Genomic DNA, 72,089 nt, shown 5'->3' on the forward strand with positions numbered 1-72,089 from the left:
CGCTACTAGTTCGGTACGCGCAAGAATTTCACACACTGCCTTGTTTACCCCTTCAGCATCCCTTGGTTTTCAAAACACTCTTCCTAGGCTTGAAACACACAAGGTTAACGCAATGCTACACCAATTCTTTCTCTGAGCTACTATAACCTGTGTTAGAGAAAGTCTGGCGTTTGAGGAAAACTTCAGGCACTCACCGCGCCGAGGTAGCTGATGTCGGTCGATCCCACCGCTGCCACCAATGTTGTGCCATAGAGGTGGTCCCGTTGCGCTCGCCACCCGTTTCGTGACTGAGCGTTGCCAACTCTCTTAGTGGTAGCGAAGACTCCGAGTCAGGCGTCGGTGAGACTAAGAAAACGCTTTATACACTATGTACAGGACATAATATACTTCAACATCGGCACGGGGGCCGAGAGCTACACAACGCGACTGTTCTCGCACAGCGACGATCAGCGAGACACCAGCACGTCAGACCATCCGACTCCACTCGTGAGCAGCACTCGACTCACGGTGGGTCGGTCACTCGGTCACTCCGTCACCCCGTCACCCACTTCCAAGCTGCAGCGTTGGGGCTTATATAGCCTGAGGAACGGTGGCCCCTCAGAACTGGCCAATCCAAAGGCAGCACTCGACGGCAGTCCGAAAGGACCAATCAGCGATCGGGCGGGCCAACCGCTTCAAATTTTGCCGCGCGCGGTGGCGTCCGGGAGAGAAGGAATCTGGCGCCTCGCTGTCTCGCCTCTTGCGACAGGTCCAGGCGTGTTGCTTGCAGATGCTTCTCCTTAGGAGTACGCTGCCGTACGGCGCAGCATCGTGGCTTGTCAGGGAGCGTTAGGGCGCGTGCCTTGCGGTGCAGCACCAGGGCTTGTAAAAAGGGACGCTCGTAGGAGAAAGTTAGCGGCCGGCAGAATTGGAATCCGGTCGGGTTTCCCGGCATGACAAAACGTACAAAGGCCGTCAAAATTTCTGGCTATGCTCCTTACATTGCAATGCGGTATGGTGCGTGATTCATCGAATGTGAAAAATTTGTGAGTGGTTCGTACAGTGAGCATTTTGAATGAACTAGACTATAAGGCCGAGGTAGGCCTCTGTAGAAATTCGGATCACGTCCGAATGGTCTGCTTTTCGCGCCAAGATCCATCCAGGAGATACCCATGGATACTTCCAGTTGTGAAGTTCCTTCGCCGCTATAGCCCTAGCAAGCAACATTTTATACTCTCGGCAAAGATGTTGATTTACGAACACGGATGTTGATCCAGAAATGCCAAGGTCCGATGTGATTAAGCGAGTTTTTTTGGGCCTGGTCGGCCCGCGGCAAACCAAACAGTTCGGGACAGCCAGGCGCCAAGTTCCTCCTTTCCAGTGTGTGTGTCTGTGCGGTGTACGTCGGGAGGGCGGAGCCTATGTAGAGGCTCAAGGCCCATTGGACCCTCGACCAGAGTTCGGATTCCCTAGCTGGGGGCCTGGGGAATGTGAACTGTATTTAAGCAGCAATCTGTGCTGTGTCACGGAGCTTCTACCTGACCTCTTGTCGAGGGCTTCTTCCCTGACCTTTGATCTCTCTGTTTATATTGTACATAATGTAAATAAACCCTCAAGTTACCGCTTCTCCTGAAGACTTCCCTCCGTAGTCTGCCCACTTCGTCCTCATGCGGTGAAGCCCACGGTCCCAGACACCGCCCACATCAGCGTATAGTACACATTAATCATTTTCAACTTCCGCAAACAAATAACCAAAAAATTATCTTTTAGTGCAAAGTGGCTGTTCCCTTTGATACTGCAGGGACCTCTACATGACAACATGCACACTGAGCAAGAACTTGTCAACATTGCAAGTTCATTGTAAAATAATGTAAAAAGCAAGCTGCTAATGACTCTTACAGCATCCTTCAGTTCTTCCTTTAACCAATTCTGAAAGTTACAGATATCTTATAGATGCATGATGAAAGCCATCCAGAGCACTTATGTTGTTTCCCGTCAGCAGACAGCCACATTTCGAAATCAGAAGCAACACAACCATTTGTTGCTTGCACTCGTAAGGAGTCAATCAATGGAATAACTCTGAAAGGGCAACAGTGTTTGTGAGGTGCAACAAACATGCTTGGGGATATAATCAGGTTCAATGAAACATAACGTGCAGAAAGCGAATTGTGAGCAGTAACAGGAATTTTACGAGGCAATTTCCAAAACCTAAAGTCATTAGCATAAACCAAACCTAAATTTACATACACTTAAAAAGGCCATGTAAGCCTACATGAAAAGAGAGTTTTGAATTCACAGTTGGTGTCAAAAGTTCAGAAATTAGTGCCCCCTCTCAATTTCAGTGACAAATCACAGACGAATTAATTAATTTCCAGTATGGCTCCAGAACAAAGCCATTGAATCTGAAATTTGCGAAGTATATATACCACATATGTTACCTCATTAGCACCAGCATTGCGTGATGCATGACGAAGTATCACACTCTTCATTCTTCTACAATCTGTTTTGAAATTTGCACTACCACAAAGACCATCTGGATGCGCTATGATTCCATCATATTTCTGAGAGTCACATTCGGAGACCAAAAGCAGCACAACAGTGTGCTGCACATGAGTGGATATAATGCAGTGGGATAACTGTGCACAGTAAGGAACGCTTGTAAGGCGTCAGATATTTGCTTGGAGGATGTAATCCAGTCATGTTTCATGTATAGAAAGGAAAATAAAAGTTGTAGCAGAACTATGAAATCCAACATCCAATACTGAACTTCCCCAGGTGAGCTACAGACGCATTAAAAGCATGAAAGGATAAGCTCAGCAATACTGTTAAGTTTGATGTCCTTTGAGGTTTGACTTGCACATCTGTATGCAACCATCAGATACCATCTTGAAGTTACCAGGATGCCCAAAACAACTTTGTTGAGCTCTTCTACTCGAAACTGAAATACTTTTCCTTAAAACATTTTTTTTGCAACATGCCATATAGCTAATTATAAAATAAAGAAAAGAAGCTGTTAAAATTTTCTCATCTCAAACGTACTGATAAGTACACAAACCTGAGTGCTTTCAAGAGAGGCGACGCACCCGGTATTCATTGTCCAGAAGCATACACAATGCTGCAGAATCCTATAGCAAGGAAATTTCTTTTAGTTGACAGATATCTATGTCTGGTCGCAAAGTCAATACCAAGTAAGGCGCATATCCTAACCTGCAATTGCATGAAGCTGCACGTGCTTCATAGGCTGTAACTCCGCCAATAACTGCTACATATTTCCCACCTCTACCACGAGTGCGGAATCAAAATACAGCATGGAAACAGCAGTTCTGTTGCTTTAGCTTCTTTACTATGCTGTTTAGGCAAGAGACGAGTTTGCATGGGCAGTTCTCGATTGAAGTAACGTAAAAAACCTCCGCACTCCTTTCTGCTGAAGCGACTGGTGGACCACTTTTGCATGTCGCATCTCGTATGACATGCTAAGGGTCCAGACTGACACACGCACTTCATCAAACCTTCACACAAAACACTCTTCGCTTTTGCTATAAGCTCCGGCCACAGGCAGTAAGTGTCCCGTCACCATTCACATCGCAAAAGAAGGCAGCGCTCGCAGGCGGTCAGTTTGAGCTAACAGCCACAGACGTTGCAGGCATAATAAGCACATCGCCGACTGAGTTTCCAAGGAAGCCACACTGTAGAAGGGCGCAGTCTTGTAATAGAAACACATCACAGAAATAATGGCCACTGTCGCTGCTTATGAGCCAGGCCTTTTTTTGCAACTAATTTAGCAGTGCAATAGCCCGAAAGGTTCGACTCATCAAACGACGGCACCACACTGCTTACCTCCTTATCGTTGTCGACCAGACATCCATAACACATATGTCCCGACGGATTAGTTAAATGGGAGCTGCTACCCCTCTTGGATGAGCGCGCGCCAACCAGCAGCACACACCGGTAATCCTTCTTTTGCGATTCCAGCACAGTAACAGCGGCGCGCAAGAGCGCCCAGCAGCAGCACGAGAAAACAAATAAAGCTCACGGCAGTAATTCAAGTTTAGCCGAGAGCAGCATTTGCTATCACCGCAAACGTACCGCAAACATGCGCCGCGCCGTCAGCAGCGTCAGGCAGCAGTAACTAAAGCATGCATGGTCTCCGAGGTCACCCGCCGCGCACTCTTTCGCTTGCGCGTGATCTCAGAGACCATGCAACATGTCGGATCGGATTTGGATTTGACGAGCTAGACCGTGCGCACTCACGCACGCACGCATGTACCGACACGCATATTCATGCATCCCCGCGGCACAAATTTCTCAAGTTTTTAATGCAAATATGTGCACAAACACTTAATGCTTGTTGAAACGAAAATTTCATTCGGTTTTAGTGCTTTGTTATCGCACTGCCCAAAAGCATAGAGCCCAAAACATTCGACCTGGAAGCATGTCTGGAGGCGACGCCTTTCTAAACGGGCCGAAGGAAGCCGGAACTGGCCGAAGCGCTAGCCAACGAACGCAGCATCTGGGGAGTCCATGGCGGTCTGCGGTCCGTTTGTAGCATGGTTTGTAGCATGGTTTGTAGTGTTCCTCCTTTGTGCTGCCGAGGGCATGAACCATCGATAGCATGAGCATTTGTCACTCTTCCGATATGTGATGTGCCGACAGCAGTGAAATTCGCTGGTACGATGTACGAAAACGTGGTAAGGTGCTGAGTAAACCTGCGTGTCATCGGGCTCGACGGATAGCGCGTCGTCCTTTGCGCGCCTTCATTGGAAACACTATGCTGACGGCGGGGCTAATTTCCTCCATGGTGGAGCAGCTGTTGGGAGACCACTACCCGGGTGACATGGGTAAGTTAATTTTCTTCGAACCTGTACATTATTTCAAAGCCTTTACGCACAACTGCCCACGTCAACACAGCTAGTACAGAGACGCGAAGACGCAGTGCCTATCGCGGCAGCACGCAGCGCTGAAAGGTTGTTTGCTGGCGGCACACGGGCATGAATGCGCGTGTAGTGTCAGTGGTCACACGGTCATGGTCAGTATGCCATGCAAATATGCACAGCTGAGCCGATCGCGGGGTGCACGATATTGGCGCCGTACTGCCATTCATCTCTCGGCGAGAATGGAATATGTGCCCGCCAATAGTTCTTCGCCCGGGCTTTACATACTCGCCGTATGTTACGCTGTAATTGAAGTGACAACGCTGGAGCAGTTAAACTACGTAGACTCCGAATCAGGTGTATGCGTTAGGATTGAGCTTCCTCCTCTTTTACTTGTATATTTCACTTGTACTTTTAGAAATTGTGTATTTAAGGTACGAAGCTCCGTATGATCCAGCTGCTTTCGTACTTATAGCCGAGCCAGTGTAGTCGAGCCTTGGATGGCTGAACGGTGAAAAAAAAAAACTAATTGTTTTGAAGTTTTTCGCCTCTGTTTTGGCATTCGCGTTTTCATACTTTGGCTCGGAGCTGGAATGGTCCAAAAAATTGCAAAATGCGCACAGGTGCCCTAGATTCATTTGCTCTAAATCCCGAAGTTGCACTAAAATTTAAGGGTAATTGAGCCTTTATTATGTACGAAGAATAAACTTGATTGTTTCATGATTATAACCAATGGCGAAAATAAATCTGACCTTGTCTTAAATATGCTGAGGTACTACCTCTTCAACACCTTACCTGATGTTTAGGGAAAAAAGTGTGCTTTTTTCTGCAGTTGGCACTATTAATTCTTCATACCTGTGATAATGTGTAATCAGTACTAATCATGCAGATTTCAAATTGAGGGTCGCATGCATAATTTGAAGCAAACCAGCCTTCTAGTGAAAATATCGGTCTGTGGTGGTCTGTTCTTTTTAATGGTGGCATGTATTGTAGAAACGATGCTGGATATTGGTATGCAAGTGATGTCTCGTCTGAGGCTAGCTTGTGAATGACTGCCGCAGTTATGAATTTCTTGTTGCCAGGCCCACTTCGAAATGTGGTTAAACAGTCGTGTTCCATTCTGCGACTGACTCCTTTCTGCTTTTTGTCATGGAAATGCCTCCACTTTCGAGTGCGCAGCTTTTTATAGCTCGCAGTTGACTGAATCATTGTTGCGAGGAAAGGTTCGGGAGTGTGAGAGCGTTGACCCTTCGTGGACCTATTCCTTGTCAGGTACTTGGTGTTTTGTGCCAGCCTTATGTCCTTTAAATGGAAGTGCACAAATAGCTGTATATGCACATTTATTTCACTAGTTTTTGGCAGGGCTGGGCAAGATACTTCAAAATAGTATCTTCGATACGATACTCGATACCTTTGAAAATTGTATCTCCGATACAGATACAAGATACAGTACCGAAATCAATTTTCGATACAGATACTCGATACTGTATCTTCGATACTTCGATACATCACTAAAATATCAAATATAATATAGGTTATATTACTACTAACAAAGTTTACATAACTGAAATCGCTGTCTAATAATTCCGGTAGTATAATTGGAGAACTTAGGAAATGTACGCGTGGTTTCTGTAACCTTTAGTGTATTTCTATGGAGCAATTTTCCTGAAAGGACTTATAAATGAATCCGACCGCATGGATCTGTTGAATCTCCGCTGTCTGCGCAGTTGGCCTTGTTAGAACTTTAATTTGGACTAAAGCCATATACCAGGTGTCCCACCTAAATGTAACCAAGCTTTTAAAAAACACGGGGTGTCCTAGCCGTCTGAAACCAAATGAGGGTTGTTTAGAGTCGCGTGACCTAGTCCGCAGTATTTTTTTCATTCTTCAAGGTTGCCTAAATAGTTAAGCTTAATTAACTAACTTTTTATTTATTGACTTCAGGAACAAAGTGTCAATGGAAAAGTTATAGGAACAAAGTGTCAATGGAAAAGTAGTAGATCGCTTCGAGAAACAGCTTACTGAGACATTTGCAGCAAAGTAATATTTACGTAAGGTAGTTTTTTTTTACCGCCCTTTAACCATAACCCGCACAATAAGAAAAAGCTTCCACATGAAAACTATGCCACTTCAACGTCCCACGACGCGCCTTAAAGAATAAAATCCATTTTTTCTGAAGTCCTCTCCTCGATGAGACTTTAGGTGCACATTGGGGCAGAGATGCGAGCGAGCAGCTGGTCATGTGACTTTCTTTTAAGGCCAATAAATGAAGTTACGCAAATCGTAACTTTACGGAAACAGCACCACTAGCGGTTTATCGAGGCGATCTAAAACTTTTGCATTGACACTTTCTTCCGGAAGTTAATAATTAAAAAGGTAGCTAATTAAACTGAACTAATTAATTAACTTTTAAGCGAGAAAAAATACTCAAAGTTTGGTTACATTTAGCTGGGACACCCGGTATATGTTGAAGTGATCGCTTCCGTAAGCAGCCTAGCGAAAAATCATTTAACCCAAAGTTCCTCATACGAACCAATCTGTGAGCACTTGGCTATGTGAATAAACCTGAAACGTTTTCTGTTTCCGGTTCGATACTATAGAGTAGTTACCCGATGGCCTGTGCGGCTGTGCCTTTGATCAAACTAAATGATGCAAGCTCCGGGTGCTTGGGAACCGAACAGTTAGTATGCCAGTACTGCGATAACAAACTTCTAAAGCTGAAACTATTCTTGAAAAGCTGGAATTGAAACAACAAGTAAAATGGCTGAACGTTTTTATTAGGCTAAAGGTATTCGTTACGTTTACTTGAAGGTCTTAAGTAACAACATTTGCTCGAACCGCCGGTCCGAAAGAGCCCCGCGATGTTGGCGCACTATAAGGGAGGCAAATGAAAAAAGCCTCTCTACAGGAGCAGACGAGCACGTCGCAGTATTATACTTGACGAAGGCGCCTCTTATCAGTGGATAAGAATGAAGCATGGCCACATCAACTCGAGGATCTTGTAAATAATTGAGAAACTGAAGCTTCATTAACGCCTTCTGAGAGCTACGGCTGGTTATACCGCTTGTCTCTTCAAATGAAAAGAATGCGTCAGCTGACGCATTTGATGCTGCTGGCGCCGATGATCCCACTGCCTCGCGTGCGGAAGAATGCGCGGCTTGTGTTGTGCTGACATAGTCGACAACAGCTTCTTCTGTAAGTTTCTGAGCATGACGGCGGAAGTCTTCCATTTCTGCTGGCAACCACCGCAACTTGAAATAGGGGTGTAGAACAGCAGCAACTGTTGCCTCTTCTGCACTCGGTTTCATCTTCAAAAGATGGTCAAACCTGCGGGTGAATCCATTCCTAACTCCGAGAAACGCTGATCCAGAAGTGGTAGCTTGGGAGTTGGCTAAAAAGCAGCGAAGGTGCTGCCGCCCGTCTTGTACTACCGCCTGAGCGAGCGCTTTTACGTTTTTTTTTTATCGAGTATCGTAAAATACACGATACACTAAAAATGTATTTTCGATACCGATACTCCGATACTCTAGTTTTCAGCACGCTATACCTAATACCGATACACAAAATGTATCGAAAGATAGTATCGAAGATACATGTATCTTCGATACTGCCCATGACTGGTTTTTGGGTGTAGCACCCTTCAGCAGAGCAGCTCGTGAAAGGCAAACTCACAGAAATGTTCTTTTCTCTGGTCAGCTGTGGAAGCAGGGGAATGTTAGCACACAAGTGGATCTCTGTGCCAACCTTGTCGGCCTCAGCATGCTATTTCTAGGCATGAGCTTGCTGCTTTCCGCTGCATACTTTTTCCCTGCGTGCTCGCAGTGTGCCGAATCATCATGGTAGGCGCCATGCTCAAGTGATGTGGCTCTGTCGAGGTTCGTCTTCGTGAATTATTTAGGCGGTCTTCATATGAACAGTTAGGTTACAGAAAGCATCTTTGTTTCACGTTCGGCTGCTGTGACTCACTGTTTATGGTGCTCGGCTACTGAACTTGAGGACCTAGGATCAATCCCGACTGAGGTGGCCATGTTTTGATGGAGGCGAAACACAAAAGACCCCTGCCTGCTGTGCAGAGTCAGCATACGTTAAGGAATATAAGAGTATCTTAGTTAATCTGAGGCCCTCCATTACAGCATTCCTCATAACCCGTGTGTTTCTTTGGGATGTTAAACCTCACAATTTAAAAACTTTTTGGTTCACAAATATCACAATGTCAACAGTTGAAGTTGCAAATCTATCTGTTATCGAGTGTGCAATTAGCCATGTGCTTTTTGTTCCTCATAGTAAAAGACACTGTCATGCCTGAACGTCCAAGGAGATCACCAAAATGGTATCGTTTAATAATTTAATCTGGTCAAGAAAGTCTCGTTTTGGGCCGATTGTGTCGACATGTAGCGGCAATTTTCACCAGCAGAAATGAGGTGGCAACCTGATTAGGCGTTACTTTTCTGCTGGCTGGGTGCCTAGTTTGAACTTAGTTCTTTTGTAGTCAGGAAATGGATACAAAATGTGATGTCTCTGAATGTTATAAGCTTTTTGTGCAATAAGAAGACTGAAAAGAAGCAGTAAACGCAAACTAAAACTAATAAGACTAATGTCAGGGATGGCACTTTTCATTTGGCTTAAACTATTGCATAGGTGAGTACTAATGTTCAAACTGCCAATACTAGGAAGTCAGAAGAACCCACTTGATCCACCATGGCCAAGAATGTGCACTGTGTGCCTGTTTGTGCCTTGCATGCTTGATTCTAGCCCATTTTTTTGCACTGTGCTGCTGTTAAATGTGTCTTTTTACCTTGCAGCAAGCTCCACATAGCTTTACCAGCAACGCCTCTTCCAAGCTCTGCAGTATGGCTTTACCAGCCTTTCACTTGCTGCTAGGATGTCCAGCAAGCAGGCAGGCTTTTGAGGTAAGCACTGAACACATCTTCCGACACAAGTAGCTTTTATTTTCCTAGTCCACTTCTACTTGTGTAACCCCTCGTTTTGTGGATTTTGGCAAGTTAGGTTGCCTATTAAGGGCTCTGTTTTGTTTTTCACCTGCTGCTGTGGCCTACTGCATTGGTGTTCGGCTGCTGGGCCCAAAGACGCGGGATTGACTTGCGGTGGCTTCGTTTCGGCAAGGCGAAATGCATATTTGCCCGTGTGTTATGCAATGTCAGGGCATGTTCAAGAATCCTTGGTGGTCGAAATTTATGCACAGTCCACCTCTATGGATGGAGCTAATGTTCAACTTTGGGGCATTAAAGGGCACTGATGGCAAACTGAAGTTGATCTGTGTTGATGGAGTTCCGCATTCTAACCACAAAGACGTCACTTTTTCTGAAAGTGGAGCTTTATAAGCCAGAAAAAGCAAAAATACAATTGTAATCAGCACCGGCTGATTTCGGAAGTAAATTGCGATGCGTTGACTCCGTTTGTTTTGGCACAGGTCCTTTATGTAGACGTCATGAGTTCAAATCGAGTGTCGGGGAAATTTTTAAATGTAATTTTAGCGCCAAGCATTGTGTTGGTGGCCTTTGCGGTGCTCTTAAAAACCGGGATAGCAGTATGGTATCCCATAAAACTAGGTTCAGGACTTGCAAGAAGTGGTTTATCACATTCCGCTAGCTTGTGCAAGAAACTACTTCAGGGATATGTGCAGGTGTCCTTAATGTGTTCCTGAGTGAGCACTAACTCGTTAGGGGGAAGGCAGCTTCTGATCTGGCACTACAGTGCCAATGTCGTGAGCGTAAATTATACGACGACCCATCCGTGTGCACGCCTGATTTCTGTGACACTTCAGGGGTGTATAGAAGTCGTAAACAAATCTTTCAGGTATTTGGTGCATATCTCCAAGGCAAAGGCTGCATGAGTAGCGAAGCCATTAGTCAATCTTCAGCGGAAAGAATTTTCTCTTTTACATGAAGTGCTTGTATATCGATGACTGTTATTGTCCCGCCTTTCGCTGGTGTGGGTCATGTGTGTGCGCATCTTCATGCGAGCCTTCTTTTCCTTCATTAACATTTCAATTGACAGTCCAACCTGTTTTCTTCTCTTTTCCTATGTTGCATCTTTTGGCTGGTTTTAAATCTGTAACTGAGCTCAGACTGTGATAATTACAGCCGGAAAACAGGGCTACTGAATGTGAGCTTGGCATACATGCGTACTGTATGTGTGAAAGTGCAGTTTACAATATTCAGAAATGCTTTATAGCCTTACAAGAATCTAAAATTTTGTTGGAATTCCTATTTGTTCTCTGTGCAAGTGTCGAGTGTTTTCCACTTCATCGTGTGATTAGAACCACTTTGGTACTTAAGCTGAAATCTTTTCGATAGCCTGCATGTATCTCACCTTTGGGACAGAAACGTGGAGGCTAATGAAAAGAGTTCAGCGTAGAAGAGTATAGACACCTAATCTTGGTTGCATGTTTTCTTCTCTATAATGATGCGGAAGACACTACTATGCATGAATCACCATCTGGTATTCGCGTGCGACCGCTAAATAATTTAAAATCAAACATTTCTGCCATGCTGTTTCGGTGAACAATTTAACTGTGGCTATGACATCAAAGAGAGGTTATAGGTCCCGTGAGGCGTGGAAACACTGCACTTATAATCGCTGCTTCACCATTTTAAATCGCTACAGCGCTGAAGCCAGCCTTCCTTAAGAGCCGGAAGTGCCAATTGTATTGCAGTTTTTCATGCTTCACGCGACCAATAAGCTCGCTTTGACATCACAGCTATCATTCAGCTGTTGAAACAGAAACAAATACAGCAGGAGAAAGAATTTTGATTATAAATTATTTAGCGGTCATAGGAGGATACCATGTGGTAATCCGTGTATAATACTTTGTACCTTATTACAAAGAAAAACACGTGCCCAAACGATAAGGACAGCAAAGTGAGCTATGGAAAGAAAAATGATAAGTCTAACATAAGAGACCAAAAGAGGGCGGAGTGGGTCAGGGAAGAAACGCTGGTTAATGACATGCTACTTGAAATTAAGAAGAAGAAATGGGCTTGGGCAGGGCTTGTAATGCAAAGGCAAGATAACCGCTGGTCCTTAAGGGTAACAGAGTGGATTCCAAGAGAATGCAAGCATAGCAGGTGGTGGCAGAAAGTTAGGTGGGCGGATGAGATTAAGAAGTTTGCGGGGATATAATGGCCACACCTAGCAAAGGACAGGGTTAATGTGGAGACATGGGTGAGTCCTTTGCCCTGCAGTGGGCGTAGTCAGGCTGATGATGATGGTATGTGTCGCACCAGCTGCTTCGTGCTATCAGCTGGCGCATGCTTGGCCAGCCAGACTAGCCAAATTTGTGATGTGGGTTTTCTACTGCTCCTGCATTTGGGTACATAGAGGACTTGAATGGTAGCAGGCGATCCTGTGCATGTGTTCACGCCACAGCACACATGACCCACACTGAAAGCTTATCTGCCTTCAGTAAGACAGCTGCATCAGTGTGGGACATAACGTATCCCAGTGCTAGAGTATGAGTAAATTGCTCTGGAGTTTTAATCAGGTAAAGGGAGCGTAGCGCAAAAGAAGGCTAGCGCGGCTGCCTAATATTCTCTTGGGCAGCTGTGTTGAATTTTCAGTGCGTCTTAGTGTAGTCCGTGATAGTTCACTGTAACCCATTCGTTTCGATGTAAGTTAGAAAGTCCTTAGAGCCCTCTACTTTTTAATGATAATAACTAGGTAATGAGGCAATTCAGTTGTACCTGTTCTCTTTCAACACAGTAAAATGCTGCTGGGGCGAGTTCACTTTTACTTTGTAGGTGTGCTCAGGCTGTCATCATCATCATCACCAGCAGCAGAAGCAGCCTGACCACACCCACTGCAGGGCAAAGGCCTCTCCCATGTCTCTCCAATTAACCCTGTCCTTTGCCAGTTGCGGCTACTGTATCCCCGCAAACTTCTTAATCTCATCCGCCCACCATTATCATTACCAAGCTCATACAAATGGATTGATGCACGTAGTGTCAGGTGCGTAATGTGATACCACCAGCTCACCCCAAGCTGTGCTCACATTTGCCTCATTGCTGCAGGAGCAATAGGCAGGCATGAGGCTGAGAGGTGCAAAACATGATTTTTAAATAATGTATTTGTGGACATTGCAATTAATCATGTGAATTTGCTTTCATTTTAGGAGCTGCATACAAGCTATGTGCCTTTCCATGGTGATCATGCTGGCCAGGTACGCTTATGGTTACATTACTAGGCTATTTTCATAACGGCAGTTGTGGATTTCTGTGTGGCTTTGAAACATAAATTGTTTAAGTATTTGGCCTGCTACAAAAGTATAGTGGTGCCTTCAGGGCCAGTGTTACAAAGGGATGTTTTGATTGCTGCAAGAACTTGAAGGCCCCTGTGTGGTCACTGTGGAAGGCCCCCTCCCTACTTAGGAATTGCTATTTGGGTTACTCAGTCATTTGGCAGAGGAAAAGTGTATACAGATAAGGGATGGAAGAATGCTTTCAACTAAAGAAAAAAATCCAGAAAGCAGTCATAGAAGCAGAAGTACAAAAATGGCAAGGCGTTCTCTAATTTACATCGAATCGTTTTCACTTAGATTTCTTATTGCATAGAACGGCTGATGCTTGGCTTACACACATTTTCTTTAGGTATGCAGTAGGTCTCAAATTCTTGTATCATATTGTCTCGTTGTAGTGACGCCAGTCCAGCGGTCAGGAAGACACCAACCAGTCTTGGAAACGAAGCTCTTTATTTGGGCTGACTTTCGCCCGCAAAAGAACTGAATCACTCGGCGGCGGCGTAAGCAACAAACGTGCTCGTCGGTCGTCGAACTACGAATGTCCGGCTCGCGGCATCGCTCAATTTAAAACCGGCAAGGAAACTTCCAGATAACAGGACAAGATCATCTACAGTAATCTGGAAAAACCTAAATGCAGTCTTTCATGGCTGCGATCAATCGAGATTAGTCAGGTCACTTCTCGCGCCACGAACAAAAGTGATAACAATGCTTTCCTGCAGCCTTGAGCGTGAACGAAGAAACACTACAATGATACGTGGCATTACCCCCCTTCCAAAGAAGCATCGTCTGGATGTTGTTTTCCGCTATTCCTTGTCAAAAACACAACCCATTGGTTTTCTATTCCAGTGTTAACCAATCGATGCGAGAGCAGGTCAAGCGTCAAATCCAAGATTTTTCGGCGCATCGGAAGATTAGACCGTTGTCATCGGTACCTTCTTAATGGCACCTTGCAATATTCCGCAGTTGCCTCACAATTAAAAGCGACGTCCAAGAACGATGGATATTTTCATCTTCGTTTTCAACTCATTGGGCATGTTTGCACCGTCTACTGCACCGGGAAGTGTTCACATTGTCAAGAAGACATGAGATGCATATCTGATGTGATGCTATAACAATTTTTTCAACAAGCCTTTCCGAGCTTCAGTTGGCGACACGCTATCCACGAAGCCGTGGAGTCCGCATATGAGAACATGTAAAGAAGTGTTGTCCAACATTTATTATTATTTTAAGGAAAAAAGCCCTTAGTTGGAATATTGCCTCCATTAAAGTTGAAAAAAAACTAGAAAATTATCAGCGTGCTCAAGCAAGCACGTATAGAATTAAAATCGTCAGAAATTGCAGCTTCTATTACAGCGCTCGATCGTGTCATTCGCCAACATTCTCGTCGTTTTCAACCGCAACAAAAAAAACGTAACTCTGAAAAGGGGAAAAATATTAGGGGGGCCATTTCGCACCGATTCGCTTTCGACCTCAGTGAATTTTTTGAATGTGTGTCTTCGAAAAATTTATTCTTTGTTTGTCCTCAGGAGAGGAGACCAGGGCCGAAAGCGTTGTTAAAGGCGGCCTAAACCACTTCTGACGAGAGTAGATTTTAACTCTCTCGATCATTGTGCTGTCTTGAGAGTCTGAAACAAATAATACACATCCACACGCAGCACAGAACCCAAAACTGGCGAGCCCCTTCGGGCGACATTTCCAAGTTGACACCCTCCCCCGTTTCACGTTCTTGCGTGTGCCTGTTAAGATATGGTTATTAATTGAATTATTTCAGAAGAAACGCGGGCAGTCGTCACACCCTGGTGGGTCAGCAAGCTGAGGCTCATCGGGAAATTCCCGCGCTGGTCATAGCAGCAGGCGGTCGGGCCGAGTGGGTAGGGCCGGCGGAGTCTTCGAGCGTGGAAAAAATTAAGAGAAGAGCGCGAAATGCGCGACGACGCCGAAATTGAAATTTTACCTACAGAACACTCAGTTTCTGCGAAACGCTTTAAAGGTATTCTTGCTGGAGGATATTCGTGAAGCGGCGTCCTTTTGCAACACTGGAATACCGTACCTTTATTGAGAGTCCCTTCCAGACTCCTTTACAGCCAATGGAACGCGATGATGAAAAAGAAAACGTATTTTAGTAATACGTCCAGAAGGAGTAAATCTGTACACAATTTAAACTTGAAAAATGTCTCCCGGGAAAGACCGCACATCTATCCGCTATACAAAAGAACAAATCTGGATGAAGGTCACTTGCGTTGATATTTCCGTTTCCTCTCACGCGCTGCCTTCGAAGAGGAAGAAGCGAAAGCGTCTCGAGGGTCGTATTCATGCGCCTGAGAGGTACGTGGCTCATCACAACGTTCGAGTGATACGTCACGCGTTTTTTTCGAACTGTGTTTTGCTTTTTCGTCGTTTATCGCCGCTGCTGCCTGACGGAGTGCGACATCTGCGAAAAGGTGAGCTTCTGTGCAAGCGTTCACTCACGCAGGGAGCCTCAGGTATCAACGGATCCCCAACTGTGCACTGAACCTTTACTACAGTAGCTCACACCTACATTCGTGGGGCGCGCATCCCTTCCCCACCTTTCTGTACGTGTCGAGGGTGTGACCGGCATTAATCGTTCACCATCTGCAGTGCCGCGATCTTCGCTCTGCGGCTTAACCGCTTAGGTCTAGTGCGTCATGCCATCTTCACTGCCGGCAAACTGCGTAGTATCTATATCCACTGGAGTGCGAAACGCGGATCGCGTACTTTAAGGCCAAATGCAAGCGTTCCTGCTACGAGCCGCACATGAATTCCTACCGTGTTTCGCAGGCAGTAAGCGCTGCTGTAGTGTTCTCGCCGCCGCAGTCTACCCGCACGCCATATTTAGAGCAAAGAACTTCGGCGCCCGTTTCTGCGTTTCGCAGCGTCGCCGTCGTCGTTGTAACCAGCAGTGGACACCTTAGTCGTGCTTTAAGCTGCGAAAGCATTGGAGCAGGAGCTTAGAAAAAAAGAAAATCCGCATAACTGCCATCTCGAAACTGTGCACACCTCAATCTTGCTTTAACCTACGTGGTGGTAGGGACAGATGTGCGCTGCATGCGTTGGCATTGACAACGTTGTGCCATTTTAAGGAAAGCAAGTGCGCATAACTAGGTCCCTGGGTCACTGTAAACGTGGATCGCGCTTATAGGCTCGTGGGGTGATGAGAGAGAGATGTGGGCTTCATGGGTTAGTGCTGACAACAGTGAGCGAACTCTCGCGATCAACCATTAACTGCTACCTGCCAGGGTAGCAAGGTGGCTGGGACATTAATGTACATATAAAGACAAAGAGGAATTTCTTACCACTTATGCTGGAGAACATCCCGTTCCTCCCGCTCGTAACGCCTCCCACGGCTAAGACAACCTCGCGAAATACTTGCGAAGCCTCGCCTTTGAAAACCAGGCATTGGTGCAGCAACTCGACCATATATTCATATATTTCTCCGACCACAAAGCTCCTCTGATGACAGTCAACAACTGTTAGTGGAGTGTTTCTTTAAGAAGGAAAATATGTGATAAATGACAAGTTGTCTATAATTTTTCATACATGTCTTGCTCGAAATCTTTTTCAAAGACATTGGTCACTGCAGATTTGTTTTTCGCATCGGGGTGTAATGTGTCGTCCATGCCTGGTCAGCCCTGCACACTGGTGGCATGTGTGGGTGTTTCTGCCTCGTAGTACGTACAGGCGCAACGGGAGACAGTCCTGACTTTCACCTTTGACCGAGTGTTCCCGGGCGTCGCCAGTCACGCGGACGTGTGGGCCGAAGTCTCCCACCTGGTGCAGAGTGCATTGGACGGCTATCACGTGTGCATCGTTGCCTAGGGCCAGACGGGCGCCGGCCAGACCCACACCATGGAGGGGGACGAGGATGACGAGCTGAGGGGCATCATCCCGCGGGCCCTCCACCAGGTCTTCGAGACGTCCCAGAAGCAGCCCCAGTGGACGGTCAGTGTGCGCAGGAAGGGAGGAGGGAGCGTGGACGCTCTTACGCACTGTTATTTAAGCCTGTTATTGACTGCACCCCTTTTTGATTCCACAGAGTGATGATTGATGTGGCTTGCCTCCGTTGCAGTACACCATGGTGGCCAGCTTTGTACAGGTGTACAAGACCCTGCGCGACCTCCTTGTGCCTCCGTCCCAAGCAGACAAGGCCCCGCTGCTGCAGCTCAAGATGAGCAGCAAGGACGGGCCGGGTACGGTGGACAGCCTGACGGAGGTGCCAGTCCAGTCAGCCCAACAGGTATGTTAATAAGTACCTTAACAGCGTGTAGAGAAAACTTCATTGACTGTTCGTTCTAGTGGCGGTGGTGTTTCACACTACATCTCAAAGTTTGCGTGTGCATACTCATCGTATATTGTAGTACTCTACAAAGATTGTGTTGCTTTTGCTCGCTTGTACCGGATAATTCATTTTCCCCGGCCGCCATTGCCCGTAGAAATGGACTGTGTACCCACCTCGTACAGTGCATGTTAGGTGGTGAGGGGCATACATCGCAGCATGCTAGAACAGAATTAATTCGTGGCATGACCCGCTGCCATGTCCCTTATTAGGGTGAAATTGGTAATGTGGGGTGGGCTGCAGACATAACAAAAGCACGACTCTGGCACGCATCGAAATCACTTGTGAGCTCATAAACCGCTGCAGCCATCCAAGGCTCGCATGCAACTTTTCATGTGATACGTCTAGTGCCCAGGCCAGCATGCAACTTTTCGTGTGATATGTCTAGTGCCCAGGCCAGCATGTAACTTTTCGTGCCATATATCTAGTGCCCAGGCCAGCATGTAACTTTTCGTGTGTTATGTCTAGTGCGCTGGCCAGCATGCAACTTTTCGTGTGATATGTCTAGTGCCCTGGCCAGCATGCAACTTTTCGTGTGATATATCTAGTGCCCAGCCCAGCATGCAACTTTTCGTGTGATATTGTCACGTTGTAGTGCCGGCAGTCCAGCGGTCAGGAAGACACCAACTAGTCTTGGAAACAAAGCTCTTTAATTGGGCTGGCTTGAGCCCGCAAAAGAACTGAATCACTCGGTGGCGGCGTAAGCAACAAACGTGCTCGGTAGTCGTCGAACTACGAATGCCAGCCGCTCGCTGCATCGCTCAATTTAAAGCCACCAAGGAAACTTCGAAATAACAAGTCAAGATAATCTACAGTAATTTAGAAAAACGTAGGTGCAGCTCTTCATGGCTGGGATCAATCGAAATTGCTTCTTGCGTCACAAAGAAAAATTATAACAACCCTTTCCTGCGGCCTTGAGCGCGAACGAACGGCCACTAATATGATACGTGGCAATATGTCTAGTGCCCAGGCCAGCATGCATCATTTCGTTTGATATATCTAGTGCCCAGGCCGGCATGCAACTTTTCGTGTGATATGTCTAGTGCCCAGCCCAGCATGCAACTTGTGATATGTCTAGTGCGCAGGCCAGCATGCAATTTTTCGTGTGATATGTCTAGTGCCCAGGCCACCATGCAACTTTTCGTGTGATATGTCTAGTGCCCAGGCCACCATGCAACTTTTCGTGTGATATATCTAGTGCGCAGGCCAGCTTGATAGCTTCCATGTGTGCCATCTCTGTAGCCCGTTGTGCTCAGGTCGTGTGGGCTGGGCAGTTTTATTTTCTTCTTCCCATTCTGCCGTTCGTGCCGCCTCTGTAGGAACAGCGCGGCCGCGACTCCTTTTCTCTTGATAAACTTGGCAAGAATTGTCTTGAGCTTGGGGTGCACACCAGCCTTCAGGCTGTGAAACAATCTCCTCTCACATGTTTGCTGTTCTGAGAATTTCTTCTTCTGCCAGTTGCAAATTCAGGGCTTATCCACGTCAATTTTCTTGCGGCTGCTCTGTTGCTGGTTTTTGAACAGAGAATATGATCTCCAGTTTCTCTTTTGCTTCAGTGGCCGCTACCGTGACACATTCATGATGCCTAGACAGGGCTGGCCAGCCCTGTAAAATGGCCTGCACAGAAAATGGCAGCCGACATTGAAGGTACAACAGCGTTCTTGAACAGCGTTGCTCTAAGCATAAGCCAGCATGGATGGAGCTGTGGAATAAACACATACTTGTGAATTTGGCCTTGCTTTTCTTTGGCCCCTCATCTGCTTGACACGTGTCCATGTATCAGTGGAGGCAAACTATGCACGCGAGGCCACGCTCTGCCATAAAGTCATTTGCCCCTCGAAAAAAAATTTTTTAGTAACCTGTATTCCTCCACCATTTTAAAACTCTTTTTTTTTCTTCAAATTTTTGTGCAAATGGCTTGCGAGGAAACACGGTATCTATGGTCTCGCCAGGTCATAGAAATTAGTCGGGGACTTCACTGCATGCTTATCACATCGTTTAACTTGCTCTTTTCTCATAAAATAGTCTGGCAGCAGACTTAAAATACTGTTGTTTGCATGAGCCATAAAATGAGGTGCAACATCACATGTCATAGCTTCAGCTCATGCTATCATGCAGTTAACTGAACGCTCTGGGGATGAAATTTGAACGGGTGCCAGTGAACCTGTTCTTTCCTAACCCTATGCTAAGAGATGTCGCGTGCATGGAAACGCAGCCTGCAAAGGGATAGTGGAACAGGCGAAGCTGTCCCACTGTTTTTTGCAGTTTGTGAACGATGTATCCTCAGTCACTCTGGACAAGAGAGAGAGAAAAGGGTGACGGAAGTGAAATCCTTGGAACCAGCATTGCGCAACTGCACTCACAACAAATGGGTTGTGCTGTACATCTCGTGGCATGGTAATGTTTCATGCCTTCGGATGACAATAACTCCAGTGTGGCTGCAGTGCAGTGAAAGGTACACAAGAGTTGACGGGGGCTACATCGCCTAGGGGACACTGCGCTCGGGGAAGAAGGGACTATGGCAGGGATGGACCTACCCCTGTTGGTGTCCATGGTGTCGCTTTTCACGAGATGTCTCGTCACATTGTGCAGGTGTTTCTGTTTTATATAGTACCAGCTTTGCTTGCAAAGCTTCCCAATGGGCATTTGAATCCCATGGACGTCGTGCGGGTGTTCGGGATGTATGCAGGACGTCCGAGGGGGGTTCACTGTCCACTAGGTTTCTGAGTAGCTTTGTTTGCTGCGCCTACATTCGGTAATCTCTCTGATCATTTAATTAATCCGCAAAAGTTTGTAGCCCCGCAGGGGCGTCTGATTCATGCAGACGTTGGTGAGTTGCGACACAACGGGTTCCTGGGCATCCGCAGGGACATCCCCGCAGAGGGATGATGGTGAGCAGTGCGTCACGACGGACCCGAGCACCCGCGCTTAGCCGTGAGTCGAATCGCCGTGTCCAGGGAAAAGGGGATCCTGGTGGTTGAGCCTATGCCGAGCGTTTCGACCTTTAAGGTCCCTCGGTGGAGGCAACACACCACTTTGGCCCCAGCTTCCTGCAGACAGCACCTCCGGCCTGACCCGACCGGGGAAAATTGGCAGTCTCCTTTTCGTATGCTCCCCTCCATCTTTAACTAACCTATCTTCTTTCTTACAACTCTCCTGTCTCCTCCTCCCTTCTTTGTTTTTCCTTTTTTTCTTGGCAGCTACGGTTAACCTTGTGTGGGCAACCACCCTGAGTTGTGTCATATTTGGTTATAGTTGAGGTGTACAGCTGGCGTGCGCGCGACTTGCTCGCAAGTTCCTGCCCCGTCCCCTCGTTATGCTCCATGGTGGGTGGCTGGCACCATGACTGAAAAACGAATTTTTTATGGCTCCCCCCTCCCCCCTTTCTGAACCTGATCGCTCTCTGAAAAGAGGGCAGAACAATGCATGCGAGTTTTTCCGGAAAAGAAAGATAACTTTCACGAAATTCCATGTTGTACTCAGCAATGCAGAAGAAACACAAGCAACACTGATATCACCGTTCCTGGTAGCAAAGTGCTTGACAGATACCTTGGGCCTTGGGTACAAGGTGTCAAAAATGGCGAGCGGTGACCTACTGCTCGAAGTGCATTACACCGTCCAGAACACTAAATTCCCAAACCTCATGTCCATAGGTGATATTCCTGTCTCCGTTACTTCACATCGATCTCTATACACTGTCCGAGGCGTCATACCTGAAATCGACTTTGTCCACCTCTGAAAAAGAAACGCTTGAGGGCCTTACCGATCAAGGTGTCATAAATGTTCAGCGAATAAAGATCAGGAAGGACAACAACGAAATAGAAACGAAACACCTAATCCTCACTTTTAACACCAGCATACTAGCTGAAATTCTTGAAGTCGGATACTTTAAAAAAAATGTAAGACCTTACAAACCCAACTCACGAAGATGTTTCAATTGCCAGAGGTTTGGCCACGGCTCACAGAGTTGTGGCGGCCGCAAAACTTGCGCAAAATTGTGTTCGAAGGACCATCAATCTGAAGAATATGTTGCTACACCGCGGTGTGCAAACTGAGAAGAAGACCATGCTGCCTATTTCAGGGCTTGTCCTTGTTGGAAGAAAGAAATAGAAATAATTACTCCCAAGACTGCTGAAAACATTTCTTAAAAGGAAGCAAGAAGGTGATATGCTCAAACAAACAGGTTTTCCTTTAGTGCAAAAACAAACTTCGCCGATGTGGTGCGTGTGCGCGGCGCACCACACCAGGTTTCGGCACCTGTCCAGGTCACCATCCGCGCCATCCGAGCCCTCGTGTGTAGTAGCTAGCGCTACTCCGCCAACCCCAAAGGAGGGGACGCAGACCCCCGGGTCGGCGGGCCTCAAGTCCTCTTTGCACAGGTCGAGGTCAAACTCGAAAATCAACGTGCCTCCTGCACGGTCATCCATCGCCTCTGCCGAGGCGCTGGACACGACCCAGGGCAGCCCCGTGCTGTCCGTGTCGGACGGTGGGCGGAGCTCCCTGGATCGGTAAAAAAAAAAAAACAGGCCCCGAGTCATAGGGTCATAAACAACTTGATCTAGTTTTTCACCCTATAGAAACAGAAAATTAAGATGGCTCTCATAATACAATCTTGAAAAAGCAAAAAAAATTCTGCGTGGCGCATTGTTGACCTAAAGCGCGATGAGACGAAAGCCTTAAGCGCGGTGTTGCTGCTTGTGTCACTGATGTGCAGTTAGTTTGTTAAGCTTGCGTCGACTTGCAACGCTGCCAGGGAGTCCACAGAACGTCATCGCCCGTTCGGCTGTACGCCTTCCTCGTTGGCAAATTGGTTATTGAGGAAAGGAAATGTATGTCTCACATATCTCGGTGGACACCTGAACCTCGCCGTAACGGCAAGAGAGGAAGATGGGAGTGAACGAAGACACCGTATTCACTAGACGCGCCTTTGTTCATTCCAAGCCATAGAGCTATAACGGCGGAACGGTTAGCGTGCTCGTGTCACACTCCGTAGACCCTGGTTCGATTCCCCAACTCAGCCAATTTCCTACTCGGTTTTATTTATTTATCCTGACTAGAAAGATTAATTAGGCTATTTGGTTAATGAACTAATTAACTAAACTGAGCCCCACTTACGTGGAGCATCACTATACGATTCCTTTAACTGGTTGCATAGTTACAAGCCAAAGCACAATTGGCCCCGTTTGAAATTTGTGCACTGTGACGTCACGACCATTACGACCAATTGAAAAAGGTCAGCGTAGCTACGGTGGACGGTGGCCACCCGAGGTCTCACTTTGTCGGAGTGTTGCTTTCGCAACAAAAAAAAACATAAAAAGATTTCAATAGCTAGAGGCTGGTTTTGTTGCGCTGTTCTTCGACTGATGGGTCCTGAATTTTGTCGAGCGGCTTATATCTGCCTCTCCTTGTCGCACTTCCGGTTCTTGTTGTGCGAGATGAGAGCCTCATGCTTGTTGGTGTTCTTTCGTAAAATGATTGGGCTACGGCATACGTGGCGCATTCACAGCAATCTGCCTCGACTACATCTGCTTTTATTCGGAGGGAGGCTGAAGGCTGGTGAAGGTGCGTTTTTGCCAGTGAGTGCCTGGATGTGCGCTAAAGTGCACTCATGCACACACGCGCACCACGGCTATTCTTGAGATAGGAGGTTATGCTGCTAACGCAGTAAAAATATAAATTGGTGGGGGTTTAACATAATTAAGGAGAGAAGACGCGAGAAAGAAGGTGTTTGTGCTTCAATGGAGGGCACACTTACACCCCACCTTAAGGGTATGACGGACATAGCTTCAGTAGGTTAATGTTCATATATGCAGAATTGGCCCTTCTATACTTAGCATTCATAGATGGCAGTGCGTCCTCACACCATGCACTATCAGAGCAGTGGCGCAGCGGTCAACAGATGCGCCACTGCACTGATAGGTGGCTACGCCTGTCACAGCCACCGGTAGGGACTTTGGAACCTATGTTGGTCTTTCCGAGAAACCTCTCCTGAGCAATCGTAAATTGAACTTAATTTTTATTTTAATTAAGAGCTGTGGGTCCGCAGCAGCTGCGGCGGCAGCAGCACTAGTAGGACTAGTGGTCAGTTCAGCAAAAAACTTTGTTAAAATAAATATTGAGGGGGGACCCGTCGGTTTGCGTCGGTTTGCAGTCGTGTAAACACAGTATTGATCACAGTGCCAAGTTAGAGGTGCGCCTATTATGCGCGGAAATAAAAGAAATCTGGCTTTTCACGTCCAACCTAGGGGTGCGCCTATTATGCGAGTAAATACGGTACTCCGCCCGCAGATCAAAATTTCGGAAGGCGCACGCATCAGGAAAAGGCAACCAATCAGCAGGTTGGGCTTGATAAGCATATACCTGTTGTGTTAGAATGCACTGTTCTCTGAACAGTGACCTCGTTGAACACGGCGGTACTGCGTGTTTAACTATCACTTGGCTTTTCCACGCGCTAAATATTTCTATTAACACGAAAAGTTCTCACAGAACTCCGGACCGTCTCATCAGAGCCAGAAATTTTAGTGTAAGGCATGATCTCCATGTCATTTTTAAGTGTTGACTAAAGTATGTCCCTAAAAAACAGAGCATCACCACCAAAAAGATATGATTTCGTTCCTCACTACAGTTTCTCGTTTTTCGCACAGACACCAAATCACTAATCACAGCACAAACGCCCCCTTGATGTGAAGGCATGGCCTAACTCGCAAGGGCCACGTTTGCAGTGTAGGGAAGGTTGTTCTGGCCAATTTAATCTACATCTGCTGAACTCGGTTTAGTACAACGATGTCAAGGAATGATTTAGGTAATGCTGCAGACATGTGAGTAGAGGATGTAATAATCAAGAAGAACCTTTGTCATCTGCCTTCTGGAGAGAAGGGAAAGCGATCAGTGAGGACAAACTTCTATAGCGACCATGTCCAGAAAAGAAACATGTGCACTTAGCCGCCTATTAAACATAGCTGCCAGGAAGGGGTTGTCTGTAGTTCAGAACAACAAAAAATAAAGGTGCACTTAAGTCTCCTTGCATGCGAAAATGCGAAAGAATTTCTAGTTCCTTTACCGCCTATGCTACACAGTAATACAATTAATCACAGTTTGTAATTATCAAGTAATGTATTGTTGGTTAATTATTTGTTATTAGATATTGTTAACAACTTTAATCAATTAGTTTAAGTGAATAGTCAATATGGTATATAATTGATTACTTAGTTAGTTTCATTAAAAAATTATTCATTTCTTTTTGATCTTTATGGTTCCTTCAATTCTGGAAGAATTACTAACAATACTCCAATTTCATAAATTACTCGGCGTAATTAGCTAACTTAGTTACCTTATTAGTTAAATAATTATCTTATTTAGTAGTTCAGTCATTCAAACTTTCCATTCAGTCGTCATTAATAATTACAAATCATAAGTACATTCTCACTGGATGATCGACAGTTCACTCTGTCCACAGCCCGTGGTGACACATCCGGTCCACGCCACTCATGAGGCAAGAAATCCTTTCTGGTTAAAAACCCTGAAACAATGTGTAACAAAATATCAACCATTCCGCAGTATTTCATTGTTGTCTCAGAAAATGTGTTATTGCAATCAATGTTGGAAGGAAAATAACCCCATACTAATCTGTTACTTTGCTCTAATTGATCAGTTACTTTGCTGAGGCCATAATTGACCGTTACAACCAGTTGCATTTCAGGAGGAGTAATTGTAATTGTAATCTGTTACTTGTTTTCTGTAAAATGTCCAAGACTGCTAGAAAAGCAGCCAGCATCAACTGTATGGCGAAGCTGATTCGCACTCTTATGGAAGCATTTGTTAACAGATATGCAGTTGACTGTAACGAAATGGGCATTACTTTCATTCAATGACATTGTTGTTTCTGTACTTGCCCTCCCCTCTTTTTCCTAGCTGCCTTTCACAGAATGCCTTCTGGTGCGTCGAGAATATGAACCGAGGGGTTGGGCTGGTAGATTAGAATTTGGGTAATATGAAACCTGACTGGATCGCGACAAATTGCTATCATTCAAAATTTAGTATCTTCCAAAGCAAACAATCTGCATGCACACGCATGGGAAATGCTTTTACGCCGATTTGTTTATGGCTGTGCAGCCACAACTCTCTACTCGTGCATGCAACGCAAATGGTGATTGCGATGCGTGGGCAGCACTTAGTGCTCGAGGGAACCACGTGTTAGTATCATCCGTAGTGGTGCAGAAGAGTTTTTGCAACATCCTAAATTCTACACATTGTATGCAGTGCACTCAGGCCAGGGAGTTTTTCCAATTCATATCGGCCGCATTCATATAATCAAAGAAGAGAGTGTACTAATCACTCTCTCATGCTGGCCTTTTTGTCATATCAGCGGAGAAGTTGCAACACAGGCAAATCAATACTGTCGCAGTATATGCAAGCACAGTGAACTATGCCAGCACTGTTGAACGTACAAATCTCCCCTCGTGTTTGAGCTTGGCGCCTGCTTTTCACCTTTCACTGTGCTCAAACTAGGAAGCTATGAAGAGTTTCCTTTGGTCGCAAGTTTTCTATGTGCTGGTGCAACAGCAGTGATTACTAACGCCGGCTAAGTCCAGTCTGGTGCCAACCAATTTAATTTCCGCTCGAGGAAAATGCTTTTCAGCTGTCAACCTCCCAGTCTCCTGTATAAACGTAGCAACAGTGGCATATTTCACGCCGCTGATCACCTTATCACTGGGCGCACTGCAAGAAAATCGTGTGGTTGAACTTCGTGCACATTGATTCCGAGGCGACATTTGCATGTACAGCCCACTGACGAGAGATGCCAATGGGCACTGAACCTCCTTTGGACATCCTATGGATATTTAGGTCGTCCATGGTACGTCCAAGGGAATTTCAATGTCCATTAGGATGTGCATAATGTAGCCGAGTGGTAGAACTGTCGCCTGCACCGGTGGTGTCTGTACAGGCAGCAAGGAGCAGAGTGGGAGCTGCCCAGGCGAAATGGGTCCAACAGGAATTTCCAACTGGATCCAGTTGGAATGTCCATTTGGTTCCAGTTGTGTATTTGGAGCCATCCAGTCACGACGTTTCAAATGAACACTCTAATTGGTTCGACTTGACCTGTCCGAATGAAACCAATTGGTTCGAAGTACACGATTGCAACCAGTCAGATATTGGATCCATTTGGAAGTCCTGTTGTATTCTTCCCGTGAGCTTCAAAGAAATTTTCCTGCAGGGAACCTGCCAGAATGCATGCCTTTGGCATCTATCGATATCAAGCTATGAAATAAGGGTAATATTATTATCCCGCCTGTCATAGAAGTTGATTTACAGGGTTTTGAAGTTGCCACTTCACGAACGGGAAGAAAAATTTGTATTCCTGTTTCTTAAGTGACAACTTCCAATCCTCATAACTCAACTTGTATTGGAGGAAGGATAATTTTACCCTTATTGCATAGCCCCATAGCGCGATGTCAAGAGAAACGAGTGGCATGCAATCTAGCCAGGTTTGTGCAGCAAAATTCCGTTTGCAAAACTGCATAACATGTATAAATGCAAAGACTTATTGTACACAAAATAAATAACATATTTGGAATCCGCATGCAAAAATACAAGCTTCCTGACAATTTCATGGCTGTGACTTTACTAATAAATTCTTTCAAGATCCCCTTGCACTCTTAATGCACTGGAACAATTTTTTTTTGTTTGACTGAGAGCCTGCATGCCATTCTGCAGGAAAATGCGAGGTTGGGTGCCGTCCTGCTTGTTGTTATTTGAGATAAGTGCATCATCTCCGGGACGTTTTTCAACTCCAGTTGATATGAATTTCACCTTTGATGCTTGTCGGTTCGACCTAATTCTCCTCTCTGCAGCCAGCAAACACCGCGGATCAGCCGAAGCGGCCCCGCCCTGGTGCTGTCATGGCCCCACCGCTCAGCAGGTTGAAGCAGAATGTGACCAGTTCTGCCACCAACATCGTCGCCAACATCGCCACGGGGGCCACAGGCAGTGCGCGTCCCAAAGTCAAGCTGCTTACTTTGTGGTCACAGATGTTGTTGTGTTACAAGCATGTTTGCTGACAGTACTATTGGACTACTACCGAGGACGATGAATCTGGCTAGGCACAAGACTGAGCTCTAGCTGTTGACTGGAGTGTCACTTACCGTAAAATATAAAACAAGCGCTCGCATAAAATTTGGAGATAATCGTGAAATATTGTGGGATGGATACTTGTTACCTCCAGGCGCGAAAATCCAGAACGCACGCATGATGGAATGGATCCTCGTTTGATCAGATGACAGATCATTAGAAATAAACGTGAAAGAACATATAGGATTGTGTGTGGACAGAAAGTAAGCGAACGTAGAATGTGACCACATAATCTGAGACCCTCCGTCTGTCAACACCACTGCATGCGGCTTGCAATTCGTCAGCTCTCCCTTTCCTATGCTGCTTTCATCACGTTCACGGAGTTCCTATATCACCTTTCTGGTTCCTTCTTTCGATCCTCCCAAGCTTTTCTTTATAAAGTCCTTGACGTTGAGCTTAGGCGTATCATCTGAATGACCTAAGTGCCATGTTCACCTCCCTCCCCCCCACTCTCCCTCCGCGATGAGCATCGAGTAGATGCGAAACAAGGCTCCTGATGCATCTGCAGTGTTTTTCAACTTCTTGCATGCATGGGGGCATAATTGCATGGTATTTTGTTGAGTGTTTTAGGAAAGTTCAAAATCTTAAGAAAAGGGAGTGGGCGCTAATTCGAACATGAGCAGATGGTCGGTATTTTACGGCACATGCTTAAGTGACGGAGCACCATGAATCCATGGCTTCGCCCGGCATTGAAAACTGCAGCTCTCAGTGGTAGCGCACAGGTAACGGTGAACACAGGGGTGCGAAACAATGTGGTGCGATCCATGCACACTCGAGACAAGCTGTGTCAAAACCCAGACCCAGCAGTCGATGTCAACACAGTGCGGCAAGGCGCAGCACCTGAACACTTCAGACAAATGTGCCATTCCTTTGTGTGCCAAAGATAGGACTGTCAGTGGCTAAAAAATATCAGTGGCTCAAAAATGGTTGGTGTATGTTCATTTTTCTTAGCGTTTTCTTCCTGCCCCTCACTTAGACCTGGACGAGTGAAATGCGCCGGAGTGGTATGTGGCTGGCATGTGTTTGCCGCCAGTGAGAATTATATTCGGAGAGTTCAGTAACAGAGCTCAGTTTGGATTGCCTGTCATATCTTATACCACTCCATGCTTTCACCCAAACCCTCACGGAGGGTTCGAAAAGTGATATGTTAAACGGAGCAAAATGCTCTTGTGGGTAACTATACTAGCGCAGATTCCACAACATTGCATGCCGATTGTGAAATGCAGAGTAGGCCTCTAACCACAGTGGCTTCGTTGTGTGACCAGCGCCGGCTGTGACCGCTGCACTGGCGCCGTCGGCAGCTGGCAAACGGAAGCACTGGGACCTCCAAGGCCCGATCCACGACCTCGAGGAGAGGATGAAGGTTCTCTCGGGCGAGAAGGAGCAGCTCAGCCTCCAGAGCACCACAAGAGTGAGCTCATCTTTGACCTTCCTCTACATCGCAGTTTTTGCACCAGATAGGTGCGAAAATCAGAGGCTGGCAGCCATGTGATTGCGAGGCTTTGATGCCAGGGCCCGTGCTCTGCCATCAATGAAGCACTCCTAGGCGTTCCTACAATATATATGTATATATACGTGTATAAAGTGTGTGCGTGTATATATATATATATATATATATATATATATATACACCCACACACACAGGGTGTCCCCGCTAAAAGTAACCGCGCTTGTAAAAAAGAGGATGTTCCCTAGTCCAGTGAGACCAACTAAGGGTTGTTGGCAATCGCGTGTCCTAGTATGCGGTATATTTTTATTATGCACACGTGATTAATTAGCAGAGACTAATTAGCTATCTTTTTAATTATTGCCGTCAGGAAGAAAGTGTCAAGGCAGGAGTTGTAGATCCCATAAAAAAAATAACCGTTTGCCGTGTTTGCAGCCAAGTACCACTGATACAGCTTCTTTTATTTCACTTAAAAGAAAGCCCGCGAAATTCAAAAAGAACCACGTGATAGGGAAGCAGTTTCAGTGCTCCCAAACGACCGATCAAGCAACGACATCCGCTTATGTTTGCAACGCTGTCCCGAACAGGGTTCGGCGTTTTGAGGTGGTGGCGAGAAATGCGCCAGGAACTGCTTATGCGGGATGGAAAGTGAGCGGGCACTGCTTTTCAAGAAAGTGAAGCGCGGCTCGCACGGAGCACTTTTTCACGCGAAACCTCGCCTCGAGTGATAGGAATGTGGTCGTGCCGCTAACTTGCATCGTCACGCGCTGAAGAAACGGTCGCCATAGCACTGATGCGAGAGTTTCTGGCGTATATCTCGCAACCATCGCAAAACGCCGAACCCCGTGCGGGACAGCGTTTCAAAGCTAAGCGTATGTCGTTGCTTGGCCGGTCGTCTAGGAGCGCTGAAACTGCTTCCCTATCACGTGCTTCTCTTTGTATTTCGCGGGCTTTCTTTTAAGTCAAATAAAAAAGCTGTATCAGTGGTACTTGGCTGCAAACACGGCAAACGGTTATTTTTTATGGGATCTACAACTCCTGCGTTGACACTTTCTTCCTGTAGGCAATAATTAAAAAGTTAGCTAATTAGTCTCTGCTAATTAATCATGTTTGCATAATAAAAAAATACTACAGACTAGGACACGCGACTGGCAACAACCCTCAGTTGGTCTCACTGTGATAGGGCACTTCGTCGTTTTTTAAAGCTTGGTTACATTTAGCTGGGACACCCTGTGTATATATATATATATATATATATATATATATATATATATATATATATATATACACCGGGTGTCCCAGCTAAATGTAACCAAACTTTTAAAAAAGGCGAAGTGTCCTAGTCCAGTGAAACCAACTCAGGGTTGCTCATAGTCGCGTGGCCTAGTCTTGAGTATTTTTATCGCTCTTCAAAGTTAATTATTAGTAGTTAAGTTTAATTAGCTAACTTTTTAATTATTAACTTCAGGAAGAAAGTGGCAATGCAAAAGTTTTAGATTACCCCGAAAAACCGCTAGTAGTGCTGTTTCCGTCAAGTTACGATTTACGTTGCTTCATTTATTGGCCTTAAAAGAAAGTTGTCACGTGACCAGCTGCTCGCTCACTTCTCTGCCCCAATGTGCACCCAAAGTCTTATCGAGGAGAGGACTTCAGAAAAAATGAATTTTATTCTTTAAGGCACGTATTGGGACGTTGAAGTCGCACAGTTGTCATGTGGAAGCCTTTTCTTATTGTGCGGGTTATGGTTAAAGGCCGGTAAAAAAACTACTTTACGTGATTATTACTTTGCTCTAAATGCCTCAGTAAGCTGTTTCTCAAAGCGATCTACAACTTCTCGATTGACACTTTGTTATTCAAGTCAATAACTAAAAAGTTAGTTCATTAATCTTAACTAATTAGTCAACCTAGAAGAACGAAAAAAATACTGCAGACTAGGTCACGCGACTCTAAACAACCCTCATTTGGTTTCGGACAGCTAGCACGCTTCGTGTTTTTTAAAAGCCTGGTTACATTTATCTGGGACACCTGGTATATATATATAGGAAGGGGTATAAGGGGCTCGTTATAAATATGACAGAAGCCAACAGCCACAGAAACCAAGGGGCACAGGGGATATTTTTTAATTAATTTATTTTGTGCTGTTGATCAATTTCGAATATTACTGAATATGTTATCGCTTAAAGCTAATTGATTAGAAAAGCAGAAGAAAAAACAACCACATGCCGCCGGTGGGATCTGAACCAACGACCTCCGAATTACGCGTCCGGTGCTCTACCTCTCAGCTACGGCGACGGCTGTCAAACCTTCTGCTTTCGGGGGTATTTATGTTTACAAGTAACCTAGCCTTGAGAGTGTTCATCAGTGCCACCCACGTTCATAAGCGGCGGACGTACAACGTCCTGAGTTACCGAAGGTGTGACGTAGAACGTCATCGAACGGAGATGGTGGAAGCTGCGTGAGAACCCTCTTATGCTTCCTATGGCGTCAAGGCTGCCAGAACCGAGGCCCTCGCTAAACAATTAAGCAAACAAGGGAAGGGAATGAGGGGCTCGTTATAAATATGACAGAAGCCAACAGCCACAGAAACCAAGGGGCACAGGGGATTTTTTTTTAATTAATTTATTTATTTTGTGCTGTTGATCAATTTAGAATATTACTGAATGTGTTATCGCTTAAAGCTAATTGATTAGAAAAGCAGAAGAAAAAAAAACCACATGCCGCCCGTCGGATCAGAACCCACGAAAGCTTCCACCCTCTCCGTTCGATGACGTTCTACGTCACACCTGCGGTAACTCAGGACGTTCTACGTCCGCCGCTTATGAACGTGGGTGGCGCTGATGAACACTCTCAAGGTTAGGTTACTTGTAAACATAAATACCCCCGAAAGCAGAAGGTTTGACAGCCGTCGCCGTAGCTCAGAGGTAGAGCACCGGACGCGTAATTAGGAGGTCGTGGGTTCGGATCCCACCGGCGGCATGTGGTTGTTTTTTCTTCTGCTTTTCTAATCAATTAGCTTTAAGCGCTAACATATTCAGTAATATTCTAAACAGATCAACGGCACAAAATAAATAAATGAATTAAAAAAAAATCCCCTGTGCCCCTTGGTTTCTGTGGCTGTTGGCTTCTGTAACACACACACACACACACACACATATATATATATATATATATATATATATATATATATATATATATATATATATATATATACATATATATATATATATATAGCGAAGTATACGCTTCGTTAAAGGAAACATATTTATTAAACTCGACGTTTCGATCGGAAGACCGATCTTCTTCAGGAGATCAGAAGATCGGTCTTCCGATCGAAACGTCGAGTTTAATAAATATGTTTCCTTTAACGAAGCGTATACTTCGCTATATATATATATATATATATATATATATATATATGCGTACTGTGCACATTTGCACCCTCGTATCGGCATCCAACATAGCGAGGCAATGAGCCCGCGGGAGAGGCATTCGATAACCCACCAGTGGCACCCGCACTGCACGTGTGGAAAGTTCTTGGCACATATCCAATGCAGCGCTCTCATGGATTCTGTGCAATGCCGCAACGAGTGACTCTGTGACCATTTGACGGCTGCCTCGGGTAAGTGCCTAAGGCCTGGCTTTAAAAGCGTGTAATGCATTTGCCTTGGACACATACAGCACCAACTTCAAACCGGTGTGTGTCTCAACCTTTGTCTTCACCCTTGCCTTGTAATGCGTTGCAAGGTATTCAAAAAACGGACCAGTGAGCCTAACTTACACTATGTTGGGGATCTGCATTATAAGCATTGTAATCATGAGTGTGAATTGTGGCCGAATTGCTTTTAATTGTACGTTTAGTCAAGCTGCATGCCCAGTTCTTGGTAGACGTGGCTCTTCTTTGAGTGGTCCGATCAGTGCTGTGGACTACGCTAGTAGACAGGTCGTGTAATCAGTGGTCTTCACTCTGGAGTAATGATGGATGACATGTGGAAGGCCACCTGAAAACCCTGCAGGGTGCTTGAGATCTGTGGTTGTGCAGTTACTAGGTGCATTGTGATGTTAAATCGGGCCGCATTCTTTCTGGAATCAAAGCCAATATGTGTTCACTGCAGGTGCCGGCAATTCTACTCGTTACCAACATAACGTTCACAACACACAGAGTAAGATTGACCATGATATGGAGCAGAGTCGTCACTTTGCAGCACAGTGGCGAACCCTGTTTAATGTGGATGTCTGCTCGAGTCTCCTGCCAGCCAGCACGCTCTTGAGTGGCTTAAGTGTCTACCTTCACAGGAGCGCTCGTTCTGTTCGCATAAATTTCTAGAGACTTGTCCTTCTAGTCACTATTGTGGTCCCACTGTTTGCTTCACGGCTCTGATGAGGGCTTTTGCAGCGGAAGCTTTACTCCCATGCAAAACCTCAAAGTCATGTTGCTCCGGAGAATGACTTTCAAGCGGTGGAGCAGGGGCGTGGCTGTGCAGTCATGCCATAAGACTCAGCGCAGCTGTGGCCCATGAACCAAGCGGCGTTCGCTTGCGTTCGCAACTGCATTGAACAACGTGATCCAACGCTTACCTCGCAGATGCGCTGAATCACGTGACTCTCCATTCATATGATAAGACAATAAAAAGCGTGAAGTGTTACTTGACGTTCACAGATAGCCATGGAGGAGTCGCATGCTGCAACCAGTGCTTCGGCTGTGCATCGTAGGCGGCTGATTGAATCTGATGACTCTTAGGATCAAGAATGTCGACAGGGCACGTTGGCGAAGGATAGAGAGAGGAAACATGCTAAGAATGAAGTAGAAAGCGACGAGAGGATCGCCTTCCACTCTCTTAACTAGGCTCAGCTGGGTTCAATCCAAGGCATTTTTTTCTTTGTTCCTGCACTCATTCATCTGTTTGGCATAAGGAAGTTCTGTCGGTGCCCTCTCGCTCAATTCTGCTCAGCTGTATTCATGCTCTAGATCAGGGGTTCTCATACTGGCTCTGCAGGAACCCCTACTCCCTTTGGAGTGCTTTTTGGGTTCCCAGACCAGTTGCACCTATGCATGTCTCTGACCCTCCAACCTTTACTTTACCCCTTTGTTTTGGGTCTATTCGCAGCAGACTGTTTCTCTAATTAGCAGGTGATTAATAACTCACCTTAGAAATTTCGATGCAAGCCGGAAGGGACTGATGTGTTAACTCGCGAGTTCCTTGGCGTCTTTTGAGAGCCGTATTGCGTGACTGGTAACTGAGTGGATTCCAAGAGAAGCCAGGCGTAGCAGGGGGTGGCAGAAAACTCAGTGTGCAGACGAGATTAAGAAGTTTGCAGGGGTTACGTGGTCGCAGCTGGCACAGGATAGGGCAAATTAGAGCGATATGGGGGAGGCTTTTCTCATGCAGTGGTGTAGTCGGATGATGAGTGTTCGAATGAAATGGCTGTGTCGTACTTCCCTCCGCCTGTTTTCCAGCTGCAGGCGCTCCAGAAGGTGGTCGCTGAGCTGAATAAGGCGCGCACCAAAAATGCCAAGCTCTCTACGATGGTCTTTGAGCTACAGCCGGCACTGAGGTAAGTGGCACGGGTGTGCGAACCGCAATCAGAACAAGAATACTGCTGATCGAAACAAATTTACTGCTTCTGCTGACCACGCAGTTTTTATTGAACATTTGCAGCGCTTCAGTTTGATTTAAGTCGTTGTTGGTTGCCTTTGACCAGATATTTATGCACTCATTTCACTTCTGCTTGAGTTTGCTTGAGTTGAGTTTGCTTGAGGCTGCTTGAGTTTAGTAGCAGTTTGGAGAGAGAACTTTATTTCAATGAAATACAGTCACCGACAGATTTTTCGAACTTGGCGGGACTCGAAACATGGACCGAATAATCGAACAGTCCGAATAATTCGTGAAATTAAAAAAAAAAACTTTTTTGCGAAAATTGGCGCTCCCTATATTCAGCCTACAAGTGATAATAGAGTGAGTCATAGCCCTGCTTTCTTCATGTCCGCACCCTATCACATGATACCAGGTAGTGCAACGCAGCCGCGAGTATGCCGCGAATGAGTGCACTCGCTGCGCGAAGCAAGAACAGTCAGTTTGCATGGCGCAATGACGTTCGCGAAGACGGGGAAGTAACCCATGGGCAAACCACGGGAAGACGCGAGCGGAAGCGAGCGCCTCTGAAGACTCCGCAAATTCCGAAATCTCAGTCATGAAAATTCCTATGAGGTTCCTATCAGGTTCCTATGAGGTGCGCGACGGTTCCTTAGCGAAGTCCGAAATATCACGCTAGTCCAAATTATTGGAGTCTGAAATATCGGTCGGCTACTGTATTAAGAGTCCCAAATTGTCCTCGGCCAAGGTCAAGATCACTAAAGCCAGCTGTGTAGGATAGCTGAGCCCGCGATATTGGGGGATAAGTCACCCCCAGTGAAGTCCGTGTATTTGAGGCCTTTATGTAATGAACGTGTAGCGGCAGTTGTACTTGGTGAAACGAACTCCCTAGGCCGACTATCTGCTATCTTCCACTGGGCAACAAAATCTGGTACAAAAGTTTCAAGACTATAAAGCATGAACTGACATGAGAGGAGAGTCAACAATCGCAGTGATAGACAGCAGTTGAGATAATGTGTCATCCTCCAGCGCCGTCGGCGCATCTCCTCTGCTTTCACTTTTGGAACGCCATACCACATGGCACTAGAGCAGTTCATGCCCAAAAGCAGCGAAAAATGATAGGACCTAGCAAAAACAAAACGGCACAAGCAAGGCGCGTCCATCGCCGTCACGCTGGTGCTTTGCGTAATTCCGTCTCCGCCGATAGCTCTCGCGCGTTGGAACTCCAGCGACGCAAGGCAAAGAGTCCGTTTCCTGGGGCAACAGCGGCTGCTAATACAAAAGAGGGAACATGCAGGAAGAATGCGCCTCCGCGGTCGCGGCCGGTCTACGGCAGCGACACGACTGTAGGCGCTCTCCTCTAGCTTGGCCGCTGTGCTCCCGCCTTCCCCGTCTCCTCACATTACAGTGGCGTTGCGCGAGCTGCGGCAGAGTGGTGGCGGCTGTTGCACTATCAGACTTTGAATAATGGGGTTTTCTGTAAACATTCTCCAGGTCATTTCACCTACATTTCTTGTTTTAGTTTCCGTTCTGCATTGCCCTTTTGGATTTTCTCGCGAAAACTTCGTGCAACGAAAACCTCGATGTAATGAAAAATCCCCGAGTTTTTTCAACTTCGCTAATGCAGGTTTCCCTGTATATACCAGCCTAAGATCAAGCACTGTCGCCTAGTTGCGTTCACCATGTAGCATGCAAGAACACTGCCATAGTTGTGATTAACAACAGAAGCTGTATTGCATAGGTTTTATGGGAGCTTCGATGGGATTGGCTCACAAAAATGTAGCAAATAGGAAAACACAGCCTAAGGGAACTTAAGAGCAGGGTTCTTTTGCAAGTCAGCTGCTGGTTATACACTGGTAGTAGCTACAGGTGCTGTAGCCCCTTTTTGTTGATTTTGCTGCTACACTAGAACCTCGTTAATTCGGTCCCCATTAGTTCGGATAATTTACTGTTTCTAGAGTCCCTCCAAGCTCTCAACCAAGTCTATGTCATTAGAAGCCTGTTTATTCGAATGCCCCAGGTTGGCATCGGCTAATTCAGACAGCCTCCCGATGTGACGCCGTGGCAAAGCACGACCTGCTCGAAAAGCAGTCGTACAAATATTAGTCTTTAGAGACCTGAGCTCTAATATTGCATTGTTTTTCGTATCCCTCTGACATGCGCAACGGCAGGCGTGTTTGCAATCTGCACGCCCCCATCGACAGGCTTACAGAACCCATGAGCCTAGTTCCATTTTCGGAGCTTCCACTTAGAACGGAAGTTGCCTTGTTACTGATCTTTTCTTTTCTTGCCTCATGAAGGCACCTTGTTGATGCGGCATTGGTGCGTGCCTCTGTCGTTTCTCTCTGCGTGGTATCTCCATTTCCAGCGCGCAGAAACTCTACACATGTCGCGCTGTTTGCCGTTTGTGTGGAGAAGCCTCCTGTATTGCAAACCCACATGCAAAGAAGCTACAGCGCTACCACGTTACACAGTGACTTCGCAGGGACCTTTAAACCATCATGTGTGCGTGAATTAAAGGATTCGATGGAACTGCAAAAAATCGCCGTTGTCGCATTGTTTTCCTCCTTAATATTTCTTTTCTCAAAGCTAGGCACTGATCTTTTTCTTTCGTGTGAGTTGCTTTTCTCTTATTCTATAATTTCAGTTTCGGATAATTCGGACATTTTCTCCACTCGCTTTCGACTGAAGTCCGAATAAACATGGTTTTGCTGTACTAGGCTGGCAATGGTGCTGGAGTGACTCTGTGGCTCTTCCACCTTTCTCTCTGCACTCAGCACAACGGAGGCCAAGCGGTCTTCAGCAGAGTCGGAGCGGGTCTCGCTCACCCTTCAGCTGACATCCGCCACAGGGCAGGTGGCAACACTGCAGTGGTCGCTGGCCGAAGCCACTGGGGCGTTGGCAGGGCTTCACTGCGAGCGTGCGGCCCTCATGGTGCGTTCTCCTGTTCCTTTCTTCACTGCAGCTGCTCTTGGATGTTGCAGGATGGAATCGTCAATGGTGGGCTCTCCTGAGGGGGGGGAGATGTGATAGAACTGTGGCAACCATTAGCACCAGTCTCCGCCGGGGAATCTGGGAAGACTTTTTGCAGAGAAGATACTTTGGGGTGTGCTGGAAAATTATCAGAAGTATTGTGCTGCTGCTTGATTGGCTCAGCTGCTAGTGTACTAGTGGTTACAATGGATTAGTTGGGACGATCTGGATGAAATTTTCTTTGCAATTTCTGAGCTGGCTGCTTGAAAAACCCTAGACCTTTGTTTCTGGAATAGGCAGGGTGATAATTTTACCCCAGGTGGTCGAAATTTCCGGAGCCCTCCACTACGGCGTCTCTCATAGCCTTAGTCGCTTTGGGACGTTAAACCCCATAAACCAAACCAAACCATTTCTTGCGCTTGGGGAAAATGCTATGGCATGCATTATAGCAAGTTCCCTGCAGAGGAATTTTTGTAAAGGTCACTACAAATGCTAACATGACACATAACAGAAGTGCACAGACACTGGTTTGTTCGAAATTAAATGACATATTTTTAATGTGTGTGTAAAAATATTCTCCCTTAAGGTTTATAATTGTGACTTTATTAAGATTTTTTACAAGACCCTCTTCCCTTGTTAAGCGCAGAAATGGCTTGCAAAATGATACAGGTTAAAATGAACTGCCCTGAGAGCTAGCTTTTTGTCAGTGTCCATTAAAACTTTTTCTTTCGTCAAGAGACAGCAATGTGATAGCCCATTGAAAAGATATCGGGAAGTTCGCTTTAACAAATGAGCGGGCGGGAAGCAAGGGAGATTGCAGCACACGCCTCACCTCCGACATTTTTTGACTGTGCCTTCTGGCCTAGTTTTTGTCTGCATTCAATTGTCAGATCAGTATTGATGGACTAGGTGCTACGCACGAGCTTGCGTTTTGGTTTTGCCGTCGCTGTATGGCTGTGATGGCACGGGGCAGAGGTAGCTGCAAGTGTAGCTAGGTTCACTTACATGGTCCACTGCTTTTCTAGCGTAATGCTACACTAACCGGGCCAGACCCGAGATTCGCGTCAGTGTGCGCAGCACGTTATGCGCATGCGCGAGAGCCGCGTGACTTCGCGAGAGGCGCAGGTGCGTCGCCTCCTCGTCACAGCCGGTTCGCGCTCCTCTCCGACGCCTGACCTTTAGCTGGAGCCGTGTTTACGACAGTTGCGCTACTGCGCATGCGCGAGGAGGGTGCGCCGCGTATATATAATGCGCTCGGCGGAGAAAAGACTGTCGCGCTCGACATGGAAGCTAAGGAGAGTCGAGCCGCTGCCAGACGGCGCAGAAGACTGGAAAATTTAAATTCTTCCGATCCCGAGGTTGTCCAAGCATAACCGTCGCTTTACGCTCCGTATATATGGGCATAGCAGAGCTAAGCCACTGCCAATATTTTAGTTGACTTGTATTAGACTTTAGTTATTTGGCCTGTATTATATTCAGTCTCTCATTTCATTAATCGTTCATGGTTGATCATAGTGTTCATTGATCACTGCAGCTTAACTTCACTTAGTTTTGGTTTCTCCACTTGTCTCATTTCGAAAATAACTACTTCTCTTATTGTACTGTGTCCTTGGGCTCCCAACCTTTTCCTTGCCTTTCGGGCACAGGCAGAACAGGAGTCCCCGGAGGACCAACAGGCGACACTGGCGGCGGAAAAGGGGCGGCTCGAATTGCTTCTTGCAGACCTGCGTGCAAAAGTGGCAGAACAGCAGGAGGAGCTGAATGCCTCTGAGCAGGACCGCCGCGCCCTGCACAAAAGCATGCAGGAATTTAAGGTGAGTGGTATTTCTGTAACTTCGCCATGTTTCTTTAGATATTAGCCCTATTGATGTTATATTTAGCAAATTATTTAGTCCAGAACTTGTGTGCTTGCGTCACCGCCTTGCTTTTGAGCCACCAATTTTCCTTTCGCTCCTGCTAGCGTCTGTCAAATTTATTCTCATTACCCTTATCTCTAAGCTACTACCTCGGGAAGAATGACTATGGCTATACTGTCAACATCTGGGTGCATACTGCCGCGTTCTAGTGAGGTGTGTTTCTGCAGTTTCTGCAGTTTTACCACACACTGCTCATGTCATCTTCATGGTTAAATTTCTTTTGCACACCATGCCCAGCCCTTTGGTGGTTGCCCGTTGCAGTTTACTCCTCTGCTGTTAAGAGCTGAGGCTGTGTGCACATCTCTCCGCTAACAAGGGCCCAATAGCACACCCAGTTCTGACCGAGGGCTGTTGTACGCATACATGTTGTTCTTCATTGCAAAAAATAAGCCTCGTAAACTGTGTTCTGTCTATGCTCTAAAGAGAAAATTATTGGAGAACGTCTCCAAGATGGAACAGCTTGCCAGGTCAGTGACCTGGCAAAGTTCATTTCACCTCAACTACAGCTGACAACTTTTAGACGATACGTCACTATCAGCATCCGTTCTGCGCCAAAAAAGGGTTATTTCCCGAACTGCGCAACTGTGGAATGCAGGGCATACCTTCAAGCGCTAATTGTTGGACAGTATGAGTCTGGGAAAACGGTAGGCTTTTTGTGCTGTAACTACCCTTGTCCACTCTTGCTACCCACCTGGGCAAAAATCTTTCAGGCTAGCACAACCTGCAACATGGCCCACTAGTTGCAGTGGCTCGTCGCTTCAGTCACGTTTGTCGTAGGGAGCCCCTCTTTCCCCTTCCCTTGACCGCTCAATAACTGAGGAGGACCTTGATTCTGGCAGTCTTGATGCTACAGGCAGCATAAGAAGGTTCTTGCTCACCTTCCACCCTCACTCTTCAACCACGTTCCTGAGTCACGCTCGCGGTAATATACGACATGCTACGTCTGCCCCTACGGATGAGGGTAGCGCAGGAAACCAGGAAACCAAAGTTATGTTAATTAGTCTAGCAACGGAACAGCAGTTCGCAATTGGTAGCGAGGTGCTGGAAGTAGTAAGAGAATATGTCTACTTAGGGCAGATAGTGAGCGCTGATCCGGATCATGAAAGGAAAATAACTAAAAGATTAAGAACGGAGTGGAGCGTGTATCGCAGGTTCTCTCAGATCATGAATGGCAGTTTAGAAATATTCCTCAAGAGAATAGCATACAACAGCTGTATCTTACGGGTACTCGCCTATGGGGCAGAAACGTGGAGGCTAACAAAGAGGGTTCAGCTTAATTTAAGGACAATGCAGTGAAGTATGGAGAGGAAATGATAGGTGTACCGAAAAGAGACCGCAAGTAGCAGGAGTGGGTGAGAGAACAATCGCGGTTTAATGACATCCTAGTTGAAATCAAGAGGAAGAAATCGGCTTGGGCAGGGCATGTAATGCGAAGGCAAGATAACCGTTAGGCCTTAAGGGTGAAGGAGTGGATTAAAGTGAAATTGAACGTAGCAGGGGGCGGCAGACAGTTAGGTGGGCGGATGAGATTAAGAAGTTTGCGGTCGCAACTGGCAAAGGACAGAGTTAATTGAAGAGACATGGGAGAGGCCTTTGCTCTGCAGTGGGCGTAGTCAGGCTAGTGATGATGATGAGCATTTTTGCGATCGAAATTTCGGACTCGAGCCAAACTCAAGTTCTATAAGGTGTGTCATGTTTCCTCAGTGAGGTCTGAAATATCGCGCAAGGGCAAGATTAAGACTGTGATTTCACCAGGTCAAGGAAAATGGAAACATGGCCCGGCATGACGCCTTTACCACTGTATATCGCTTGTTGCTTCTAGGGCTGGTGAAACTTGAATGAATGTCTTTATGGTCTGCAGTGAAGGTGCTATGGTGTTGCTTTACTTGCAGCAAGTGAGCACGGACCGGTGTATATTTGGTATCCTCTGCACGCGATGTCGCAGGGCAATATCCGCGTGTTCTGCCGCCTGCGTCTCCTCCTGCCCTCAGAGAAAGCTCCGCAGCGACCTTTCCTGATGCTGCCAGATGAGCGGACCGTCGAGGTGCTCCGCACAGACCCGGAGGTGAGCGGGGCCCTGTGGCCAGAGGGCTTTCGTAACCGTGCCAGTCGTGTGGTTGTGGCACACTTCCTGGATTACAAAGTTACAGAATTTAACTATTGTTGTGCTACCTGTGAGCGTGAAGGCCAACTGAAAACTGCATGGCAGTGCAAGTGGGTGGCAAGATACCCTGGGCTGCTTGTTGCCCATGGTGGACTGCATGTTCTGTCGGCATGCTGTACAACTCCGAAACATCAGAGAGTTGGCCATGTTGGCATTCTGTTTGCATCACCCGACAGGCTTAAGCAGTTTATTGTACGAGGGGGCACCCAAAAGAAACCGGACTTATTTTTGTTTGAACTTATTTGTTCACATTTTAAGCACCGACCTTCAATCTCCTTCAAAGTATTCCCCACTTGCAATGATACGCTTGTCGAATCTTTCATTCCGTTTTTCAAAACATTGTTTAAATTCATCTTTTGTGATGCTTGACAGTGCCTCCGTCGTTTTTTTCTTCACCTCTGCAACATCAGCGAAACGCTTTCCATTCACCTATTTTTTTCATTCTAGGAAACAAAGAAAGTAGCACGGGGCAAGGTCGTGAGAGTATGAGGGTTGAGGAATTATGAGGGTTGAGGAATAGGGGTCATGCCATTTTTGGTCCAAAATTGTCGTAGAGACAGGGCTGTGTGAGCAGGACCATTGCCATGATGGAAAAACCAGTCACCCGACCGCCACAAATCTGGCCGCTTCCACCGCATACTGTTGCCCAATCTTTTCAAAACATTCAAGTCGAAAGCCTGGCTAACTGTCTGACCCTGCGGAACAAATTCTCAATGGACGACTCCTCTCACGTCGAAAAAACAAATCAGCATTGTTTTGAGGTTTGGTTTCACCTGACGAGCTTTCTTGAGGCGAGGTGAATTTGAAGTTTTCCATTGGCATGATTGTTGCTTTGATTCAGGATTCGATTCAGGAACACTTGAGTTGTCCCCATAGCATCGTCCTCGTACGTCTTTCTTAATACTTCAAGAGTTTCCATTCAACTTTTTCCGAGCAAAAATCAGAATTTCACCGGCGCACGCTGTTCACGAAATCAGCCATCGCAAAAACGACATCCACACAAAACAGTCGTCACTCTAAAACTCCGCCTAAACAAGTCTGACCTCCTTCAACGACGGCACTCGGCTTACTGACTCTGGAATGTTCGTTCTATGCGTTCCTAGTGGCAAAACGCGGTACCACAGAAGCATTGCCGACCAAAAAATTTAGTCCGGTTTCTTTTGGGTACCCCCTCGTACTTGGTAATTTGAAGGGGATTATTAGTGTTTTGTCTCCAAGGCTCGCTGAACTCTCTATCATAAAGGTAAGCGTTCAACGGCTCATTTCGCGTGCTACCAATATCCACTATATAAATTAAAAACTGCTGAAATTGTTCACACATAACCTAATCACCTGTTCCCAATCAGTTTGTTTACAATTCCACCCCAAAATACGAGCGCTGCAGCCAACCAGGATTTTATTCTGCCTGTGTCTCATGATCTAGATGGTAAAAGGATTGCAGAATTTAATGGGGAACTAGCCTGGAATTCACTGCCACTACACATAAAGCAAGCCCTTAATTTTAAGGCAGCAGCTAAGATGTATTTTTGAGAAGTATCTGCAATACTTTGCTGATGGGTGGGTATATCTTACAACATATTGCAACAAGCAATGAACTAATGTCTTTTCCAAGTGGTTCTTCAAGAAGATGTAACTTACGGTTCGGTTTATGCTGGCTGACACAGGTCCCGGAGCTTAGTATTTTGTATATTTTGTAATTACCCAATTGCAAGAAGAGAATGTGCTACAGTGATATTTTGTTCGTTTATTTCGTTGACATGCTCGACATGACGTGGGCTCTTTCTGCTGTATAATTTCTGTTTGCTGGTCTGCTGCAGCTTGAATTTCAGTTTTTCGTTTAAAACCGTGATTAGCCAATGAATGTGGCTCCAATAACTGCTTTTCTACTCTGCATGACATGCTGTCATAAATGCAAAAAAAAATAAATGCGCTTCAACAAAAAAGCACAGCAGATACGCATTAAAATTCATTTCACTCGTTTCTAACAAGTGCTCAGGTGTGGCAAACAATGTGAGGATATTTCGTAGCGCTGGAGAGATTCGATGCTAGGCTACTTAGCTGTGTTGCTGTCTGCATCACACCAACCAGCCCAAAGTGCCACGTTAGTAAATTTTATTTCCTATTGTGTGAAAGAACAATGAAGACTAACTTTTACGGTGACTGCGAACCACGGTGCCTTTTCACAGTGGTACTCTCAGAAGGTCTGTGCAGCGCGGTAAGGGAACAAAAAATTGTGGAACACTACCTTACAGGAAAACTCACTCTCGTGAAAAAGGGATTTCAAAGTCTTTTGTGCGAGGCTGTGGGGAAGGTACCCTGTGGGGATTGGAGGGCACTTTTGTACCTAGCGGCGCATGGCACACAATTCTGTCGCTGCCTTACATGTTGGTTGCATGCCTAAATAGGTTTTCCCGTTCCTAATGGTTTTACCTCCTAATATTTCCAACAGGCCACCCTCGCTCTACATGTACAATCTAACCTTGACTGCCCAGTGCAACGACACCTCTACTGCCAAGCAAAATTCTGTCTGAGCTCGACATTGTGCATTCTGTACATTGCACATTGGTGACTGCAGATTTGTTTTTTGCATCGAGGTGTAATGTGTCGTCCATGCCTGGTCAGCCCTGCACACTTGTGGCAAGTGTGTGCGTTTCTCCCTCCTATGTGCAGAAGCAACGGGAGACCGTCGTGGCTTTCAGCTTTGAACCAGTGTTCCCGGGCGTGGCCAGTCAGGCGGAGGTGTATGTCGAAGTCTCCCAGCTGCTGCAGAGTGCACTGGACTTCTATCGCGTGTGCATGTTTGCCTACGGTCAGACGGGCGCCGGCAAGACCCACACCATGGAAGGGGACGAGAATGACGAGCTGAGGGGCATCATCCCCCGGGCTCTCCACCAGGTCTTCGAGACATCCCAGAAGCACCCCCAGTGGACGGTCAGTGTGCGCAGGAGGGAGGAGCAAGCGTGGACGCTCTTGCGCTACTGTTCTTCAAACCTGCCATTCACTGCACCCCTTCTTGATTCTCCAGAGTGATGATTGATGTGGCTTGCCTCCCTTGCAGTACACCATGACGGCCAGCCTTGTGGAGGTGTACATCGAGACCCTGCGCGACCTCCTGGTGCCTCCGTCCCAAGCAGACAAGACCCGGCCGCTGCAGTTCAGGATGAGCAGCATGGACGGGCCCGTCACGGTGGCCAGCCTGACTGAGGTGCCAGTCCAGTCAGCCCAACAGGTATCTTAATAAGTACCTTAACAGCGTGTAGGGAAAACTTCATTGACTGCTCTAGTGGCGGTGATGTTTCACACTGCATCTCACCATTTGTGTGTGCATACTCATCGTATAGTGTAGTACTCTACAATTATTGTGGGGCTTTTGCTCGCTTTTACTGGACAATTCATTTTCCCCGACCGCCATCGCCCGTGGAAATGTAATCTGTACCCTCCTCGTGCAGTGCATGTTAGATGGTCAGGGGCATACATCGCAGCATGCTAGAACAGAATTAATTCGTAGCATGACACATGGCCATGTCCCTTGTAAGGATGTCATCGGTAATGTTGGATGAGCTGCAGATATAACGGAAGCACGACTCTGGCACGCATCGAAAGCCCTTGTCTCCCATAAATCGCTGCAGCCATCCAAGGCTCGCATGCAACTTTTTGTTTGACATGTCTAGTGCGCAGGCCAGCTGGTTAGCTTCCATGTGTGCCATCTCTGTAGCCCATTGTGCTCAGGTGGTGCGGGCTACCCATTCTACCCTTCATGCCGCCTCTGTAGGAACAGCGTGGCCGCGACTCCTTTTCTCTTGATAAACTTGGCAAGCATTGTGTTGAGCTTGGGGTGCACACCAGGCTTCAGGCTGTGAAACAATCTCCTCTTGCATGTTTGATGTTCTGAGACTTTCTTCTTCCACCAGTTGCGAATAAAGGGCTCATCCACGTCATATTTTCTTGCGGTTGCTCTGATGCTGATTTTCGAGCAGGGAAGATGATCTTCAGTTTCTGTTTCGCTTGACTGGCTGCCGCCATGACACACTCATGATGCCTAAACAAGGCTGGCCAACACTGTAAATTGGCATGTACCCAAAATGGCACCCGACTTTGAAGGTGCAACAGCGTTCTTGCGCAGCGTTGCTCTAAGCATAGCCAGCATGGATGGAGTTTTCAAATAAAGACATGCTGGTAAATTTGGCCATGCTTTTCATTGGCCCCTCATCGGCTTGACACGTGTCGATGTGTCAGTGGGGGCAAACTATGTACAGGAGGCCGCGCTTTGCGATAAAGTCATTTGCCCCTCGAAAAGAAATTCTTTAATAACCTGCACCCCTGCACCCTTTTTAAACTCTTTTTTTATTTCTTCAAAATTTTGTGCAGACGGTTTGCGAGAAAACACGGTATCTCGGGTCTTGCCAGGTCAGAGGAATTGGTCGAGGACTTCACTGCATGCTTATCACATCGTTTAACTTGCTCTTTCCTCATAAAACAGTCTGCCACGAGACTTAAAAAAAACTGCTGCATGCACGAGCCAGAAAATAAGGTGCAACGTGACAGGTCATAGGGTCAGCTCATGCTATGATGGAGTTGACTGAATGCTCTGGGAAAGAAATTTGAACCACGTATCTTAAGCCACAGGGGACAAGAGAGAGGGAAAAGGGTGACAGAAGTGAAATCCTTGGAACCCGCTTTGTGCAATTGCATCACGCAGCAGATGGGTTGTGCTGTACATCTCGTGGCATTGTATTGTTTTCACGCCTTCGGCTGACAATAGCTCCAGTATGGCTGCAGTGCGGTGGAAGGTACACAAGGGGTCTACATCGCCTAGAGGACACAGCGCTCGGGGAAGAAGGAACTATGGCAGGGATGGACCCACCCCTGTTGTTGTCCAAGCTGTCGCATTTCATCAGATGTCTCGTCACATTTTGTCGCTGTTCCCTGTTTTATATAGTGTACCACCTTTTGCTCGCAAAATTTCTCAATGGGCATTTAAACTACCATGGACGTCCTTCGTATGTTCAGGATGTCTGCAGGACGTCCAAGGGAGGGTCAGTGTGCACAGGGTCTCTGAGCAGCTCAGTTCTCTGCGCACACATTCCGTAACCTTTCTGGTCACTTAATTAATCCGCAAAAGTTGGTAACACTACAGCACTGCACTTAACCCGCTTCTCTTCAATGCATGTCCAAACAATCCTGTACGGGACATGCATTGAAATTTGTCATGCGTGGAAGCAGCAAGAACACGGCCTTCTTCAGACTGGTGCTTTGATTGGTTTCTTTTATTTGTGAGGATGCTGACCAGAGGTGCCTGTGCATAGTGCGGGTCTTAATGTCATGCAGTGCTAGTGCAATGAAATCTCATTCATTTCGTCTTCAAGTGTCTGAATGATCCAACTGTCGAATCATTGAATGTGTCCTCAAAACTGCCAAAAATTGTGTGTGAAAGTAAAATTTATTTTGTTAATACTGGGCAATGTTTATATTCTTTGCACATGGCTATTTTTCGCAGTTGTGCCGAATGCTTTAATTCGTGCACATTGTCGGGAGTGTTGACAGCAGAGCTTCCTCATAAGTTGGCAAGGGTTTCTGCAGCTTCTTTTAGTGTGCAGTGTTGTAGCACTTGAGCATCTTTGCATGTGGTGCCTCGCATGAGGAGGCTTCACTGCACAAATGGCAAACAGCATGTGATGAGCACGGAGTTTCGGCGGTCTGGAGGAATGGAAATACCACATGTAGGAAATGAGGGCCGTATCACCGTATCGACACAGGCTTCCTGAACGTTGTCACGCCTGCCATTGCATGCTCATAAGAGGGGCACGGGAGACAATGTTTTGTGCAGTTCAGATCTTATTGGACAAGTATTTAGACGGTCGCATGTGTAGCAGGTCATACCACGATGCACCGCCACTTTGGATTCCTGTCTGAATTAACCGATTCCAGCACAAGGGTGTCCGAATAAATGAGCTTGTGATGCCATAGGCTCATAAGGGCGCGGGAGGTACTCTAGAGGCAGTCCGAATTACCAAGATCACGGTTGTCAAATTAAAGAAGTTTCACTGTACTCTCCTACCCGCTGCTTCTTTTCCCAGATCAGCCAGTTGCTGCGGTGTGGGCGTAAGAACCGGGCTGTGGCTGCCACCAAGTGCAACGAGCGGTCATCCCGGTCCCACTCAGTCTTTCGCCTGGACATCACGGGCCGCAACGCGCGCACACAACTCGGCTGTCGAGGTCGGTGCATTCTTTTTGCTTTCGCATCCCCCAACAGGATTTCTTGTCGCAGTCAACAGAATGGGGTAGGCGGCGGAAGGCAGGAAAATCGCGCATCAGACATGCAGTAGTCGTGGGACAGCAGCCTGCTGCTAAATTTTCCAGCGCCGCTACCATGGTCACAGGTGGTTGCGTACCCTTCGCGACTCTGGTGCTGCCCTCTGCTGCATTAGTTTGCGCGCTCTGAACGGCGCCGACGTCTTCAGTTTTGAAGGCTCAGAAGAGGGCTTTAGAGCAGGTGTTGCTCCCAACTGCTTCCCGATTACTGTACCGCATACCGCACAAGCTCGTGTAAGGGCCGCACCCGAACTTTCTATGACCTAAGCGGGAATAGCCTTCTAATTGCACGCGCCATGCCGGCTACGAGCAACGGTGCACTTGATCGCAGAGGCCACGCACGTGCCATAGCCTCAGAGATGACTTGCGTGTTTGGTCGATCTCGGAGGCCATGCACGCGCACAGGAGCTCCAAGAGTCGTCCAAAGATGACGCCCGAGGTCGTAGTCATCATCATCATCGTCAACTTATTCCCTCGCCGCGACCTCCCGCTATCCTCATCGGCATCAGTATCGCGAGCTGCAGCCTTTTGTTGCTTTTGTGGAGTGTTCACTGTAGTGCCGCCGAGCGTATCAGTTTTAGTACGATGGGCAAGCACCTTTATAGCTGCACGGTTGTGAGTTAGCTCTCGAACATGGCAAGCATGCAGCGGACAGGAAATTCGACGTGGCAGATGAATGCGTCCGATGATGGTGCAACCAAAAGGATGCATTGAGAAACACAAGCTGCAAAAAGCGCACTTTCCGATGCAAGCTGTCAGAGTTTCCCGAACTTGAAGAGGTTTTCTGCTATGTGATGGAGTGTGGATCAATGGCTATGCGTTGACAGTGGACATGCTGCGCGGATTCTTTTGAGATGAGCGCGCACCAGAGCACAGCACCAGGTCAGAGTTGAAATACTCCGCAAGTGACGATTGAACGCAGAATAAATGCCGCTCATTGCCTGATTGCTGTGTTTTTACTTAAATTGGTGTGTTTTTACTTAATTTTTTTCCGCACATCGCATGTACGGGCCGCACCCGAAACTACCCTAGAATCTGGAAAAAAAGGCCGGCCCTTACACGTGTGTATAAGGTATTCTGTTCACACCTTTGTTAGTTCAAAGTTCAATTCATTCAAACTGCATCAACTTTTAATCTTTGCTGCAATATGAACCAGGTTTTTACTATATTACAAACAAATTATTTTTTTCTCTAGTTTTGTTCTTTTTTTGCAGCATCGACAAAATCTCTCGTTGCATTGGTGAGCATTGGAACCGCGGTGAGCGCTTTCAAAACGAGCAGTATTCTACCTATGCTGATTACTGAAGCTGCCATCTAGGCTACTTTCTGCAGCACTCCAAACCGTGAAAATTGCCAGTATTTTTAATTGGTTTTGAAATATACGGCGGTAGGCGGTTAAGCCATTACGCCCGTGGTGCGCACCTTTGCAGAGTACATTGCTTGGCATGTAGTGGTGTGACTGCACAGGGCGGCTGAACCTGGTGGACCTGGCAGGCAGCGAGCGGCTGTCGGAGTCGCAGTCGGCGGGGGACGCCTGCGGAAGGCCCAGAACATCAACCGCTCCCAGGCAAACCTTGGCAATGTCATTCTGGCGCTCTCCAACCGGGTGGGTGCTCCACTACCTTGAAAACATGGTCGTGGGTTTTCGTAGGTTATCCAGTACAGAAGTTTTGAAGGTTCTTCAGCTGCAGTATTTCGCTAGTCCTTTCAGCCGGGTTGCTTCAATCCTCTACCGTTGTCGAGTGATTGCTGCCAGCCATCAGCCCTGGTGTTGCGGGCCGTGCTGCCATGTTGTGGTCAGTGCAGGGGATAGCTTTGTAGCTCAACATTGCGACTTGCCCTTGATTTGAAGTCACCCATTGGTAAACCCCTTGTTTGGACTGGGCAGTTTCGTAATACGCTCACTTTTGTAGGGTGTTTACACGACTTTAAGTCGACACCCTCCATGTAACTTATCAGTGGCCTGTGGGCACACTCCACAACGAAAATGTATTATTCACTGGACTGCTCGTCCACAATTGGGCCATCGACCTCACAAGCGCAGCCCTCATCTTCGCTGCTGCAGTTTTGCAACACATTGTTCTGATATCGTCCAGCGAAAACTCATGCGTTTTTATCCCTCAAAACCCCACACTTGGCAAACAACTGCACCAACGATGCTCCAACTGCAGAATTTCAAGTTAAAAAAATAGGTAGATTTACAGTCATGCCACTATGGTAGTAGTGTATATGACCCTTGTGCGAATATGGCAATCTGCCAGATTACATCAGATTTATTCACTGTCGTTGCTGTCCTGTATAGGTGCATAAAAAGCACCGTATTTCAACTTTTTCGTGCGGAGCTTTATCCATTACTCTGTCCCTGAAGGACTGATCCTGATGCGCCGTTAATTTTGTTTTTCTCTTAGCGGACTGTGTCGTTCATACAGGCTGACCATGTGCCATACCGGAACTCCAAGCTGACACACCTCCTCATGGACAGCCTGGACGGCAACAGCAAGACACTAATGCTGCTCAACATCTCGCCGCGGGAAGAGAACACAGGGGGGACCATAAACTCGCTCCGGTTTTCCACAACGGTGAGCACTCTGTTGTTTGTGCTCCAATGGCAAAGAACGCCTCTCGCAAAATCCTTGCCACATATTTGGCCATTTAAACCTCAAGATTTCCGCTTCACTCTGCGTAATCGTATGTTTTTGCACGCTATCATTCAGCTAAACAATTGCAGGTAGTTTTTTTTTTCATAACATGGCTCTTTTTTCTCAATTTATGCTTTCTTCAGCTTACTGACAGCAGCCCTTTTGCACTGTAAACAGTGATCACTGCCATAAGGAACAGTGACACTCTTTATGGCTTAATATCTCATGTTAACAGGTAATTGCAATTTCCAGTCCTGTAGACCATTATTTTCTTGAATTCTCGTCAGTGCAGCTTGTAGGGGTACTTTTTTCCTGAGCATTGACTGCACAGCATGATCATGCCCACTATGCAGTGCGCTCTTCTTTTTCGCAGGCTCTGGAAACTTTTCCAAACTGTAATACCCTCAGCTCGTCAGACGTGTACAGAGCAGAGTGATGTTTCAGTTGCCTAATCTTTGTTTGCACATTTGGAGACAATCAGAGCAATCTTGTTGCGCTGGATTGCTAGACTTGGCAGTCAAAGGCAACACAGGATAAGAGATTCTGGTTTCAGGTCGCTGCTGTTCTGGGAGCAAATGCTTGCATAAATAGCAAGAATGTAGTGACATCCAGAAAACTAGCTTTCTGTCCATATTCATTGGCTGTGGAAAATTGGACCTCTTAAATCTTCGGCAGCTGTAAGCAATGGCTGCTTCATTTCTCCCGCGTTGTATGGTGGCAGTGGCAGCTAAGATAAGTGCTGACACTGTGGCTCGGTGGTAAAAAATAGTTGTTCATGGGGATTATAAATAGCGAATACTGGGCACGTATGGTACTTCCCAGTGCAGTTTTGTTGACGTATCTTATTTGGATCATGACGTATGGTACACTGGAAACTCGCTGTTGTGTATCCAGGTGTTGATTTTTCCCGGCTGCTATGTTTTCGTGAGCCAGTACTGGCCAAGCTTCCGTAGAAAAACATGCAATACAGACTGAGCTGTTACGTCACCGTTGTGGCATCTTTCCATGCTTGCTACGTTGCGATGGTGCTTTAATTCGTGCCGGCAATTTAAGAGCCTACGTTTAGCTCGTGCAAAACGGCAAAAGCGCAGTGCCCAAAGTGGGACTTGGCCGCGTTGCACCCTCACAGACACATCCAGGCACATTTATGGGCGCCGTGAACCTTGTTGTGACTGTTGGGGCAGTTCTATTGCTAGTGTGACATGAGTGTGAAGGATTGAAGGCTCGAAAACGAAACTATACCCCTGCACGCACAGTGCAGGCAGTGCTGTACAATGCTGTGCGAGATATAGTTGAATGGGTTGACGCCGAGGCATGCTTCTTTCATCCACATTAACCGTGTCGCCTGAGGCTTAGAAAATTGGGGGGACGCTTAAGCTTTGCCTTTAAGAGTAGACAGTAATAGCATTTTGGGCCCGTTCGCATCGCCTACTCGGTTACCTTATTCCCAGCTAGCATAGTTAGGGACAGGTACTGATGCGTACATAAGTAACTCTGACACTTCGTGAAGTTGCTGACCACAATAGTCACTACGTCCACCTTTGTTCAGCGTGAAACAACCAGCCTTCATGGCCTATGGGTCGCGTGCCCATCTCGCAGTTCAAAGGTTCTAGTTCGATCCCAAATTTTGTTTTCAGCTCAATATACATTCTTTGCTTCCATCAAATTTTTGCTCATGGCCAATGACTGTGACGACAACACCGGCTTTTTCGAGGCACTGTACCCTTAACGTTTTAGTGTGGACAAAAATTTCTAGTTTCCAGTAGACAAGGAGTTTATGATTAAACATACCTGCCAGCTCTCCTGATTTGTCCATAAAACGAATGAATTTTGACCCGTGGTACAATTTTGCGAATTTTGCCTCAAATCTTACGAAAAATGAATTTAATTTGCAATAAACATTTAAAGTTCTGTCCAAAAAAAACTGTTGAGAATGGCAGCGCCGCCATGAGAGATTGATATGTATACCATCTGTGAAATTAGCAGCAGCTGGAACACTGCACAGTACCACATAGTTAATTAGACCCAACTCCAGTATTTGCTCGAATCTAGGCCGGCCTTGATTCTAAGCGGACACCTGGAAATTGGAGGCCAAAAAAACTTTCTTCGAATGTAAGCTGGCCGCAAAAACGTTTTTTTTTCGTGGTCTTATGAAAAGGGCAACAGCGGGGCTGTATACTGTATGTCTCGTACATTTGTTGCTATCCATATTGTATCTAGCCATTTTGACCAAAGCTTTAGTGTTGGGAATGGTGGGCAGGTCACCACCCATGAAATACGATATGTTAGCACTGCAGGAATTCGGCATGCCTTCAGGACTCCTTCCTATGGCCCACCATGCCTTAATCCAGAAATTGTAACCAGAGGAAACCGTTTTCAGGGCTGAACCCCACTCGGATGGTTGCGTACACTAGCAGAGTGGGGCTCCAGATGAGAATTCGCAACGTTGCTTCTCCAGTTGGCTGTATTGATTTTTAATGTGAAAGCATTTCTTGTCTATGAGTGACGTGTCGGCTACAGCCAGGATATCGAACCGGAACTGAACCAAACCCAGATTTTTGTCAGTCTTGGAACGGAACCCGAACCGGAACGATTAAAAGGAACTGTTCCAAACTGGTTTGGGAATCGGTTCAGTCCCACTTTTTTTACAGCACGACATATTCATTTTTTTCTCTAGGTCAAAATGAGATGTGCTAGCGCATAGATTTACCCACAGAAAGCTGTCTTTGCTACACAGTGCGAAAATGGCACCCTGTCTATGAGCAAACAAAATTGAAGGAAGGCTGGTATGGGGGAATTGGCACTTCTGTACTGCGCTTTTGGCAATTCTGAAGCACTGTACATCAGACTGTGACATTTTAAGTTTCTTAGACCCTCAGCCTTTTACATATTTGCATATAGTTTTAATTGAATAGTTAGCACTGTTCTAACTCTTCACTTCACTTCATTGATTACGTTAAAGACCCCCCGTTAGGGAGTATTACATAAGGGATGGGCACAGACAGAATCAAACTTTATGCACAAACATGTTATTCGTTAAATATGGCAGTTATGCAATTCAAAAATGAGGATGGACAGGCGGTTGCAGCGACGTCATGTGGAAGGCTGTTCCAGTCTTTTGCTGAGCGAGGAAAGAATGATGCAGCAAACGTTGTGGTGTGAGTCTGTGGTCGCAAAGTACCTAGTGAGAATAGCTCGCTTTCATTGTGTTCATGTACTATAAATATGTGAAACATGGGCGCAACGACCCAGCCATGTTGCATTTGGTTTCTGAGGCATTCATTATATCAGACAGCAGGTACTAAATAGAACCCCTAACGAGGCTCAGTGGCTGCGGCTCTCGGTTGCCGATCCCAAGGTCGTGAGCTCGCTCCTGGCCACGGCGACCACATTTCGATTGCGGCAGAATTTAATAAACGCATGCGTGCTCTGCAGTATCTTTTTTTTAATCTGAACATTCTTTCTGCACGCGAGGCAGATGAGCAAGGAAAGGTATCTTTGCTGCAGCGGCAGAGATGTTTAAGAGAAAAAAATTGAATGGCGATTACACAAAGGGGCAGCGTCAAAAAGCATGGGCTCGCTAGCATGTGATAGTGATTACAATCAGAAAGGTGCCACTGCAGGGAAATGTAATTTCAATGAAATGATTTTTATGCTCTGCAGACACACTGAAATTGTTCTACTTACAAAAAAATTCAAAGGGGCACTTTGTTGGCCTAAAGTGCGGTAGGGCGAAAGCCTTAAATGCAGTGGTGCTGCTTGTGTCACTGATGTGAAGTTAATTTGTTAAGCTTTGCGTCGCCTTGAAACGGTGCCAGGGAGTCGACAGAACACCATCGCCCGTTCGGCTGTACGCCTTGCTCGTCGGCAAATTGGTTTTTGATGAAAGGAAATGTATCTCTCTCTCGCATATCTCGGTGGACACCTGAACCTCGGGGTAATGGGAAGGGAGGAAGACCGGAGTGAACGAAGATGCCGTATTAGCTACACGCGCCTTTGTTCATTCCATATCACCGAGCTGCCATGGCGGAATGGTTAGTGTGCTCGTCTCGCACTCCGGAGACCCTGGTTCGATTCCACAACTCGACCAATTTCCTACTCTGTTTTATTTATTTATCTGCTCTGACTAGAAAGGGTAGTTAGGCTAATTCGTTAATTAAGCAAATAACTAAACTGAGTCCCCCCACTTGAAGCATCACTATATGATCCCTTTAATTGGTTGTAATTACAAGCCAAAGTACAATTGGCCCCGTTTGAAATTCGCGAACTGTCCCCTCACGACCATTTCGACCAATTAAAACAAGGTCAGCGTAGCTACGGCGGACGGCAGCCACCCGAGGTCTCGGTTTGGCTGTCGGAGTGTTGCTTTCACAACAACAAAAAAGGAATAGATGCCAATAGCTAGAGGCAGGCTTTGTTGCGCTGTTCTTGGACTGCTGGGTCCTTGAAATGTGTCGAGCAGCTTATATATGCCTCTCAGTGGTGCACTTCCGGTTCTCGTTGTGCGAGATGAGAGCTTCATGCTTGCTGGCGTTCTTTCGTAAAACGATTGGGCTACGGCATACGTAGCCCTTTCACAGCTATCTGCCTCGACTACAACTGCTTTCATTCGGAGGCAGGTTAAAGGTTTGTGAAGGTGCATTTTTACCAGTGAGTGCCAGGATGTGCGCTCAAGTGCACTCATGCACACACGCGGGCCACGATTATTTTTGAGAAAGGAGGTTATGCTGCTATCGCAGTAAACAAAATAAATTGTCGTGGGTTTAACATAATTAAGGAGAGAAGACGGGCAAAAGCAGGTGTTCGTGCTTCAATTAAGGGGACACTTACAGCCTGCCTTAAGCGTATGACGGACATAGCTTTAGTAGCTTAATGTTCATATATGCAGAATTAGCCCTTCTCTTAGCTCGGGTTAGTTCAGAGCACAGGACAAGAGAAGACGAGATTCTTGCCCGGGGTTGGTACGTCTAGAGTATAGTATTCTCGCACTAAAACTACTACAAAAAATCTAAACCTGAGTGGAATTCACACCAGCGGCAGCGCAACAGAGAAGTTTAGTTTACCGATGCCTTAGGCTACTTGGCGTCTCTGGAGCTTACCTTTATTGTTTTTGCATAGAAAATGGATACCCCTATGACCATCCTCGTGCCTAGCTTGACTGCGTTGGATTCAGTGATCTCAGGATACGGCCTCCCTTCGCCCTCACGCCACCTTCCCGGAGTAATTACTGTATTTACTCTCATAATAGGCTAACTTTTTTTTCTAAATCTGGCTCAAAATTTGTGGTGCACCTATTACGCAGGGTAAAATTTCCGAAAATTTTTCGACTCTCAAAATTGAACACACTGCATAAACATACCCGTGTACGTGCCGCACCCTGTTTTCCGAAAATAAATATTAAAAAAAATCAGTGTAAGGGCCCCACCCAAATTCCCACGATCCACGCGGGAAGAGCCTTCGAAATGCACACGCAGTGACTTCCGTGATCTGCTCCGACTTCCTGCCGCCTATTAAGCATAGCTGCCAGGAAGGCGTTGTCTGTAGTTTAGAAAAACAAAAAATAAAGGTGCACTTAAGTCTCCTTGCATGCGGAAATACGAAAGAATTTAGAGTTCCTTTACCACCTATGCTACTCAGTAATATAATTAATCAGTGTAATTATCAATGTATTGTTGGTTAATTATTTCTTATAAGTTATTGTTAAGTATTTAAATAAATTAGCTTAAGTGACTTGTTAATATGGTATATAATTGATAATTTATTTAGTTTTATTAAATAATTATTGATTATCTTTTTACTTTGATCTCTATGGTTCGTTCAGTTCTGGAGGAATTACTAGCAGTCTTCCAATTTCATTAATTACTCGGAGCAATTAGCTAACCTAATTGCCTTAGTAAATGAGCTACTAAAGAATAATATTAGTCATTTAAACTTCCCATTCAGTTCATATTAATCATTTCAAATCATAATTACACTTACTGGATGATCGATAGTTCACTCTGTCCACAGCCCATGGTGACACATCCTGTCCACGCCACTCGGGAAGGAAGAGATGTTTTCTGATTAAAAAACCTGAAACAAGTTGCTGGATAAAAAGTGCACGACAGATTCACCAGACTTAATCACGGGAGCAACAAATTCTGTCGACGCACAAGCTCCCTTTGGTAAAACCCCAGAAAAGTCCCAAAACAGTATCGCAGCGCTTCGTCGCAATGAAGATGTTGTGTATTTGTGTCCTGCAGAGACAAAGTTCTCCCAACCTGTCCAAGCCTGCTTTTCTCTTTTACTGTACCCTTTTCATCAGAAAGAGGGTGTACGGTATGTCATCATAGGCCAAAGTCCTAATTTTACACTGTACTTGAGAGAAGCAGCGATCAGCTATGTTTCTGAAGATACTGAGCTGTAAGGGCCCGAGATATATCTCAAATTACAAAGACAATGTCGAACAGGTTATTTAAATAATATATCTTCGGTAAGCTCTTGGTTGTTAGGGAGAGCCAGTGTTCGCTCTTGTTAGTTGGGGGATTGGCGGTTGAGGAGGTCTTGCATATTCTCATACCATATGTTAGAGGGTGGGGACGGCTTGCAAGATGGAAGGGTGTCTGTCTGTATAAGTAACGCTGCCATTATACAAGACTTCTTGCTTTGTGAATAGTGTGTGGTAACGTAAAGGGTGCATGCGGTGGTGCTGCCGTCGCCCGCCTAGGTACTCCGCTTAGGAGAAACTCTGACTGACACTAGCTTCAGGGGAGACTTATTACTCGCGAGACGGGGCCTCTGAAACTGCTGAAGCTGGAAGGTTTTATAAAGGCGAAATCCACCTGCTTTTGCCTTATGTATGTGTACCTCATGAGATGGATTCAAGCATGTTTATAGATTTACAATAATTTTCAGTTCGTATATTTTTGCAATGAAGCGTAAATCAGTGTAAAAGTGAAAATATCTCGCAACATGTTAATTTTGCATCTTTCAAATTATATGCCAATGCCACAGACAAAAGTATACAGCATAACGAGTTTCATAAAACGCGTTACTCTTTTTTCAGAATTTTTCTTGGTTCAGAATATTTTTGGTCCTCAACCCATTTGAACCTGTTTGAACTGGTTCAATGAAGTCCGAACTGGTTTGAACCGGAACGGAATGTTGCTCAGGAGCTGAACCCAGAATTGAGCCCGAAAGGCATGAACCCGAACCAAACCCGAAAAAATTCCAGTTAGACGCCCTGGCTACAGCATGTCTGCTGGAGCGTGCGCGAACAAAAATAACTATTCAAAAAAATTCGCCAGGTTGCGGTTCGAACCCAGGCATTCTGTGTGTCTGGCGGGCAGGCAACGCGTACGCCACAAAGAGTCTTTTTTTTCTTTATTGCATGGAAGAACTTCCGTGAAAAGGAGAAAAAACTTCAAAAAAACTGGTTCGCGTCTGAAGTTACCGGGCTGCTTAATAGGAGCCCGCCATAGCCCTAACTCAACACTGCATCCCCATCAAAACATCAAAATTCAGGGAGGCACACACATGCATCTAGGCACGGCAGTCAGCTTGGAGGTTCTTCGCGTGCAGCATATACACTCCTCACCAAAGCACACTGTTCACGAAACACAGATTTGGACGATCTTAGTGGCTCGGCATGTCTGTCCATCATACGGCTTTTCCAAAGATTGAATAGTCCCATCAACACCAACAGATCATAAGGCACAACAGAGTTTTTGCCAACAAGCAGAAATCTAATAGTGTGTAGTGTAATTTCAATGTCCTTCTTAAGAGTTCGTTGTAGTATGTCCCAAAAGAACATGGCATCACGGCACAGGATGAAGCAATGATCATTGTCTCAGGCATGTTACACAGACGGCAATTCATATTCAAGGGCACGAACATCTGCTCGTCATTAAGAAATGTCTTGACAGGCAGGGTCGCTGTGTGTAGTTTGAAAAAGAACGTTTTAGGGGCTGCCTGAATGCACATCCGCCTAACACGCTTTAGAACATTGATGTCCAAAGACCCCAGATAAGGCTGCTGATACAATGGTGTAGGGAACAAAGACTCAGTGAGAGCCTGGGCCATCTGTTTTCTCAAGAGGCTATAGAGGTAATCTAAAGAGAAGCGCACAGTGAGGAAATTGAAAGTGTCAGCAACCTCCTTAAGGAATCCCCATAAAGTTCACTCACGAGCCTGCACAGTCGGTGCGAATGAGTAAGGCAAATGAAAACTAAGCCGCCTAATGAGCACAGCTACCAGAAACGGTTGATTTGCCGATTTGAAGAAGAAAAAACGGGAAACAAGTTGATGCACGAACAGGTGAACAAGGCCCACTCCACCACCCTCTAAGGGAAGGAACAAGTTGTCACGCCTCATGGGCTCCCATTGAGAACGCCACACGAATGTTGCAAATATTCTGTGTATTGCTTGCACCTTCCTCCTCGCACAATGCAGGACTTGAAGAACATACGCCAGCTTTGCAAACAAAAATATGTTACAGACCTGTGCCCTCGCAAACACTGAGAGTTCCCTACCCATCCAAGCCTGTGTTTGCCGCCGTAGAGTTACAATTTGTGAATCCCAGTAGGCTGTCGTTGGCTCAAGTGCGTTAGAGGGGCATGAAGTGAACACGGGGGGGGGGGGGGGTCTGTGCGACAGTAAAGATATTTGGGGATGTGTACTTGCAAAAAGAGTAGTTGTCGACGTCATCCAAGGGTCATGTGATAAGCGTCAGGTGACAACGGTAATTTCAAAGTAAAAAAAGTTGCTGACGCCCAAACGCAAATGCTTTAGCATTTCTCCAATGCAGCTCACTGCAGTGCTCTATAACATTCGTATAGAGTGGGTCTTGTTGAAGGTCCCGCCCTTCTCTCTTTTATTTCTTTTGCAGGTCAACCAGTGCCAGATTGGCACAGCACGCAAGAATCTTTCAGGGCTCGAAGAATGGGACTAGGCATTGTTGCCGCAATCATTTTATCTGCAATGGTATAATTTTATATAACGTTCTTTATTTTGGACAAGTAATGCAGTCATCGTGCTTGCCTAGCAGTGTGTGATTTTGTAATGGACACTGTTATGAACAATAGACAGTCAAGATTCAGCGACTGCAGTGCAAAGGCTGCTGGAGACTTGACAATTGCAAGAGCTGCCGGCACGAGTACATCGGAAGATACTGTACAGGAAGAATACAACCCTGACGATAGTCCTTGTGCACTGAGGCACAAAATTGTGCTGTGTTCACTTTGAAGTGGTTGTGCTGAGCTTCCTGATCCCGATGAAGAACTGACATTGTGTTGGTGTTCTGTGAACTGGTTGTAATTGTGTACGTGGCCGACGTATGCGTCATGACGTGTGCAGCAAAAGAACGGCCATCTCTTGGTCGCAAACATCTGCTTCCTGGGCTCTTCAGGTCTGTAATGAATAACATAAAATACCACTTTTGAAGCCAGGTTGCAACACTTTTTGTGCTCAGTAGTGGTCTTCAGTCTGTTCGCCAGGGGCAATACATGGTGTCACAGAAGCCATTATGCACCCTACGTACCATGCTTTTTCTTTTGTTCTAATGACTGAAAAATGTGACGGATTTTCAGAAAAGAGCATCAGAGCAACGCCGTTTTTTGGCCCTTTGCTCTATGCTTATGAATTTAGGCATGCAAATAGTCCAGACATGTTGGCTTTGGGCAGAGCTTTACGAATTTCTGAACGAGTGCAATGCTTTGACATTTCTGTTCATTACTATAAGTATGGCCGCTGGTGGCACGTATTTGTAGCATGCGTGTGGCAACTTTAGCTTCATTGTTGAATTCACTTCGCAAGAAAGCATCACAATGTATTTTTGTGAATTTATGCTTTTCGCTTCAAAACCGTGCGTATCCCATTTTTATTCTCTGCTACAGTCTTGTGTTAGTTTTCTCGTATTTGTACCATGGAGGTCTTGAAAACCTGGGCAAATGGCCTAATGTAATAAAGTTGATCGTATATCATTTGCGAGAACTTTCTTCAGCCTAGTCTGTGAATGCAGAAAGGCTGCACGGTGCCTGACAAGCCTGCAGAATGCTGTGGCTTTTTCACACCATTACTGTAGTCCAATGGTCGTCACTCATCATGAAATAGGTTTTCTGCAACTTTATAATACTAGAATATCTGCTCTGGCTTTCCTTAATGGGTTTAAATTTCATTCTGTTGCCATGCCAGTGGTGCATTTCAGGGCTTGCCTTGCTAAACAACTTGAGAGGTTGAATTTCAAAGCATGGTTGATGATCTTGCCTTATATTTCGAAGTATTTCTCAATTTTTGTTCCTGTATTCCTATACTACCCGTTTGCAATGGAGCTCTGCCCACAGTGAATACTGGCAAACAGAATTTCTCCGGGATAACAAGCAAGCAGTTATTCAAGCTTTTCTGTTTACCAAAACAATAAGTTAATCATGAGACAAAATTAGACTTATTGCCTTCAGCAACAGCTTGATAGCCAAACACCGAAAAGTCAGTTTTGTGCACTATTGCAACTGGTCAGAGGAGTAATACGGAAAGCAGCAGTGACAGACTGCTGTTTTTTAAAGGTTTCATCATACTGTACACATTATAAAAAGCCTGCAAACTATACTAAATGTCATAATCGTCTGGTTTAACCTTCTCAAAGTTTCTGAACGTATTGTAGGTGTCGGGACAGTCTCGGAATGTTTTTTTGCCCAGACACGAATATTTCGTAATTTTTTTGTCCTCTAGTTGGCATGGAGTTGCAGACTGAGAATATATCACAATTCTCCAATCTCTATGCCTAGGATTGTCAGACACTGCATTCAGGCTATTTCCAGGATTATAACAGGACAAACTAGGTCTAATAGGACAGCCTCAAAGCAATCCGCCCCACAAGGTGAACAACAGCCCGGGAAAATCTTGAGAAAAAGGCTTTCCACGTTGAGCACCACATCTACTTCTCTACAAAACTCAGCTTCTAGCTTGTGTATGTCACCACTTCTCCGCACCTTTAGGTGCGTCCCCAGACACCATCAGAGCGGTTCGGGGTAGCGTCTCGGTCACAAAGATGCCCTCGACTCAGCGTGGCAAGCTCAGCCAGAGACTGGCTACCAACTGACAAAAGATTTTTGGTCGTTTAGTGTCGAGGTTTTGCCAGTCGCAAGCTAGAGAATGGATCGGAGCCAAAGGTTCACAAACAAAACAAAGTTTATACAGCGATGAGACGATACACAGGATTTCAAAATCGCTCGTACGAACACAAAGTGATTTACAATACAAACCAACTCGTGCAAAGTTACACTCAAGAGAGATTACAATACAAAATAAATATTGCACCAAAAGTGGACTAACACAAGAGAAAGGCAAACAAACAAAACACAATTTGTTCCCCGGGCCCTGCGACAGTCCGACGTCCAGAGGTTCAGGAGGATGCCGTCCCGCAGACTGTGGCGCGCTGCCTCGTTGGTCCGTGGCTGAGCGAGTGGTGTGGTCCCGGGAGTCGAGCGGGCGCGCTTCACGGAAGCTTAAACGGCGGCTCGGGCTGAGATACAGCGGTCAACGCCCTATGCGTCTGTTCTTTCTTCGCGCCAAAGCAGGCGCGCACATACACTATCAGCTGGGCTATTTCTATCTCCATATTACAAATACGGCCAGTGGCCGCATTTGTTTTTCCAGTCCCGGACTACTTGCTGACAGGTCTCGGCTTCCGCTCTGACAGGAAACAGCCTCATGGTCACATGACCTACTTGCCATAGGCTGCTTTCGAACTCGGCGCCAGAGCCGGGCTCCCCCTCGGTTACCTTACAAGGACGCTGTCATCTGCTAGCAGACGACGCAAGCCACGGCCACCACGATGCCGAAGCAACGCCGTGCGCTCGGTCATGATACTGAGTCGATTTAAAGACTGTACTCTCAGCTTAGCGTAGGTGCATTACAGAACTCAGCTTCGGAGGTATGCTCGCCGCTACTGCTTGCGGCGAAGTTCGCACAAAGTAGCCCAACTCGTTGCGGATAGGCAGATAGACGAAAGCCTTCGCAAAAACGCTGACAACAAGCTCTATAGCTGCTCCAGTATACGACTGGTTCACCTGCGATGCTTTCAGGTAAGCGTACAGGCAGCATGTCGCAAAACAAGCGAACGAGAACCTCTTGACGACACGAGCAAACAATACGCGCTCGCAGCTTCGAACGCGCGTCCGTGTGCGGTGGATTTCAAGAAAATAAACGAAGATGCAAGAACAAAAAGTCTTGCGATGGCTCAGAGAGCAGCTACGGAGCTCATGTGAAGGTTTAACGCATGATATCGACCTCCAGGAACACGAAAAGTACTCAAAATGCACATGAAGTCTAACTCAATATGGCTGCCAGCGCGGCGCGCAGCTACCGTCTGCTGCCTTCTCAGCAGCCCCAAGCAGCCCGCGGACTGCCATAGGCTAAAAACGAACGTGTTGCTATGGCGATGCAGGCAGGTGGGCGGAGCTTTCGGGCTGCCCGAGAAAACCAAATACCGAACTCGAGTCCGCAAGTAGTCCCGGACAGTCCGGGACTGAAAAACAAATGCGCCCAGTGTGTCCCTTTGCATTCGGCATTGTTTGCCTACCTCGCCTTTGACCTGGTGCGCTTTTTATGAAGCCTTTCTCCTCATGAGGTCCTTTTGGAGCTGCTTGTGGAAGGTTGTATGGAACCAACAGTGCCCTGAGAGCTTAGCTGCGCTTCACTGACATTCACAGTGTGGTTTGCACTATGTGTTTGCACTCCCAATGCCAATTACGACATTATTCGCAGACGCACTGCCAGCGGAGCCTGAAGTCCTCGAATAAGCGTCCCTGACGCCGTCCACGATAAATTCATTTGCAGCAGTACGCAGAGAGGTGCTATCTTTGACCGTTTGCAGTTTTAATTCACTTGTGGTCGCCGTAACAATGAGCAGTTTTGTACTTCCTTTCGAAGGTATATCGGTTCGTGATCGCCGAAGTCGAAACTCAAACAATATATTGCGAGAAGAGCTATACTTGACAACTTTTTCGGGCATTTAAACGAAATGTGCAGAGGCGGGGCTCAAGTAATCGTGTTACTCTTTTCCATACCGCTATTTTCCGCTTTGTCGGTGGAGCAGCTGGCGCTATGCTTCGATGGAAGCTTCTTCGAACCGGATGCCTCAACATCTGATTGAAGTCAAACAATCTTCCGACACACCTTCCATGACAGTCTGACGTTGAAAATTCATCTTATGTTAGAAACATGCGCATCGCCAATCTACTATGTTTTAAGAGACACCTAATCACTGCAACAGGAGACTGATGTAGGAAAAAAAGGCCTGTTTTCGCTCTGGACCCTTGGCTGCATACATTGTCAAGAAAAGGTGTCTCAGAGGGTATGAAAGCACAGAAGCAGATGCCGCGCCATCGGCTGGCGCGCCAACTCCTTCTGCTCTGGGCAACTGCTATGAGACCATTAGTGACGCGGAGCAGTCGCGTGGCCAGTCCTTGGACTTTTTCACCTCTATGGTGTGTTTGCTTCTGTGCGTGGAATGAGCTGATGCGCCAGGTTTGATGGTGAAGAAATAAGCTTTCCGCCGATAGCGCCGCTTGGTCACTCCTAATACAGAGAGCTTAAAAACTCCCGGTATTTACACTGTTTCACTCAATATACAGCATTAGAGCGCATGATTGAAATAATTTTCTAGGGCTTGGAGTATTGCCCGGATCCCATCGGTAAAACTTCGGGGCAGCATAGAAAACGATTCATACGAGCGGATGCCCTAAATTTCTGTGACTGAGCTTAACGCCATTTTCACGATATGAAAGCTGCATCGCCCCTGAAACTCCAGCTTAGTTGCGACGGCTAGATCTCACAGCGTTGTAAACTAGCACTCGGGGACTTATGAGAGAAAATCATTTCATGACGTACATCATGTATAGAAATCCTGGAGGACAACGCTCAAGAACTATTAGTTAGTTATATAGATTTTTATGGCGCAAAAGCAACTGAGGCTATGCTGCGCCAAACACAAGGTTAGAGTTTTTGTTAATGGTGAAGCTTTTTAAAAATACTTAGAGTTTGTTTAAAACGTTGGCTTCCTTGAGAAACCTAAAAATACATGAAATGTCAACCAGTGCTCGATCACCTAAGAGTAGCATGGGGTGTAATGGGATGCTTTCCCTGTAAAATGTTGTGAAATATTTCTTTCTTAGTTCTTCTAATTTTATGCATGAAATTAAAATGTGGTTCACTGTGAGTTCAGCACCACACATTTCACAGAGAGGTTTGTTTTGTTTGGCTAGCAGAAAGTTGTGCGTGAGGTGGGTGTGTCCAATGCGGAGCCGACATAAAATAACTTCGGTAAAACGTTCTTGATGCCTACATGATTGCCATTCCCCTAAAATTGGTTTCACAGAATGTAATTTGTTGTTTACGTGATCTTGCCATGCGGCCTGCCACTTATTTCTGAGTTTACTGTTGATAAACTTTAAGCAATCCCTGTGCGCTATGCTCACTTGTTTTATTTGGCCATTCCGGGCTTGTGCAGCGCATACATCTGCTTTTTCATTACCTACGATTCCAACATGGCTAGGAACCCAGCAGAATTTAATGTTACGTTTTTGTTTTGTGATTTTAACAATGTTATGTATGATGTTACCTATTATGGGTTCAGCAGCATTTCTGGAGTGCAGTGCTTTGAGCATACTCAGGGAATCGGTGTAAATGATGCTATTTTTGATATTCTCTCTTACTATTTTTTCCACAGCTACAAAGATGGCATAACACTCAGCAGTAAAAACCGATGCGCATTCTGGTAGTCGCATTATCTGTTTGTTTTTTCCTTGGATTACTGCACTGCCAACGTGATTTTCTGTTTTTGAGCCATCGGTATAAAATTCAATGTAAGTGTCATACTTTTCTTGTAGTGCAAAGAATTCCTGTAATATGTACTCATTTGGCGTTTGCTTTTTATCTAAATGTGTCATTGCGAGGTCACATACTGAAGGCAGGCTGTACCATGGTGGTAAATATTCATTCCTTTGTGCAATATTCGGTAGGGCATCTAGTACTGTTAGCTCTTCACATTTGTCTTCAAAGCGCAGCAGTAATGGTATGATAGAATGTGGTTTGTTGATGAATAATCTTTTAGATGGGCGATGAATAATCTTTTAGATGGGCACTTGGTTACAACTGGATGGCAGAGATGTTTCGGAAGAGAACGGATTTTTAAGACATATGAGCATGTAAGGGCGATTCTTCGATCCTCAAGAGCGGCTTCATTAGTTTCAACGTAAAGGCTAACTACTGGTGATGTTCTGTATGCTCCGGATGATAGGCGCAGACCAAGATTATGAATGGGGTCTAATCTTTTTAAGTAGGATGCTCTTGCCGAACCATATACTATGCACCCGTAGTCCAGCTTGGAGCGCACCGGAGAGCGATATATTTGTAAAAGGCTTGCTCTATCGGACCCCCACCGCTTCCGTGAGAGAACTTTTAATATATTGAGGGCTTGAGAAGCTTTCTTTTTAAGGTTGTTAATATGTGGTAGAAATGTGAGTTTCTTGTCGAAAGTTACGCCTAAAAATTTGTGTTCTAGTTTAATTGGTAGCGCAGTGTGATTCAAGTATAGACTGGGATCGACCTGTAGGCCTCGTCGCAATGAAAAAAGAACAGCTACTGTTTTTTGAGGAGAAAATTTAAACCCATTTATGTCTGCCCAAGCACCTAGTTTATTTAGTGTGATTTGTATTTGTCTCTCACAGGTTGATATGCTGGAGGACGTGCATGCTATTTGTAGGTCATCTACATAGACTGAATACATTATGGACTTCGGTATTACTTTAGCTAAGGAATTCATTTTTACTATGAAGAGCGTCGTGCTTAGAATGCACCCCTGGGGTACGCCGTTCTCTTGGGTGAAAGTCATGGAGAGAGTTGCTCCTAGGCGGACTCGGAATGTGCGGTTAGCCAGGAAGTCGTTCAAGCAGTTCAACATCCTGCCGCGGATACCTAGCTCTGCTAGGTCACGGAGGATGCCGAACTTCCACGTAGTATCGTAGGCCTTCTCCAAGTCGAAGAAGACCCCAATACAGTGCTGCTTGTGGATGAACGCCTCCCGGATGGTGTTTTCTAGACGGACAAGGTGATCTGTGGTTGAGCATGCTTTCTTAAACCCACATTGGTGTGTATCTAATAGTTGCCGAGATTCAAGTATGAAGGTCAATCTAATGTTTATTACACTTTCGAAAGATTTAGCAATGCAGCTGGTGAGGGCTATTGGTCTGTAACTGCTAGGACTTGTTGGTGGTTTTCCGGGTTTGAGAAAAGGTATTATGACTGCTTTTTTCCACTCGTCAGGTATATTGCCAGTTATCCAGATTTTATTAAAGAATTTTAACAGTGCCTCTACAGCAGCCTCGGAGAGATGTGCAAGCATAGCGTAATGCACGTTGTCTGGTCCCGGTGCTGTCTTTTTGCCAGAAGATAGTACCTTATTTAATTCTTCTAGTGTGAGAGGCTGGTTATAATCCTCATGAACACCTGCTCCAGATGGGAATCTTTGTTTCTCAGCTATTGCTTTGTGTTTTTGAAAGGTGTTTGTGTAGTTGGATGAGCTTGAGATCTCAGCAAAATGCTCGCCCAGTATGTTGGCCTGTTCTTCTAAAGATGTTTGTGTCCCGGGTGCTGTCAAGAGAGGAAGTGTGAAAGGGGTATGGTCACCAGTAAATTTACGCACTTTTTCCCACATTTTCTTTGATGTTATTGAACTATTTATTGAGGAGACATATTTCTGCCAAGAGGTTTTCTCTGCATTTCTTCGCACATACCGCGCTCTGGCTTTTGCCTTCTTAAAGGTGAGTTGGTTCTCTGCAGTGGGATATCGACGCAGAGCGCTCCAGGCTTTCTTTTGTTGTTTTTTTGCTAATGTGCATTATTTTGTCCACCACAATTTGTGTTTCTTTTGTGCAAGTCCTGTTGTTTGTGGTATAGCGAGTGTTGCGGCCGATATTATGCATTCAGTAAACTTCTCATTAATTTCATCTGTGCTAAGGTCGTCACAAAATTCCTTTTCCAGAGTGGCACTTTTTGTAAAAAGTGACCAGTCGGCGAGCTGAATTTTCCAGCGCCGTGGCCTTGTGGGGATGATTGGAGTGGACGATGAGAGCCTGATGATGGTAGGTAAGTGATCGCTGCCCATGGGGTCATTTAAAACATCCCATTTAAAATCGTTAAAAAGTAATGGTGATGCGAAAGCTAAATCGAGAGAGCTCATTTTTGCTGAGCTTGGACAGCAATATGTGGCTTTTCCCGTATTTAAAAGACAGACATTATTAGAAAGTATAAAATCTTCGATTGTTTGTCCTCTAGAGTCACAGCGTTCGCTTCCCCAAAACGGAGAGTGAGCGTTAAAATCGCCAACTACCAGAAATGGCTCCGGCAGTTCATCGATCAGGCCTTCTAGATCTTGGCATGTCAATGTGATGTGTGGGGGAAGATATACGGAACATATTGTTATGGTTTTGTAGCTGATGACGCTAACCGCAACCGCCTCAAGTTTCGTTTTCAGTTTGATTTCTTGAGCCGGGACGCCGCTTTGGGTGATGATTGCGACGCCTCCCGACAGTCTATTTGCATGTTCGCGATCACGTCTAAAAGTTTTATAATGTTTTAATATATTTGAATGTTGTGGACCAAGATTGGTCTCCTGGAGACATAGAGCTAGAGGCATCACTGACCCTAGAATATGTGTTATATCACTGTAGTTCCTCAACATTCCTCTACAGTTTCATTGTATTATGAAAGCCATCTTAGTTTTGTGTTTGTACTTTTAACATTCCAAAGGGACTCAGGCTATTAATTCAATTCAATTCAATTCATTTATTTTCACCACATATTTACATGATTGGAGCTCTCGGGCAAAAAGCTGTTCGGGGCAGCTTGACGAAGTTGTTTATGGCCCCGTGACTCGGGGCCTGTCTCTTTTTGACCGATCCAGGGAGCTCCGCCGACCATCCGACGTGGACGGCGAGGGGCTGCCCGGGGTCGTGTCCATCGCCTCTGCGGAGGCACTGGACGACCGTGCAGGAGGCACATTGATTTTCGAATTTGACCTCGACCTGTGGGAAGAGGTCTTTGGGCCCGCCGACCCGGGGGTCTGCGTCCCCTCCTTTGGGGTAGGCGGAGTAGCGTGAGCTACTCCACCAGACGGCGCGGATGGCCCCGCCACAGGCTCACTACGTGTGGCCTGGACAGGTGCCGAAGCCTGGTGTGGTGCGCCGCGCCCACGCACCACATCGGCGAAGTTTGTTTTTGCAGTGAAGGTGAATTTGTTTGTTTGAGAGTATTGCCTTCTTGCTTCTTTGAAAGAAATGTTTTGCGTAGTCTTGAGAGTAATGATTTCTTTCTCTTTTTTCCAGGACGGACAAGCCCTGGAGTAGGCAGCATGGTCGCCATCACAGTTTGCACACCGTAGGTTAGCAACACATTCTTCGGATTGGTGGTCCTTCGAAGAGCATTTTGCGCAAGTTTTGCGGCCGCGACAACTCTGGGAGCCGTGGCCAAATCTCTGGCAGTTGAAACATCTGCGTGGGTTGGGAATATACGGTCTTACATTTATTTTCAGGTAGCCTCCTTCAATGGATTCGGGTAATGTGCTCATGTTGAATGTCAAGATCAGGTGTTTGGTGTCCACTTCTTTGCCATCCTTCCGGATCTTGATCCGGTGGACATCTATAACTTCTTGGTCAGTAAGTCCTTCGAGCATTTCCTTTTCAGAAAGGTGGACAAAATCTATTTCAGAGATGACGCCTCGTACAGTATTCAGAGACCGATGTGGGGTCACAGAGACAGGGATGTCCCCAATGGATACAATTGTTGCAACTTTTGAGTGTTGTATGCTGTCGCGCAGTTCAAGAAGTAAGTCGCCACTGGCCATTTTTGACACCTTGTAGCCAAGGCCTAAGGCATCCGTCAAGCGTTTTGAGACTTGGAATGGGGATATTATCCTTGCTTGTGTTTCTTCTGCTTTACTGTGAATGACATGAAATTTTGGAAAGGATACTTTTCTTTTCTGGAAAAAGTCATCTGCTTCGGTCCGCCCTCTCTTGAGAGAGCGATCAAGTTTTGAAAGGGGGGGAGCCATAAAAAAATGTAGTTTTTCGGTCATGGTGCCAGCCACCCACCATGGAGTCCAACAAGGGGACGCGACAGGTACTTGAAAGAAAGTCCTGCCCACGCCAGCTGTACACCTTAACTATAACCTAATATGACTCAACTCAGGGTAGTTGGTCACACACGGTTAACCCTCGCCGCCAGGAAAAAGAAAAAAAAACAAAGAAGAGAGGAGGATACAGGAAAGTTGTAAGAAAGGAAATAGGAAAGTGAAAGGTAGAGGGGAGGACAGGAAAAGGCGACTGCCGATTTCCCCCGGTCGGGTCAGGCCGGAGGTGCCGTCTACAGGAAGCTGGGGCCAAAGTGGTGTGTTGCTTCCGCCGAGGGGCCTTAAGGGTCCAAACGCTCGGCATCGGCTCAACCACCAGGATCCCCTTTTCCCCGGACACGGCGATGCCACGCACGGCTAAGCGCGGATGCTCGGGTCCGTGGTGACGCATTGTTCACCATCATCCCCCTGAGGGGATGTCCCTGCGGATGCTCGGGTTAACCCCGTGGTGTCGCCACTCACCAACGTCTGCATGCTGCAGACGCCTCCCTGCGGGGACTCAAGAACTATCAGCGCCGCCTCAAAGCGAATTGCCTGCAATAGTTGGTGCACGCCATTCTGACAACGCAGGGCTGATGCAGCCGGATACATTCCATATCCGGCAGCTTGGAAAAAAGAAAGTCTGTACTCCGAAATATTTCGCGGTGACTTGACGCATATGGTGGAGCCAACAGGAAGTGGTCCTGGAACAGCCCCAATGGTGAGACTAAAAATGAAATAGACTTCATACTGTGCGCTCACCCTGGCATCGTAGAGGATGTGGAGGTCCTCGGAAAGGTCCGTTGTAGCGACCACAGAATGGTAAGGTCTCTTATTACCTTAGATTTGGAGAGCGAACGGAGGACACTCGGGAAGCAGATGGCTATTAACGACTTAGCGTTAAGAGGGAAAGTAGACGACTTCAGGATGTCGCAGCAGAACAGATTTTCCGCTTTCACTGAAGAAGACGACGCCCGTAGTGTTGAAACAATGAACGATAATCTCACTGCTATCGTTACGGAGTGCGCCGCAGAAGTAGGTGGTAGGATGGTTCGACAGGATACCGGCAAGCTATCTCAGGAGACTAAAGAACTGATTAAGAAACGCCGAAGCAGACAGTATAGAAATAGCAGAGCTATCGAAGTTAATAAGCTCAAGGTAGCCGACACAAAGAAGTTTAACATGGAGAAAATCGAGCATGCTCGACAGAACGGAGGTAGCCTAAAAGCATTGAAGAAAACCAGATGTATGCGCTAAGAGACAAAGAGGGCAATGTCATTAGCAATATGGATAAGATACTTAAGTTGCCGAAGAGTTTTACACAAATCTGTCGAGTAGCGAATGCAATCAGAACGTTAATTGGAGAGGAAGCAGAGCACACCAATGGTACAACCCGCCAGTAATGAAGGAGGAGGTAATGAAATCCTTAGGAACAATGCAAAGGGGGAAAGCAGCTGGTGAGGATCAGGTAACAGCAGATTTGTTGAAGGACGGAGGAGAGATTGTGGCAGAAATACTAGCCAGCCTGTGTACGCAATGCCTTGTGACCTCAAGCGTACCAGGAGCTTGGAAGAACACTAGGATTATCTTAATTCTTAAGAAAGGAGACCAGCTTACTGTCCGTTGCCTACAAGGTATTTACTAAGGTAATCGCTAATAGAGTCAGGACAACCTTAGACTTATATCATCCAAATGATCAGGCAAGCCCTCGTAAAGGACACTCAACAATAGATATATTCACACTATCAATCAGATGATAGAGAAATGCGCAGAATATAACCAACCCCATTTATAGGCTTCATTTATTACGACAAAGCATTTGACTGAGTGGAAACCTCACCTGTGATGCATACATTGCGAAATCAGGGTGTAGAAGAGTGTCATGTGAAAATATTGGAAGATATTTATAACGATTGCTCAGCTGCTGTAGTCCTCCATAAAGTCAGCAATAAAATTCCAATAAGGAAAGGTGTCAGTCAGGGACACACGATCTCGCCAATGCTATTCACTGCTGTCTGTATACAGGAGGTATTCCGGGGCCTGAATTGGGAGCAGTTGCGGATAAGAGTTAATGGACAATATCGGTGTAATTTGCAATTCGCTGATGGCATTGCCTTGCTAAGCCAATCAGGACATGAACTGCAAAGCATGATCAATGAGTTAGGCAGGCTGAGCAGAACGCTGGGGCTAAAAACTAACATGCAGAAAACTAAAGTAATGTTCAACAGGGAAGCATCGAAATATAAAATAAAAAATGCAAAAATTTTTATAATGCGATATGTTCTCATTTTACCCACTTTGTATGTTGTCCGTGACA

At 46.2% G+C, this 72,089-nt stretch overlaps 1 pseudogene; it reads left to right on the plus strand.

The window, feature by feature from the left end:
• Positions 1–16,974: 16,974 nt before the first annotated feature.
• On the plus strand, positions 16,975–59,560 carry LOC149355829 (carboxy-terminal kinesin 2-like; annotated as a pseudogene).
• The last annotated feature ends 12,529 nt before the right edge of the window (positions 59,561–72,089 follow it).

Source organism: Amblyomma mixtum, chromosome 3 (assembly GCF_055824585.1).
Source record: "Amblyomma mixtum isolate Tamu chromosome 3, ASM5582458v1, whole genome shotgun sequence".
Lineage (NCBI taxonomy): Eukaryota > Metazoa > Arthropoda > Arachnida > Ixodida > Ixodidae > Amblyomma > Amblyomma mixtum.